Source organism: Mustela putorius, unplaced genomic scaffold (assembly GCF_011764305.1).
Source record: "Mustela putorius furo isolate JIRA1106 unplaced genomic scaffold, ASM1176430v1.1 tig00000288_pilon_pilon_pilon, whole genome shotgun sequence".
In the NCBI taxonomy this organism is placed as follows: domain Eukaryota; kingdom Metazoa; phylum Chordata; class Mammalia; order Carnivora; family Mustelidae; genus Mustela; species Mustela putorius.
Window position 1 is genome coordinate 244,069 of NW_025421345.1, and position 72,089 is coordinate 316,157.

Consider the following 72,089-nt stretch of genomic DNA (forward strand, 5'->3'; position numbering starts at 1 on the left):
GTTGGTTTTGCTGATGGATTAGATACAAGAAAAGGGAAAGGGGGAATTTATCCCAGGGGCTGAGGCTTTAGCCAGTAGGAGGTGGGGATGCTGTTTACTAAGATGGGGAGACTGGGACAGGAGCTGGTTGAGGAGGGAGAAGGATAGAAATCATGGTGAAAATAAGACTCCTGTTGCATATTCATGGAGAAATAAGCTGCAGGCAGCTGGCCATGTGATTCTCAGCTCCAAGAGCGGGTTAGAATTAAAGACGTTAACTTCAGAGCCTTCAGCTTCTACAAAGAACTTAAATCAATGATGCTGAATGGAATCGGCTAAAGCAGTGGTTTTTAAACTGGGGCTGGGAGGCAAGGAGTTTTGCTCCCAGGGCTGATTGAACAATATCTGGCGACATTTTTGGTGCTCACCACTTGGGGGGGGGGTGCTGCTGGCATCTAGTGGCTAGAGACCAGAGATGCTGCTAACTGTCCTGCAGGGCACAGGACAGCCCCACAGCAGAGAATCACCCACCAGGTATCAATAGTGCTAGGTTGCGAAAGCCTGATGGAGGGAGAGAGAGAGAGAGAGAGAGAGCGAATGCATAGCTACAGAAGACCCAGAATCAAGCTCTTCAAAGGGGCAGAGATGAAATAGAGAAGCAAATTGAGAATACAGGTCCAGGATGGTAGGAAGAGAAACCATGTGATTAAGAGGGCACTAAAGAAGCGGGAACCTAGAGACACCGAGTACATCCACGTTTGCTAGTGCTAGGCGTGTATGGTGCATGGACCGCCTATGAGAATTCACACACCTTGCACATTTTTAAGTGGGCATCTGAAACTTTTTAATCATAAACTTTTCATCACAATATATGTATATTTTATTAACTAGGTGTTGAAAATATTAAACATTTAAAAAATGAGATAGAGGGCACCTGGGTGGCTCAGTCACTAAGCAGCTGCCTTTGGCTCAGGTAATGATCCCAGGGGCCTGGGATGAAGGCTCACATTCCTGATCAGCAGGAAGCCTGCTTCTCCCTCCCCTGCCCTCCCTACTTGTGTTCTCTGTGTGTGTGTGTGTGTGTGTGTGTGTGTCTCTCTCTCTCTCTCTACCAAATAAATAAATAAATCTTTAAAAAGAAAATGAGATAGGAAAGGATTGACTTCATTGGAGTAACATTTGCCTGCTACAAGTTGATTTTTTTTTTAAAGCAGAACAGTCTCATTTTTTGTTATTTTATTTCCCAAACCACACTGGAATGGAATGAAACCATTAAAATCCTTACTTGTGCTTTTCCCTATTATGTCCCTAAAAATATGTAGTTTAATTTAAATATGAAGGAATGAGTGTCACTAACCAAAAATGATTGTTATTCTGATGTCAGAGCACTTCCAACATCTGCCCAAATCCCCTTTCCAATGTTAACCTTTACCCTAATAAGGAGAGGAAGCCCTAAAGGCAGAGCCCCAGGACTGCCCACAGAAGGGCATTATTTGAAACAAAACTGGTATTTCAACTTTGGTATCAGCCCAAGTCCTACACTCTAATAAGATCTGAGAGGAGTGTCTTGATCTTCCAGGAAGGAGAGGAGTATTCTGATATCAGACCCAAGAATGGGCATATCATCTATCCTACAGAGCACACATGGAGTTTGGATCTGGAAATGGACTCCCTTAAAATGATCTGCACATAAGGATTCTTTATAGAGATTTTTCAACAACCCTTGGGGACATGGTACCCTACACCCACAGGTGTAGACAAATATTTTACAAGCTATGCTGGGAATGAGGTGGGGAGAGAAATATGGAGGTTGTTATAGGAAGATAGAAGGTTAAAGGAAGTCTTTGTTTTGGGTTTTTTCCTTTTGTTTTTAAGAAAAAGGTCATTTGTCTTCTGACTGGAAGGATCCAATGGAACAAGAACTTGATATTGACCCTGGGAGTGGAGTCCTGGAGAGGGCTGGAGGGAACAAATCCCAGGCACAAGGAAGAACAAACCCTAGCTTGGGATGTCTGCTCTTCTCAATAAACCTGCTCTGTCTTCAACTCTTTCTGTGTTTCTTGTACATTTCTCCAATTACCATGTAAATTCCACGATGCCAGGGACTTTTCTGTGTCATTCACCACAGATTTACAAACACTCAGGGCAGTGTGTAGTGAAAGACCCCCCCCCCCACGTCGTTAACTAATTAACTGCTCTTTTGTTGTGTAAGAGTACCCCTCCTCCCCTTGCAGTGAAAAGACCCTTCCCCCAGGGTTGAATTCAATGTAACTGCTCTTTTGCCTTTCTGTAACTACTTGGCTTTTAGGGCATGACACTTGTCTCCTGTTTGAACAAGATACCTTTTCCTAATAGCCGAGGCATGGTCACATAGGCAAGGGGGCTGCATGGTCACGTAGGTCACGTAGACAGGGGCTGCATAGTCACATAGACAGGATGTCTTTCTGCTGAGTAATAAGGTCAAACTTCCCCTCTTTGTTTCCCCTTCCCGCCTTTCTCTTCGCGCAAGGGGGGTCTTCCAAAGCCAATCCGCTAACACCAAGTATGCCTTTTTTCAAATGTTCAAATTGTCAGCCAATCGGCCCCGTCCCATCCGGGACTTGTTTGTACCTGTCTATAAAAATCCTGCACCACCCCAGCCAGGTGTGCTCAGCTAGCAGGAGCTGCTGACCACCCGCAGGCACCTGTGCTACAATAAAGAACCTCTTGCTGTTTGCATCCTGTGGCAGTGTTGAATTCTTGGGTAAGGGGATCTGCGGGTCTTTCAGTAGCACACTGTAGGTACTGACTAAATATTTGTTGAGTAAATGTCTAAAAACAAATTAAAAATGGATACAAATGTAGGTATAGATTTGATTGGGTGGTGGTAAGATAAGGGAATTCCTGCACAAAAGGCTTTTATTTTTTTGAAGTGTGACACTAGTGATGAAGTTTTGGAACACAGGTGAGGTTTGGTGGGGTGAGGTCCAGAGCCGATGACCAAGAAAGGATTCTTGAGACGTCTTAGGTGCAAATGGTGGTTTTATTAAAACACAAGGACAGGACCCAAGGGCAGAAAGAGCTGCTCAGACAGAGGCATGGTTGACTGGGAGCTGAGGAAGGTGAGGACAAAGGGGGTGTCCAGAAGGACTGTCATATGCTAAAGAAGAATTTCAGGATAAGGGAGACCTGGTTATTGTCAAGTCAAGGCTGTTTTTGCCTCTAATGAGGGAAAGCATGAAGACAGTTGGGAGTTTCCTGGAGATATGTTACATTCCTCCTATCACACATCCTTGTCAGTGGGCTTTGGGCTTAGAAGAAATTCAGTTTTATTACACTTCCCTCCCCCTTAGCCTCCCTCAATTTTATGGAGGGAGGGTGATGTTAGGGCTTCCGGAAACTGAGGTATGGGTGTCTGGAAGTCAGGCTATTGATGAGAAAGCTTCTTCCTTCCTTGTAAGTCGCTAGGACGGACATTCGTAGATGGAGGGAGACTCCTGTCCTGCAGGACTGGGGTCTCTATCAGTTAAGCATCGTTTTTCCTTTAGGGCAGCCAGGAGTGCATGAGGAATGTTACACATATGGCATGGGGAGAGGGTGTAGGGCGCCAGCTTCTGCTTTGTCCTAAGCTTGCCTTCTGCTCCCTCATCCCTAGGACAGGAGCTGGGAGTGAGGTGACATAGTTCAGAATAGGTGGGGGTAGGGATTGTTGAGGCAAGTCTTGAAGGTGTGAAACGGTCATCCATTAGAGGGAAAGCAAACTCACCAGAGAGACAAGGGAGTTTGAAGCCAGGGTTGAGTATCCACTGGAGAATTGTGGTCAAGTGTTTTAAAGTACAGCAGGTTGGCTCAGCTGTATGATTCCTTCCTGGTTTCTGGTGCATGCCGCTGGCATTGGTAGAATCATTTCTATAGAAACAAAACAAAAGAGTATAGGCCATTCTTTCACAAATGATGATGAATCAAGTTTTGAATATGCTGGGTTTTGAGGCACAGGTGGGACATCAGTGAAATAGCATGAGTAGGTAGTCAGTTACACGGGCCTGGTGGGTAGGAAAGAAACAGATGGTCATGTATCAGTGGGAGAGATGTTGGCTAGGGAATGGGAGCTGAAACCAAGGGCACAGTTGATATCACTACAAGAGAGGGTAGCTTGGAAGAGAAAGGTTAACTGAACCCCCGGGGAAACCCTGATGGGAATGTCACATGCATTTCTCAGGCATGCCAAAGTTGACACAGATTATTGTAACTCCTGGGGGCCAGAAGCCATGTCTTTGAGATTCATTCATTCTCTGCCTCTGGCATAGCGTGGGCCACATTGAAGGTAATTCTAAAATTCATTCCGATTTGATTTCATTGCACTTTTCATTTACCAGAATCTTGTCATGGTTTGCTAGTGTATCATTTTCTCGAAAAGATTAAATAAGGACCATTTTACAAATATGAGATGAATGACTGAAGGGATTTTGTTTAATTCATTCATTAGCTGGGAACCACTAAGATGTTACCACCACTTCAAGCAAGAATCTCAAGGCAGACACATATACAATCAGTAATACTTAAACGAATTTGCTTTGATAGATGCAAATAGATATGCAAATAGAATGCAAATGGCTGCAAAACTGCCTTCTACCAAAGGAAAGGGGGTCAACTGTACTTCCAGTGGACAAAATTCATTTACATATAGCTAGACAAGATCATCTGCATCCACATCAATTATGTACAATCTATAGAGTTGCAAAATAGCTCAAAGACAAGAAAGGCACAGAATATCCCATAGAATTGGTCAGCCCAGAAGGGTACATGAGACAACACCTGTTTTCCCTTGGAAGACACTATAATCTTTTAGGTTCATTTCAATGTCTTTCGTGATTTTGCCTATGCTTTAAAAAAAAAAAAAAAGTTACCCTTATCATTCTTATTAGTTTGAAAAAAAAAACTAATAAAATACTAGTCTGTTATAAAATACACATGGAAGAATGTTCTGGCACTATCATACCCAATTTGGGGTACTAACTGATTAGGAAGATGAGGCAGAATTTGGGAGCCCCTAGGATGAGTCTGTTTCTGGTTGGAATGGGAAACATTTAAGAATCAAACTAAATGATCTCAAATCCACTCTGGAATGAAACAGGTTATAAGGAAAATACAGAAGATGTTGAAATGGACCTGTTGGCTCATTGTGAGCTTTCCTGGTCGAATGGAGACCTCTACCATGATGCTTGTCCTCCATGTCCCACCCCCATCCCATACCTGCTATCCTGGCACCAAAGGGCCACCAGACTTTAGGCTCAGTCTGCAGTTCCAAATGGAAACCCTCTGTTCCCACAGTAGTGGACAGGATGACTCTGGTTGCTGGTGGAAGCGTCAGCTGCTTTAGTCCAACAGTTCAAGAGAGGATCAGAAGAGCATAAGGACGATATTGGAAAAAAATGCTCGGACGAATTTCCAGAACACAATATTTCTCTTTGCAATTTTTGAGTGTTCTGTAGCCAACCTGCCAAAAAAAAATGTGAAAACTATAAATAGAGAGGAGTGGGAAGAAGAAATGAGGACCTGTCACAGTGCCAGCAAAAATAGGGAACTGAGAATTTTCCAGAGATTCAGAGTCAAAGGGGGTTAATATTTACTTAGAAAAGAAGTCGTGGGCACAAGCTCTAGGATGAAATGAAGGCAAGAGAGGCAAGTTATGGAATCGAGAGAGAGAGAGACTTGAAGATAAAAAAAAGTCAACTTAAAGTCTCATTCCTCATTAAGGAAAGTACAGATCAGAGAAGAGGGGGAGAGACTGGGATATAGTTGATCACCGATTGTGTATGGCTCTGATTAGAAGCTTTGTATCCACTTTTTAATTTCATCCTCCAGCCTGTTTCCTGGATTCCAGCTTCTATTTCCTATGAAATAGGTACCATCACCAAAGACGAGAGTCAAACATGTAACAGTAGTCAAATCTTTAACAGCGCGGACAACTAACTAACCAAAAGCTGGCCCAGGGACCCCTGCAGAGTCAAGTGTTACACGCCCAGTGCCTGGATTGCGAGGCCATGGTAGGGATCTTGGGAAGGGTTCAGGGTAGGGAGACACACAGCAGGTTCTGGCCAGAGGCTAGTCACCAAACTTTGTGTGGCTGAAGGGGTGTGTACCAGGTGAATGTCCGCTCCCAGATGAAACTGAGGGAAATGTCCCTTGGGAAGGTTTCCGCTGACTCTCTGCCTTTCCTTCATCCTCCCCAGGGTGTTCCATTAGCATTTGGGGTCTGGGGTCTTGCCTGTTGCTCCTGGCTTTGTTGGGCCACGCCACTGCCACAGCCAGGGCTCCAAGTGGCAGTGCACTGTATGGGCTCTTGACTGTTCCCTCCTGACTCTCGGAAGGAGAACAGACAGCAGGGATTTTCATTCTTTGTTGGCACCTATTCTCTTCAGCAACTCCAAGATCAGTACCCCAGGCTGCACAAGCTCAGGTTCATGTCTTTACCAAAGACCGGCAATAATTTCAGAAAGGAATGACAATGAAGGTAAAAAACAGTTCAACTACTCGCTCATCTGGACTTCTAGGGCAGGTGGGGTTCCCAGACAACTTTGTTCCGTCGGTCTGGCACCCTTGCCCCCCCCCTCGGTGCCTTGGTGATGAGTGTGGGCCTTGCTGTTTGCGCTGCCTGAATTTGCCCTTGTCGCTTATTAGCACTGTGGCCCTAAAAGTCTGAGAGGCTAAAAGTCATGCCTCTCAGAGCCAATCGGAATAGCTTATTAGACCTATTGATTCTGGCATAGTGGGCCTGTGCGGAATCTCTCTCTTCTTCATCCCTCCTCCTTCTCAGTCTTCCCCTCCTCCACCTCTTCCTCCTCCTTCTTTGATGTGTAAACCAAGGTATTTGGGGAGCAGGGAATGATGTGATGTTTGGGATTTACTTTAAGATATATTCCAGACCTCCCCCCTCCCCAAAAAACAAAAATACAGGCACTTTGGGGGCAGTAGAAGGAGGAGGGCCTATGAAACAGTTGGGGAAGCAGAGTGATAAGTACTCAGAAGGGCCGGGATCCTTCTGCTCTACACACTTTGGTGTATGCTTGAGAATTTTCATAATAAGAGTAAACAAACAAAGACCAAATAATGAGGCTTTCATTCCCTATATCCAAATGACCACAACAGGGCATAGAATGCACTTTCATAGTTGCTCCCCTGGCAATTTATTCTGATTCTCCAAATAAGATTCCAGCTCTCATCCTACCTGTCATAGTCTCTGGATATTGACTGGGAACGTTTTCCTCAACAAGGCCTTGCCAGGCCCACTGCTTTCAGATTCTGTACTCACGTTTTAAAGATTTTTTTAAATTTATTTATCAGAGAGAGGGGGGGGGAGAGAGGGAGCACAGGCAGACAGAATGGCAGGCAGAGGCAGAGGGAGAAACAGGCTCCCTGCTGAGCAAGGAGTCAGATGTGGGACTGGATCTGAGGACGTTGGTATCATGACCTGAACCAAAGGCAGCTGCTTAACCAAGTGAGCCACCCAGGCGTCCCTGTACTCACGTTTAAAAAAAAAAAAAGTTACCAGTTTCCCGTTTGGAGTGACTGGAATGCAACTCACTGTAAGCCATTGTCTTGCTGTGTCCCATCCCTTTCTAAGGACTGCTCCTGCTATCTCTGGGAGATCACAGCATTGGGAGGGGCAGCCCAGGCCTGGGCTATTACAGCAAAGCTGCAGCCTGAAGGGCACGCCTGAGGTCTGTGGTTTGAGCTGTCAGAGACTCACGGAGAAAAAAAAAGAGAAATGAATCATCATTTGACCATGACATTCCCACTAAAGGGGAGGACAGTGGGAGAAAGAGCAAGGGAAGAGGAAAGAAAAATCTCAAAATAAATGTGGGGTGGACGGCAGGAGGAGGGGGGGCAGGTGTGGCGATCGAACCAACGCTAGCCACAAACACAAGATTCCGCCCATTCTAGAGCGGACTGGACATAAACATGCTCGCACATCTACTTGTCGGCTGTGTTTTGTGGGCCGGTAGCGAGGTGAATCTTTAAGAGCTCTGAGAACCCAAACTTGTGGTCGCTCCCCAGCTGAGCCGAATTGGAGCTGGGAGCTGCCCAGACGACCGGAGGCTGCCAGCTGACCACCTTCCTCCCTACAGATCGCTGGAGCCAAGCTCAGCGGGGGAGAAGCCATGCTTGGGTGGGCGCAGGGGCTAAGGGCGGAAGCCAGGTTCCCACAGAGGCCTCTGTGCCCAGGCGGCTGCAGCGGCGGCGCCCGGGGACCGGAGGCCTGACACCCGGAGGCGCCCCCCTCTCTGGACAACCGGCGCAGAAGTAAAGGGCCAGCATCCCGCCACAGCTATGCTTTCCGCGGGACAATCTCGGAAGAAGGTTCTCGAAGAGGTTCGCAGGCCGATTTTCCGAGGGAAAGGGGGAGGTGGGGATGGAGCGCCCCTGACCCTCCCCGCCCTCCCCTCTCCCGCTCACCCGGCATCACCAGCTGCGGGGCTGCCCTGCAGAAACGTAGGCGATGTTGTAGTGTCGCCCTCCGACGATCGGGGGCAGCATCACCTGCTGGCTGGACGGCAGCGGCCTGCGCGCCTCTCTTGGCGGAAGCAGCGGAGGCGGCGGAGGCGGGCCTGCGGCGTCCTCTTTCATTGGCCGGGCGGGGGCGCTGCCATGTTGGAGGTAGCGGTGCCTTCTGAGCCGTGGAAACGCCGTGGCTTCACCGGTAGCGTCGGGGCGCGCAGCCTCCTACCTTTCCTCCTCGCTCGAGTGTCGGCGCTGAGAGGCGGCGGCCGGCGGGATGGAGAGAAGTAGGATGAACCTGCCCAAGGGGCCGGACTCGCTCTGCTTCGACAAGGACGAGTTCATGAAGGTGCGCGCCAGGGCTCTGCTCCCCGGAGCCGGGCCGTGGGTGGCCTGCCCTCCTTGGCCCTCCGGGGCCTCTCCTCGGGCTTCTCCTGCGGGCTTCCTGGGCCGTGCCCGCCCCGGACGGGTCCTCGGCGGGGCCCTCGCTGCACTTCGCAGTGAGTCTCAACCCGAGGGGGTTGGCTAGGTGCAGCCTGGAGAAAGCATTCCTGTGAAATCGTGCACATTGAATGAAAAGGCCTGAAAGTTCAGGGCAAGTGGTTTTGAGCTAAACGTAAAAGCCCCGGTCCCATAGGACCCGCCTCTGGTGCCGTGCGGCACAGTCAGACCGCCGCTCCCCCGGCCTGACAGAAGCCTCCCAGTGCCTTGTGCCTAGAAGCTGAGCGACTGTGCGTTGAACACATCTCTGAACGCACGTACTTACCAGGAATCGGGTCAAAAAGGCACTTAACCTAACGTTTATGCCTGACTTTCGTCTTAAGCTCCCGGAATGAGATATCTTAAAGACTGTACTGTCCTTACTGGTTCTGGTCCAGTACTACAAAGCATACCAAGCTCCTTTTCTAAAGTTGCCCTACTTCTCTTGGGGAGGTCAGCCTGAAGCTGGCAGCAGATAACTGTAGGACATAAACTTACAGAATAGAAATTTAAACTGAAAAGACTTTACTGACAGGAAAGGTTCATCAGACATAGCCTTGAAAATGTCCCAAGGTTTGAATCAGAGCCAGGAGGAGCTTTATCTGTTTTCTGTATCCCTCTGGGTCTGTACTTAAACTATCAAAACGTATATGTTTAATTTCTAAGGATTGGGATTTAGTAGCTGGTTTCAGTGTTAAAAAGTTTTGGCTCTGTAGGTACCTAAAATTCTGAAAAGAGTTTGAATTTCTTACTTTTTTATGGCTTCAAGTCATAATATGTTTTTTTCTTTTTTGGGTTAACCAGCTAGTTCCTTTTTGATACTTGCATTCAGATCACATCTCCCAAACTCTGGCTTTAAAAGTGCTTATGTCTGGATCCTCTGCGGTGTGTGGCCATATCATTTTTAATATGTAGGGATGTCTAGACGAAGGTATATTGTACTCTTGTTCTTGTATGGTGATGTTAAGCCACTGTAATAAAAGGTGTAAATTGAATGGAGTGTCTGAAGGAGAGCACAGAGTGAATTCTCTGATCCAGAAACCTTTTGTTAACGAAGGACACGTGATGAGGAGAGAGGTCATTGGAAGAAGAAAAAGGCACACACACACAGACTTAAAGAATCTCAAAGCACGGAAGTCTCTTTAGCTTGTCTGTCTTTGGACTTCGTCAGGCTTTCTTTGGGCCTAACACTAGCATTTTCTCGCACTTCCTCGCCCCGCCATCTTTCTCACTCTGAGCTGACAGAATGCCTTTGGTCAAAGCAGCTTCGGAAAATAGAAATCTCAAAATAGCAGTTCTAAAGTAGGACTTAGAGGTAGGAAGAGAGCAAACTGGGAAAGTGGCTAGAATGCCAGCAATTCCATATTCTTTCAAGGCTCTGACATTTCTGAATATAATGTACAATTTGTAGTGTTAATGAACGTGACCCCTTCATACATAGAAGGAAAATACATGGAACAGCTGTTCTGTGTAAAGTGGTATTGATCTTCTATGTGGGAGCTGGAGATAAAGGTTATATGCAATTTGTGTTTCCGTCAGAGAGATGTTTTGTTAAGTTACAGTTCCGAGGCAGAAATGAGTGGAGAGCTTGCTGTCGGGGTTGTATTTCTACATAGGTGTCTTGTTTGGCACATTTTGGAATGAGACTGGGATGGTAGAAAGGGAGATGGGGTGGGGGCTGCGGGTTGCACCTTGGACACTGCATACATTGAGGGGTCCACGTTGATGCAGTCTTCACGGTAGAGCTGCAGTCAGGTTTACAGCAGGAAGTTGCATGGTCATATCTGTTGAGTTCGAGCTGACTGGTGGCAGGAGACTACTTAAAAAGTCATGTTTATGAGATCTAATGAGAAATAGAAGGGGAAAGGTATGCAAAAGAGGTAGGTGATCAAAGTGCAGGAATGGCAGATGGGGAAGGGTCACCTGGGGCAGAGGCACTGGCAACATCATACTTTGTCGGCTTAGAAATACGAAAATCCTTTGGGTTGACAGCCAACCAATAGATGAGCAGGACATAAGGTATTGGTAGTAGGGGGAGAAAGTGGCATAACAGATAAATTAGACCATTTACATGGGTGTGCTATTGACATCACATGTAGCCTTCCTCTTCCATCTCAACATATGACTTCATCTCCAGTCGTACAGAAAAATTAGCAGCCATCCCACGGGACCTCCTCCATCCTGCTGATCATGATCCCATTCTTGTATTTGTCCCCTTCTCCTCCTCGCCTGGTACGGGGAGGGGCTCTCCTTCCTCCTCGGGTTCAGTCTCCACTCTGGCTCGGAGTCCATGCCCTCCCGCCCTTCCAGGAGCCTGCGACGATCCTCTCCCCTGCACTCCTTCCCATCATGCGCTCCTGTTTGATTCTCTCCCATTTGACTGCCCCACCTCTAGGTATTGCCCTGTCACTGTTGCGCATCACAGCCAGTGCTCAGGGGTTGACTTGACTTTCCCACCTTCCACCCTTCAGGCCCTGTCGTTCCACTAAAGAGTTCTTACCAAAACTGTTTCTAAGTCAGCGCACCCGACCTTTCTCTGTCTCCTTACTCGACATCGCAGTAGACCAAATGCTCTGCATTGCTTCCTGTCTTTCTTCTACCTCTCTGATGTGTCTCCTGTGCAAAGTCATGCTCCTGGTAGCCACTGAATGCTAATTATGGGCTCAGCCCCGTGTTCCTTTCTTTCCCTAGATGACCTTTTTTGTGCAGCTTCATGACCACCTATCAGCAGGTAAGGCAGATTCCTGTCTCTGGCCCACACGCCTCCTGAGCACCAGTTCTGTGTATCGGACTTGCTGACCTTTCTTCTCGGATGTGTCTGTGGCCCCTCAGACTCATCAGGTTCAAGACGGAATTCATGAGCACCTCCTCCACTGAAAACCACCTTTCTTATTCTATTGCCTCTCTCAGTAAACACTTCATCCGTTTAGCCTGGAGTCGGGAAACCAGAAGTCAACTCCTACTCTGTCACCTTTCCAAAATCTAGTCTGTCACACCAAGTCCTGTGGATTTCGCTTCCTAAACCTCTTGAACCCATATACTTCTTTCCATCTCTTCTCATACCTTTGCAGTGTGCCCTTGCCATCACACCGTAGAAGCTTCTCACCCAGTCTCCATGCGCCTTCCTTGTCTTTCTGGCCCCTGGTCTACACACTGCAGGCAAGCCACTCTTGTCAGAATGCGGATGTGATCTTGTATGTACCAGGTGACTGGTCAGTCCACCAGCTCTTGAAAAACCATTTTCCCACGCACTCGAACGTATTTCAAAGAGAATCAGTCCCCCATGGGGTAGTTTTCCTTGGTAGACAGTTTGTTTCTGTGCTGAGCCAGTCTGCCTCCTTCGAACTTCTCTGTGTCAGTTCCTCTCTGGAACCTGTGGCTTCGTTGGCACCCCGGGTAGGCACATGATGACCTTTTCCATGAGAAGTGAAGGCAGGAGCCCTCTGGACGGTGAATGTATGTACCCTCATGTTCCATAGGTAAAAGAACCGTGTGTGGGGGGGGGGGGGTAAGTCCTTGAGGCTCCTCCCTGTTCTAATTGGGTGAACTGGGAATTTTGAGACAGGCAGCAGGTCCTGTGTGTCCTTGTTTGCAGGGAGCATGCATTCTGATGGACAAAACGGAAAAGGGGAAGAATGAGCAGCTGCTCAGATCTGTTTGTACTGTGCTGGCTGATTAGCTGTGACCTGCAGATGTGGGTCCCATCCTCGGCTCTGCTCTCTGCCTGCTTATGTCTGACTTGGGGCAAATCACTCGCCTCCGGCCTTCTGTTTGCTTGTTAGTATAATGAGGTGGTGCTTATCTATGTGATCTTTGCCGGCTCCTCTGAAAAAAGACTCCAGTCCATCCTGGCTTGCAGATAAGGAAACTGAGGCCTGAGGTGTGATGACTTCCTTTAAAGCCACACAGCTAGTTGGGGCCAATCACAGGCCAGATCTCCTGACCCCCCACGCATCAGTCCTTGGAAATCCTACTGTAATATGTTCCTTTCCAGAGGCCACAGGTGGGAACTGAGGGAAGTGGGACAATCAGAACATTAAGAATAGCGCAGAAGATGGCACAATGTCCGCATGCCTTGGCACCTGCATTTCACCAATAGGGCCACCTCTTACCTTAGAAGAAGTTCCCACAGGGCTGGTGATCTGGATGCCTGGCCTGGAGCTTAGCTACGGTAAATGGGACCAGAGGGAAGTGATGGCTGTTTGAGGTGGACTTTGTTGACGGCGGCTGGAGATAGCAGCTGACAGAGGAGGAAGAGGGAAGAGTGACAGACGGCAGATAGCCGCAGGCCCGCAGGTCAGCCACTGTTGCCCAGGGTCGCCCATCCCCAGGAGCCGTCTTCGTATCACAGGAGCTGAGTGCTTACCCTGTGGGTTCTTAGTTCGATGTCACGTCTTGATGACAAGATTCCATTCTCTTCCGCATCAGTTTGAGACAGACATCGTAATGAAATTCTAATTAGCCAAATATGGAATGTAAGCCTGGAACTCATTTTATAGAGAAATTTTCTTATGTGAACTACTTTCCCTGATGATAGAGGAGTTGTGACGATGTAACATCAGATAAAGTTTATCTGATTGGCACTTGTAAGAGGGGTTCCCGGCAAAAAAGAACTGTTTTTTTGTTGTTTTTTGTTGTTGTTGTCCTCCCTTTTGATCTTTCCTTTCCATTTTTTTTTTTTTTTTTTTTTTTTTTGTCTTGTGAGCGGTCATCTGATTTATAAAAAGATGCAACAAAAAGTAAAATGGTACAAGATAATCAGTTTCAAAACATAAAAAAGTGAGTGTCTTTAGCCATAGCTCAGAACAGAGGAACTGGGTAAGGAGAATTGCTTGTATGAACTGGCAACAGGAAAAGTTGGTAAAGGAGAGCTGAGGAACTCTATTAAGACATAGGAGTGAGGGGCTCCATCATCATCTGGCATTCGCTCAGTGTCGTCTATATGGTTAGAGATGTCCATGATGGGAACTCCAGCAATCTTCTGGGTCTGGGTCAGCTGATGCCACAGTGTAACACTCTGAATTACTTCCGTACTGAGCAGTCATCTGCATAGTTTTTGTCTTGTGTGTACGTGGTAATCGTTTGAATCTTGGCTCTTTCGCAATCCTTAGAGCCTCTTGATACTTTCACCCCGGTTTCTCAGTTTCAGCCATTACACAGTCAGTTGTACAACTGGTACACTTGGCACACAGCCCGTCCATCATTGACCGGTCAAGTTTGGCCTAAATAGAAAAGTTGATAAAGTCGGTACCAACCAGGATGTGGTAAGTCGGCCCAGCTGTGTGTTTATATTGGAAAAAGCAGGAGGGATGTTGGGGGACTTCTCTTTCCTTGAGTGCATGGGATCCTTCTTTTCTTTCTTTTTAGGTTTTAATCTGTCTTCTTCTCTCGGAGAAGGATCTCAGAGCTAAGCATTCGCTTCCCGGTCACATACTTTCTTGCTTTCTCTTGCTTCCCCATGTTCACACCATGCCCATTTCTCCTTGCTTTTGATTTTCTAATTCACTCTTTGTAGTACCATAAAACTTATTTAAATAAAATGTTGGCCTACTAAGTTATTGATTATTAGTAAGTTCTTTGTTCAAAATTTGAGAGCAAGAAGTATTATGTAAATATATCTTTTTGTTATTTAACTAGTCTTACAACATTTAGCATCAAATTTCTTGAAACATTTAAACAAATTAATCACAAACTGGGGCTTGGGCTCTTTCTTTCTTTTTTTTTTTTTTTTTTTTAAGTAATCTCTATACCCAACATGGGACTTGAACTCACAACCCTGAGATCAAGACCTGCATGCTCCAGTGACTGAACGAGCCAGGTGCCCTTTGGGCTTTTTGTTTTTAAGTTCCTCAGGTGAGGGGGTGCCTTAGTGGCTCAGAGGGTTAAGCTTCTGCCTTCAGCTCAGGTCATGGTCTCAGGGTCCTGGGATCGAGCCCTGCATGGGACACACTCTGCTCAGCATGGAGCATGATTCCCTCCCTCTCTGCCTACTTGTGATCTCTCTCTCTGTGTCAAATAAATAAATAAAATCTTTAAAAAAAAAAGTTCCTTAAGTGATTCTAATGTGTGACCAGTGTTGAGAACTCTAGCACTGGATAATTCCTTTAAATAGCTCAAGAAATTAATTTTGAAAAGCGAACTAAAAGCCTACATAGATTATGATTGGTGTTAAATTGAGGGGAAAAAAAAGAGATAAAGAGAAGAAATCAGCTGGAACAGAGTGTAATTAGGTACTCAAATATTTGTTAGATGGATAAATACATTTACGGAATGTAGGGGTTTTTTTTTTTTTTTTTGTCTCTTCATAAATATGTCAAATGGGTATATAAATTCAACAAAGGAGTTTGATATAAAAATTGATTAAAATGTTAGAACAGAAGTTTTTTAGAATTTCAGTGTTACTATTTCATGATGCTTTTAAGATGATCTCTCTGTAGATGGTGGGAAGATCTTGTTAGCATATGTTTTTAATTTCTCAAGCTTGAATAATTTAGTCACCGAACAAAGATTTAGAATGAGTTTTGGGAGACACAAGTCCTAGATTATGTCCCCACCTAGCTGGGTCAGAGATTTGAGAGCAGGGGCTGGAGGGAAGAGCTCCAAGGACATTTTTGTATACATGCTGATACCTTGGGCGGGAACACTCTTCCCACACTTCCTGTGGCTAGCTCCTTTGTGTCATTTGGATCTCAACTCATTGTTCTATATTTCCTGGTTCATCCAAGTTAAAATACATCCCATTTGTCACTCAGACCTTTACTGTGTCCTGTTTTCTTTTTAGCTGTGATCACTATTCATTAATCACTATTTGATCACTGTTCATTAATATAATGTTTGTTTACATATTTATTTTCTCATTTCTGCATTAGAATATCTGCTCCTTAAAAGCAGAGACCTTGTCTTTTCTTTTCATGACTGTGTCCCCAGGTCTTAGAGCAGAGCTGGAGTTGCATGATAAATATTTGAGGAATATTTATGGGATATACAGGGACATTTATTCATCTCTCTGTTGTCCATTGTTTTCAAGAATGGTTGGAAACACACACATACGTGAGCTCACACAAACTTTCTATGTCTTTCAACCCCTATGTAGTGTGCAGATTAGTGCTTAACTATTTTGGTTTTTTGTCTCGATGAAATGGGACATGTTTCAGGGCAGAGCTCATAAATTTTCATATGCCCTCTTAGTACTTCTCATCATTACAGAGTGATGGTTCTGGGGGATTCTGCTTCTCGTGGAGATAGTATATAGTGATTTTATAAGTCCATGTATCTGGGAAGGAGTGTTTTACTTCTTGGCAGCTTAGAGAACTTCAATCTTTCCAAATTCCATGTAATTTTCATAGCATTAAAGCTACTAATTTCAGATTATTGGTAAGTTTTAAATGATTAATTCCCAGGTTACTTTGAATTAGTCTTTGTTTGCCATCCCTGATTGCAGCTAGTTAGTAAAGTAGCTAAACTTTTAAACTCTACTTGGTTTTAATTTTGAGTGATGTCACTGCTTCTCTCATGGTTAATGGTTCTTAATTACCTGCAGCTTGTCTGGTTTGCTCATTTATTTTCCTGTGTTCCAACACCTCTTGTGATCTCCCAACTTCTGGCCTTTTGGGGGATTTGTACTTTAACTGGGTTCAGATAGGAAATACCCCTGAGTACAAAGAGAAGATATTTTTTTCTTCTAACTTCACTATCTCCTATTATTAATGTATTACATTGTTGTGGTACATGTGTTACAACTGATGAACCAGCATTGATACAGTATTAATTAAAATCCATGGTTTACATTAGGGTTCACTCCTCTTTCTATAGTTCTGTGGGTTTTGACAAATGTATAATGTTATTTACCTACTGTTGGTATCTTACAGCCTAGTTTCATTGCCTTGAAAAACCCCTGTACCTCATCTATTTGTTTCTTCTCCTCTCTCTCTGCACCCTCCTCGCTCACCCCTCAGCCCGGGATCTTTTGACTGTCTAGAGTTTTACCTTTTCAGAGGCACCTGGCTGGCTTAGTTGCTAGGGCATCTGACTCTTGATCTCGGGGTTGTGAGTTCTAGCCACCACATTGGGTATAGAGATGACCTAAAAAAAATAAAAAAAAAAAAAAATAAAAATGTTGGTTAATTTTTACCTTTTCCAGAATGCCATAGAGTTGGAATCATATAGTATTTAGCCCTTTGAGACTGGTCTTTCACTTAGCAATATGCATTTAAGGTTCTTCGAAGTCTTGTGGCTTAATAATTCATCTTTTAATTGTCGAATAATCCGTTGTGTGGGTGTGGCACAGTGTACCTGTTCACCTACTGAAGGAGATTGGATTGCTTCCAAGTTTTGGCACTTCAGAGAATAAAGCTGCTGTAAACATCTGTGTGCAGGTTTTTGTGTGGACACTAGTTTTAAGCTCTTTTGGGTAAATACAAAGGAGCACAATTACTGATCTTATAGTGAGAATGTGTTTAGTTCTGTGAGAAACTGCCAAGCTGTCTCACACAGTGCCTCCCATTTTGCATTCTGACCAAACAGTGAATGAGAGTTCGGTTGTCCCACATCCTTGCTAGCATTTGGTATTACTAGTGCTTTGGATTTTTTATATTCTACGTGATATGTAATAGTACCTTGTTTAAATTTGCAATTTCTTAATGACATACAAAGTTGAGCATCTTTTCAGATCCTTTTTTTTTTTCTTTTTTAAAGATTCTATTTATTTATTAACAGCACAAGCACACGGAGAGGTAGCAGCAGGCAGCGGGAGAGGGAAAAAAGCAGGCTCCTCGCTGAGCGGGGGCCCAGTGTGGGGTTCAGTCCCAGGACCTGAGCTAAAGGCAGATGCTTAACTGACTGGGTTTCCCAGCCACCGCTCTTTTCACATTTTTAAATTAGGTTTGATTTCTTGTTGCTACTAAGACATCTTTATATTATATTTCTTATTTTAAGTCCTTTACCATGGATGTGTTTTGCAGATATTTTCTCTACTCTGTGACTGGTCTTTTCATTCTCTCTCTTTTTTTTTTTTTTAAGATTTTATTTATTTATTTGTCAGAGAGAGAGCGAGCGAGAGTGAGCACAGGCAGACAGAGTGGAAGGCAGAGTCAGAGGGTGAAGCTGGCTCCCTGCGGAGCAAGGATCCCGATGTGGGACTCGATCCCAGGACGCTGGGATCATGACCTGAGCCGAAGGCAGCTGCTTAACCAACTGAGCCACCCAGGCGTCCCGTCTTTTCATTCTCTTAACAGTGTCTTTTACAGAGAAGTTTAATTTTAACAAAGTCCCTCTCATCAATTTTTTTCTTTTTCTTTCGTAGATCATGCTTTTGGTTTTATATCTGAAAAGTCATTGCCAAATCCAAGGATCCCTACATTTTTTCTTATGTCATCTTTAAGAAGTTTTGCATTTTACGTTTAGGTTTTGTGAAAGGTGTGAAAAGTTTGTTTTTATTCTTTTCATTTGTTTGTTTTTTCTTATCAATGTCCCATTGTTCGGTTCCATTTTTGTTGAAGACTGTCCTTGCCATTGAGTTGCCTTTGCCTGTGTGTGTGGATGTTTTTCTGGGCTCTCCACTCTGTTCCAAGCACCTGTCTCTTTTGCCAGGCACCTTCTGTCTTAATCACTATAGCTTTAATAGTAAGTCTTGAGATTGGGTGGTGGCAATCCTCAATTTTCCTTTTTTTTTCCCCGCTCTTTAATATTTTGTTGACTACTCTGGGACTCTTGGTTTTCCAGTTTTCCATCCAAATTTTAGAGTCAACATGTTGGTATCCACAGAATAACTTCCTGGCATTTTGATTGGGATTGCATTGAGTCTGTCGATCAGTTTGGGAAGAACTGACCTCTTAACAGTATTGAGTGTTCTTACCCAAGATTATGGACTTTCTTTCCACTTCACATCTTACCTTGCTTGTTATCTTTCATCAGAATTTTATACTTTTTCTCATATAGATCTTGTGCATATTTCGTTAGATTTGCACCTAAGTATTAATTTTTTTTGGTATGCTAATGTAAATGGTCTTGTGTTTTTAACTTCAAATTCCACTTGTACATTGCTGGTATATACGAAAGCAATTGACTTTTTAAATTTTTTAATTAAAATTCAATCTCGTTAACATATAGTGTACTTTTAGTTTCATGGTTAGAATTTCGTGATTCATTGGTTGCATACAACACCCAGAGCTCATCCCAACAAGTGCCCTCCTTAATACCCCTCACCCAGTTACCCCAACTTTCCCCTCTCCAGTAACCCTCAGTTTGTTTCCTGTAGTTAAGTCTCTTGTGATTTGCCTCCCTGTCTGTTTCTATTTTTCCTTCCCTTCTCCTATATTCATGTTTCTTAAGTTCCACATGTGACTGAAACTATATGGTATTTGTCTTCCTCTAGTTCCATCCATGTCCTTGCAAATGGCAAGATTTTGTTCTTTTTGATGGCTGAGTATTGTGTGTGTGTGTGTGTGTGTGTGTGTGTGTATACCACATCTTCTTTATCCATTTATCTGTTGATGGACATCTGGGCTCTTTCAATAGTTTGACTGTAAACATCGGGGTGCTTTTGCCCCTTCAAATCACTTTGTGTACTTTGGATAAACATCTAATAGGGCAATTGCTAAGTCGTTGGGTTGTTACATTTTTAACTTTTTGAGGAGCCTCCATACTGTTTTCCAGAGTTGCATTCCCACCAACAGTGTAGGAGGATTCCCCTTTCTCCACATCCTCGCCAACATCTGTTGTTTCCTGACTTGTTAATTTTAGCCATTTTGACTGATGTAAGGTGGTGTCTCATTGTGGTTTTGATTTGTATTTCCCTGATGCTGAGTGATGTGGAGCCCTTTTTCATGTGTCTGTTGGCCATTTGGATGTCTTCTTTGGTCTGTTCATGTCTTCTGTCCATTTCTTGACTGGATTTTTTTGTTTTTTGGATGTTGAGTTTGATAAATTCTTTATAAATTTTGAATACTGGCCCTTTGTCTGATACATCATTGGAAAGCAATTGACTTCTGTATTTTAACTGTGTATTGTGCAGACTTGCTATAATCACTTGACTAGTTTCAGGAGGGTGTGGGGTGTGAAGTCTTTGTATTTTCTGTAGACAGTCATGTCATCTGTGAACAAAGTTTTATTCTTTCCCAGGTTGTATACCTTTTGTTTCCTTTTCTTACCTTATTTCATTAGTTTGGCCTTCCAGTATAGTATTGAATAGTAGAAGTAGGAGGGACATCCTTGCCTTGATTCCCTGTCTTCTATTTTCTCAGTATTAATATCATGTTAGCTGTGGATTTTTGGAGACATTCTTTATCAAGTTGAGGAAGTCCTCCTATTCCTAGTTTCCTGAGGGTTAATAATGAAGAGGTGTGGATTTTGTTAAATGTTTTTTTTCCTCCCTTCATTGATATGATCATGTGATTTTTTTTTTTTTTGGTTGATATGATGGATCACATTGATTTTCTAATGTTGAACATCTTCTAATGTTGCATACCTGGAATAAATCCTACATGAACCTGGTGTATAATTTTTTAATATAGTGTTTGCTTTTATTTGCTAATTTTTGTTGAAAATTTTTGTGTCTGTGTTCATGAGAGATACTAGTTTGTAGTTTCTTTTCTTGTAGTATTGGTTTTGGTGTCAGGGTAATAATGATCTCCTAGAATGATTTAGGAAGTATTCCTTCTAGTTTTACTTTCTGGAAGAGATTTTAGAGAATTGTGTAGTATTCCATAAATGTTTGGTTGAATTTACAGTGATTGGGATTGTTAGCAGTAGCCCTCCCTTCTTTCATCTGATATTAGTAATTTATGTCTTCTACCTTTTTTTTTCTTTGTTTGCCTGGCTAAGGGTGTATCTGTTTTATTGATGTTTTCAAAGAAACAGACTTGGGGTTTATTGATTTAAAAAAAAAAATTCCTGGTTTTAATTACATTGATTTCTGCTCTAATTTTTATTTTTTTCTACTTCCTTTAGGGTTTTTTTTTTAATGATTTTATTTGACACAGAGAGAGTCAGTGAGAGAGGGAATACAGGCAGGAGGAATGGGAGATGGAGAAGCAGCCTCCCTGAGCAGGAAGCTCTGATGCAGGGCTCTGTCCCAGGACCCTAGGACCATGTCCTGAGCCAAAGGCAGATGATTAACCAACTGAACCACCCAGGAGCCCCTCCTTACTTTAGATTTGATTTTGTTGTTGTTGCCTAAAATGGAAGCTTAGATTATTGACTTTAATCTTTTTTTTTCTAATATTTGCATTCAGTACTGTATTTTCCCTTTAAGCAGCATTCCACACATTTTGCTACATTGTATTTTGTTGAGACTGGTCTCCTGTCATTTAGAAGTGTGTCATTTAATCTCCATGTATTTTGGACTTCTTCAGCTATCTTCTGTTACTGATTTTTAATTCCATTGCGGTCTGAGAACATACTTGGTATAATTTTTATTTTTAAAAATTTGTTGTGTTTTGTGGCCCAGAATTATTCTGTCTTGATGAGTGTTCCATATGAGCTTAAGAAGAATGTGTGTTGCACTATTACTGGGCGAAATTGTCTGTGTACATCTGTTGTACGGTAATTGATGGTGGTGGTGTTAAGTGTGCCATGTCTGGACTGAATGTCCACATCTGTCAGATCCTTGTTGCCCTGCTGCTGGATCGGCCCATTAATGATGGAGAAGTGTTGAAGTCACCAGCTGTGATAATGGAATTGTTTATTTCTCCCTGCAGTTCTGTTAGGTTGTGTCTCACCTGTGTTGATCAGGCACACATACGTTAAGGATAATTGTGTCTTCTTGGTCAGTCGATTTCTTTATCATTATGTAATGCTGCTCTTTATGCCTGATAATTTTCCTTCTCTGAAATCTGCTTTGTCTGAAATTCATGTAGCTACTCCATTGTTCCTGTGATTAGTGTTACTTTGGACTTTTTTTTTTTAATGTATCCTAGCATTTAACTTGTTGATATTTAAGTTGTTTCATTTTTCATCAAAATATAATTCACAAAGCATAATAGTTGCCATTTTAAAGTGTACTCTTCTCTGGTTTTTAGTATATTTACTGTGTATATGGTACATACGTCACTTCTGTCTAATTCCAGAATGCTTCCATCACCCGAAAAAAATAAACCTCTTAGTTCCAATTCTCCCCTCCCCTTATTCCCTGGCAATCATGAATCTACTTTCTGTTTTTATGGATTTGCCTTTTCTGGAACATCTCATATCAGTGGAATTGTATAACACGTGACCTTTTGTGTCTGGCTTCCTTTAACCTGAGAGTAGAATGTTTTCAGACTTCACTCGTGTTTGTAGCATGTAACAGTTTATTCCTTTTTATGGTTGTGTAAGAGGCTCTTCCACATTTTATGTATCCATTCATCAGTTGATGGACGTTGGGTATATACTCTTTTGGCTGTTACGAGCAGCGCTGCTGTGCACATTCATGTACAGGTTGTGGCAGGAACATCTGTTGTCAGTTCTGTCGGTGTCATACCCCTAGACGTAGAACTGCTGGGTAATTGTACGTGTGTAACTTTCTTGAGGAGCTACCGAGCTGTTTGCTGCCTTAGCCACACTGTTTTTACATTCTCACCGACAATACAGGAGGGTTCCAGCTTCTCCGCCTTCTTGCCAGCACTTTTTTCTTCTTTTTTTTTTTTTTTTTTTTTTTCTTATTTTACCATAGTTGTCCTAGTGGGTGTGACGTGGCATCTGCATGTGCTTTTGATTCGCATTTCCCCAATGACTAAGGATGTCGAACATCCCGACATGTGCTCTTGACCGTCTGTGTATCATCTTTGGAGAAATGTCTATTCAAAAGTCTTTGGCTTGTTTTTTAAATTAGGTTATTTGTTTTTTTTTGTTGTTGAGTTCTAAGAGTATATTTGCATATTCTGGTTATTAGGTCCTTGTCAGACAAATGATTTGCAGATACTCTCTCCCATTCTGTGGGTTGTCTTTTCACGTTCTCCGTAGTGTCCTTTGACACACGAAAGTTTTTATTTTGATCAAGTTCAGCTTATCTAATATTTCTTATTGCTTTGTGTATCATGTCTAAGAAAGCTTTTCCCGATCCAAAGTCATACAGATTTTCACCTGTTTTCTCTGAGTGTTACAGTTTTTACTCTTACATTTAAATCTTTGATCCATTTTGAGTTATATTTTTGTGTGTATGTGTGACGTTGCTGTTCCAAGTTCATTCTTTTGCATGTAGATATTCACTTGTCCCAGTAGTAGGCACTCGAAAAAAGACTGTTTTTTCCCCCCATTAAATGGTCTTGGCATCCTTGTGAAAAATCAGTTGACCATAAATGTATGGGTTGTAAATACTTTCTTTTTGAATACTTGGGAAATCTACACTATAAAGTAAAACCATTCCTAAAGTAGTAAAACCATTCTTGGTTAAGTGAAATGGGTCTCTATTATGGCACTGTGAGTTTGGGTTTGCTTTTCACAGCAAACGCTGCCTAACCCAGTATTCACAGATGTTCCGAGTTATTTAGTCATGTGTTATGCAACTTTTGTTTATCTGAGAACAAATGCATAAATGGTAAGTTGAGTACTAATATTACCTAATAGCATTTGTTCACTGAGGCTAAGTTATATGATTTATTTATTTATTTATTTATTTAAGATTTTATTTGAGAGTGAGAGAGTGAGTGGGAGCAGGAGAGGAAGGGACAGAGGGAGAAGCAGGCTCCTTGCTCAGCAGAGCGCCTGATGTGGAACTCAAACCCAAGAGACTGGGATCATGACCTGAGCCAAAGGCAGATGCTTAACCACTGAGCCACATAGGCACCCCAGTTATACAATTTAGAATGCCATCATGAAGTTCAAGAACTTCAACAATGTGTAACTGAGGCAGGGAAAGTGATCGACCTAAAGGTATACAGTTGGTGAGTAGGATGGCCAGGATTATGAACCGAGACCCCCTCCCGTGATGTACTACATAACTATGATGTAAGGTCTGAGATGGTCTCAGGAGAGAAAGGTCCAGGCTAATTTGGTCACCAGTGTAAGGAGCAGGTGGCTTTCTGTAGATGACTGTGAAATTACGGTTTGGTATGAAGTCCTTCTCTCCGACACTAGCAGGGTCAGTCTTTGGTTGATTAACTAAAAAAGTCAGTTTAAACAAGTACTCTTAGGGAATGGTACATACAGTTTTTAGCATTTTATTTGGAAAAAATATATGTACATTTATTCTCCATTGAAACAGTGCCAGGTCTTTTCTCTGGAAACTGGCCTGCAGATTAGATTTCTGAGTTATCACAGCACTTGGGTCGCTCAATAGGTTAGGCATCTACCTTCGGTTCAGGTCATGACCTCGGGGTCCTGGGATGGAGTCCCGCATTGGGCTCCCTGTTCAGCAGGGAATCTCCTTCTCCCATTGCCCCTTTCCCTGCTCATCATACTGTCTGTCTGTGTCTCAAATAAATAAAAAAGAATCTTTTTAAAAAAAAGCTTTCTATGTTGTCTTTTTTTGCATTCAGTTTCAGTTTCTTTAACTGAATTGAGTGAGAATCCTGTGATCACTCCCTCCCTGCCTGGTACTTGGTCATCTCACCCATACCTAACTTAGCAAAAATTTTCTTATTGATTTCTTTGTATCAAATCTTTCCAAAGTAGCTGTGTTAGTTTTCAAAAGAACAGTGATTTTTTTTTTTTTGCAGTCATATATTTTGTTGGTTTACATAGTGTTTAATTAAAAGTAAGTGTAGGTGTCCTTAACTAGTTTGGGAATCATCACATTTGATTCTTGCTGACTAAACAGGTCATGGGAGTAGCAGAGTCACAGGGGAAGTAGATAGTAATTTATTGCCTCTAAGCATATAAGCCTACCGGGGTATCACAGTATTGTAAAGGGGGGAAACACAGGATAGCTAATCCTGTGAGACCAATACTTGGAAATAGGTTATGAAAGATTTGGAACATCTGTTCAATGGGACACTCAGCATGCACATAAAATATTAATAGAAATGTATGTGTTTTATGTAAAGACATTCAAGTTATATTTTTAGATGGGAAATTTTTTTTAATAGAATGGGTTTTTATTTTTTATTTTTTTATTCTTTTTTTAATTTTTTTATTTATTTATTTGACAGAGAGAGAGAGAGGTCACAAGGAGGCAGAGAGACAGGCAGAGAGAGGGGGGAAAGTAGGCTCCCAGCTGAGCAGAGAGCCTGATGTGAGGCTTGATCTCAGGACCCTGAGATATGACCTGAGCCGAAGGCAGAGGCTTAACCCACTGAGCCACCCAGGTGCCCCTAGATGGGAAATAGTTTAGAAGAGCATGAATATTTGTGTGTGTGTGTGTGTGTGTGTGTGTGTGTGTGTACACATATGTGTGTGTACACACATACATAGAGAAGGTCTGGGGTTTCCATTCAAGATGGTGGCATAGGAGGATCTTGAACTCATCTCTTCTATGAAATACACACTGAATCTATAGCTCCATATGGAAAAATGGAAAAAACCCTACAACTAGCTGAGTGACTCCTACACATTAGGTGAGTAAGGAAAAAAAACCTATGTTGAAGTAAGAATCAGTCTTGCCATAAACCCCACCCCTGGTACAGCGACCTGGGATTGGGAGGGTACTCAAAACCCCAGGCTTCTCCCTGAGGAGCAAAGGGTTTGAGCCCCACTTCTGGCACCCCCCAACTTCCAAGACGTACATCTAAGAGACAAGACCCCAAAACATCCAGCTTTGAAAGCCATCAGAGCTTGCACCCATGAGACCCACAAGGCTATAGCAAACTGAGAAACAGTTTCTTAAAGCAGTCGCGCGAGTAGACTGACCCACCCTGGAACTCAGCACAGAAGCAGCAGACTGAAATGGGTTCAGATTTCTGTGAAAGAGGCTCATTTGCTTATCTTAAAGCCCTGAGGGGCAGGCATCTAATTTAACCTGGATCTGGGAGCCTAGTAAGGTATTCTCCAAAGATGGAGCTGATGGGTACCATCTTTGCGCTGTCCCTCTCCCCCTCGCTTCTGCTTTCTGGTATCTCCTGGAAAGGAGCTTGAATGCTCGTATGATGCCCCGAGGTTTGCAGTTGCTACCCAGGGTATACCTCTAGATCACCTGGCTCTAGCGGCCAGCAAGACTCACACTCACGGTAGTGAGTATCACAGTATTTACAACAACCAAGACTTGGAAAATAACTAAAGTGTCCACCAACGGGGTGAATGGATAAAGAAAATGTGTGTGTATACGATGGAATATTACTCAACCATAAAAAGAAGGAAGTCTTGCCATTTGCAACAACATGGATGGACCTTGAGGATATTGTGCTGAGTGAAATAAGTCAGACAGAGAAAGAGAAATACTGTATGATCTCCCTCACATGTGGAATCTAAAAAACAAAACAAAATGAAGTCTTAGAGAACAGATTGGTGGTTGCCAGAGGCGAGGTTGTGGAGGAAATAGATGAAGGGGTCCAGTGGTATAAACTTCCAGTTAATAAGATAAGCCTTGGGGATGTAATGTACATCATAGTGACTGTAGTAAATAATACTGTGTATTATTGTATATTTATTTTATTATTTTTTATTAGAAATATGTATTATTAGCCCCAGGGTTACAGGTCTGTGAATTGTCAGGCTTACACACTTCCCAGCACTCACCGTAGTACATACCTTCCCCAATGTCCACAACCCCACCACCCTCTCCCTACACCCCTCCCCCCAGCAACCCTCAGTTTGTTTTGTGAGATTAAGAGTCTCTTATGGTTTTTCTCCCTCCTGATCCAACCTTTTTTTTTTATTTTATTTATTTATTCGAAAGACAGAAATCACAAGTAGGCAGAGAGGCAGGCAGAGAGAGAGGAGGAAACAGGATCCCTGTTGAGCAGAGAGCCCGATGTGGGGCTCAATTCCAGGACCCTGTGATCATGACCTGAGCCGAAGGCAGAGGCTTTAACCCACTGAGCCACCCAGGTGCCCCCCTCCGAATCCAATCTTGTTTCATTTTTCCTTCCCTACCCCCACACCCCCCACTTTGCCTCTCAAATTCCTCATATCAGGGAGATTGTATGATAATTGTCTTTCTCTGATTATTTCACTCAGCATACCCTCTAGTTCCATCCACGTCATTGCACATGGCAAGATTTCATTTCTTTTGATGACTGCATAGTATATTATATATATATATATATATATTTTTTAAGATTTTATTTATTTATTTGACAGAGATCACAAGTAGGAAGAGAGGCAGGCAGAGAGAGAGGAGGAAACAGGCTCCCTACTGAGGAGAGAGCCTGATGTGGGGCTCGATCCAAGGACCCTGGAATCATGACCTGAGCCGAAGGCAGAGGCCTTAACTCACTGAGCTACCCAGGTGCCATATATTATTATATATTTAAAGTTGCTAAAGCTTAAGAGTTCTTAGCACAAGAAAAAAATGTGTATGTTTGGTGATGGATGTTAACTAGTCTTAGGGTGATCATTTCACAACAGATAAAAATATGGAATTTTTATGTTGTACGCCTGAAACTAACATGTGTCCATTATATGTCAGTTTCTTTAAAAAGTAATTGATATTTTATTTTTTAAAAAATTATTTATTTATTATACAGAGATCACAAGTAGACAGAGAGGCAGGCAGAGAGAGAGAGACAGGGAAGCAGGCTCCCTGCTGAGCAGAAAGCCCAATGCGGGCTTGAACCCATAACCCTGAGATCATGACCTGAGCTAATGACAGAGGCCTTAACCCACTGAACCAGCCAGGCACCCCAAAAGTAATTTATATTTTAAAGAGAAAGACTAGGGCACCTGGGTGGCTCAGTCAGTTAAGCGTCTGCCTTCGTTTGAGATTTTGATTTCAGGGTCTTGGAATGAACCCTGGCATCAGGCTCCCAGCTCAGCAGAGGGCTTCTCCCTCTGCCCCTCCTCCCACTTGTTCTCTCTGTCTCTCTCTCTCAAATAAATAAAATCTTAAAAAAAAAAAGTAAAGAGAAAGACCAAAACAAAGTCTGGAAGGATGTGAATCGCTGTGTTAAATAGCGAAGAAAAATAAACATTAACAGTGCTTAACTGCAGAGCATTAGAGAGTGGGTGATAATTTTTTTCTCTCTTACATAAGTATTTCTTGGTTGGTTGAAAGTTTGACAGTGAACATTTGTTACTTTTAAAATTAAGAAGAAAAAGCTGTATCTATTTTGAGAAGAGCCTCTTTGAAATGTATAATTAAAAGAAATAAAATGCCTGTAGAGTTAGGCAACAGGAGAGAATGGTCTTGGTGAGGGGCCCCCTTTCCCATAATCTTAGGAAGTGAGCAGACCCCCTGATGTCCTGTGTGTGTTCCCCTGCAGTAATACGGCCTCTTATTCTTTCTCTGATCTTATTTTTCTATGTAAAATGTGGTATCAGTGCAATCATTTTTTCTTTCTGGTTTGATTTTCAGGAAGATTTCGACGTCGATCACTTTGTGTCTGACTGTAGGAAGCGTGTCCAGCTGGAGGAACTAAGAGGAGATCTGGAACTCTACTATAAACTTCTTAAAATAGCCATGGTCGAGCTCATCAACAAGGATTATGCAGATTTTGTCAACCTTTCCACAAACTTGGTAAACCTGAAATTCACAAGTCCTACACACACACACACACACACACACACACACACACACACTTTTTCTCTCTCTTCTTCATATTTATTAAAAGGGCAGAGTTTTTAGAAACCTTTCAGTTGATTACCCCACCAACCCCACCAGAAACTTGAAGAAATTACCAATTTCATTAATAAAAGAACTAAACTTTTTGGAATACATTTTTTTGTTTGTTTTAGTTTTTATTCATTTAAGGTTGCTCTAGTTTGATTATGTTTCAAATTCATTAGTCAACAGTGAAAAGTAAAGGATAATAATACCCAAGGGGTTGTTTTATTAGTTGCTAAGTGATTACCCTGAAGTCTTCCTTGATTTAGACTAATTTGTAGGAGCAAATGTCCACCACTCTTACAATGTTTAATTTACTCCCAGGTATATCTGTTAGCCAGAGCTAGGTTGAGGGAACATTGGCCAATATTGATATTTAAAAAGTTTGGTTTTATAAAAATATAAGAATGATTTGCAGTGAGCTTATCAATTGTTTGTAAAAGCCGTTTAGAAATGTTGAATTTTGTTACTTGGCAGAAAGTCTCCTTGTTGATGCTTCATTTTGTTTTAAATCTGTTTGTCCAGAGAAGCACAGAAAGTTGCAGCTCCGTGGGAATTTCAAGAAGCATTAAAATTAATGATGCACATTTGCTTTTGGGAAATATACCACTAAGATAAATATCCCAATAGGATTTAAAAACCTAGAAAATTTTACTTCTGTTTAATTTCTATTTTTCTCAAGGCTTATAATAATGTTTAAGAGAGACGTAGCCCGTCAGACTTTCACATCAGCTGGCTGAGTATCATCAATTACAGACAGAGAACTGTTCACCTTCTGTGAAAATTTTTCACATTCATTTAAAATGTCATCTAAAGGCAAATTGTTCTTAAGGAAACTTTCGTTTCTCATGACTTCCCTTATTTTTATAGTTCCATGTATTTCAACAGATTTTTTTCATATTCTATGAACAACATTAATGGCCAAATAACACTTCTGTTGTTTAGCTAGTTATGTAGCAAAATACGGTTGTGCCAAAAAAATAACTTAAATCTGGTACTGCTTTGATCGTTAAATAGATACGTCACTATTACTCCTTATCGTGATGTGTTTGTGCCAACCTGGTTTTGCCTTTAGGTTGGCATGGACAAAGCCCTCAATGAACTTTCTGTGCCTTTGGGACAGTTACGAGAAGTTCTGGTAAGTCCCCAATTAATGAAAACAGTCTGCTGTGACGCCTGTTGTCCTCGTCGGCTTTTCTCTAAGAATTCTTTTCATCTGTTAGTTTGGTGGTACTGGTGGTTGTATTTTAACGGTTCATGATTATAATATTCACCTTCAGAAGAGTTGTAAATGATTTTGTTTTTGCATATGCTAAAAACCTAAAAAAAACATGTTCGATTTGAAGAAGACATATTCTCAGAGTAGTCAACCTTAAAATGTCAGGGGAGAGGAAGCATATTTCCAAATTCAACTTATTAATGCCACTTTGGTCATATGTAAGTGGTTTCTAACTTACGAATGACTTGTATTTTAACAGTTTGTAATCTTGTAAATATCCCCCCCACCCCACGTAATCTACATGTGGTTAGGTTCCTGGGCTGATCTACAAAAACTGTGTAATCCCTAATGGAACTGAAGGATAATATAAATAAAATGTAATACTTAATAAATGTTACATTTGCATGTTCTCTCAGAAAAATCTCTGTTGTGGGAATGGGACTCCCCACCTCTAAGCCATTGGGAATAGGAACTCCACCTGGGTGAACAGTGGAGGGGCAGTTGTGGCATCACTTCTAACAGAAAACTGTGCTGCCCTGTCTCCCCCCTGCCCCTCCCCGTCTGTGTCTGGTGCCCTGACTTACGGCCTCTGTCCGTTCTGATGCCCTGTCGTAAACTTGTCATAAACGACACCATCCTTCCTTGTCTGTCTCCTCTAGCTTGAGTGGCCTTGTGCATCCCTCCCCTAAGACAGTGCCTGCATCCTAGAGAGAATATAAGGAGAACATAATTTAAGGGAAGACACAGTACATGGTTAGAACCAAGAAAAATGCGGAGTAATGGAAATATCAGTGCTGAGAAGCCTAGGGGAGGGGCAGGCAGGAAAGAGTTCGTGAAACAGGTAAAAATCTTGAGTTGTGCCTTGAGGTAGCCAATACTTTCCATGGTTTGTGTCTCATTTGAATTTTACAAAATCTTGTTAAAGGTACTTTTCCTTGGAATGGAAGGGATTTTCGTGGTCCACTGCTGGATTCCACACCAGCCGCTGTGGGGCTCTCCCACTGCCTCCTTGGTGTGCCTCTTCCTCCCGGGGCCTCATAGTGGTGTTGTTTCCCAAGCCTAGCCTTCCTTTGGCCTCCCACTCTTCTCTCAAACCCCCTCCCTGGAGGCAGATTTGCTCTACTCACACAGGCTCCCGTCCCGCCTCACCCCCTGCCATCACCGTATCCCCTCCCTTTTCCATGGCCTGTTTTTATGGCCACTTTGGTCCTGCTCAGCCACAGGCCTGACCTGCCTTTCTGGTCCCAACTCTGAAGCTGTTCTGTGAGATTCTCAGACCACTGAGGGATACGACTATATCTGTCTTCATTGCATCCCTGTGGGCTGCCACAATACTGACGTCCAGGAGGTGTTTCATAATGTTGATGGAGTGAATTAATTCACCTTCCTGTGGAATTTTTGTGATATGCCTACTTCATTCTAGTTGTTTCTGTTAACCTTTGTTTTGGCCCTAATTCCTAATTATCTCTTTATTCATTAGCTTCTGGACATGTTTCTCTACCTCTGTGCTCTGCCTTTTTCTGGTCTTCTGTTCTTCATTCTTGATTCCTGGTATTTCCATACCCACATTTCATCATCATGCATCAGTGCTTTGACATTCTTTCGTTCTCCAAAATATGCAGAATCTAAAGACCTCATCTCAGTGAAGTTGGCCCTCCATTCCTATTTCTGCTTCTCTCCAGAAGGAAGCCTGCAGTGCACATGGCTGTGTGCCTGTCTGACCCTGCCCCTGAGTGTGTCTGCACTTACATCTGCTCCCCATCCCCTCCCCACCTCGGCAGCTGTGTACACATGGCTTTCAGAGTCCGATTCGAGCCCCGTCGCATTTCCAGACTCTCCTGTACTTTGCTTCATATTATCTGTTCTCCATTCTAAGCCCCCTCATCCCCATAACTTTCACTGTATATGTGTCATTCTTCTTCTGGCCATGCGACCCTGCCTTCGTGTCATTATGCCCCCAGATCATGAGTTCCCTCAACAGTAACTGTGTCTGGTATATCATTTTTTTTTGTCAATATCTGCATAGTACTGGTGCACAGGTATTAAGTTCTGTGGAATTGAATGAGATGTAGGAACTTGATAATGTGACAAAACAATGTCTGTAATACGTTTTCTTTATTATTCTTTTAAAGAGTCTCAGGTCATCTGTCAGTTAAGGAATTCGGGCAGTAGATGAACGAATGTGTAAACAAGAGGACATAAGGAAGAAAAAGGTACCCTCCAGTAGATTTCTTATGCTGCATGCCAATTGAAGCCTTCTCCTCTTGTCTCTGCGAACTTGTCAGCACTATTCAGCTTTTTTTCAAAGCTCTCACGCATGTGCATTTTATGCATTATGTCACGTTATCTACCTGAAATAATAAGACAGAATTTTAGAGGTACCCACACGATCTCAAGATCACCCACTTTTTCCAGAACAAGAAACAGTGATAACTGTTGTCGGTGCAGCGCTTGACAGTTAACGACTGTATAAATTGTCAGCGGCCCTGTAAAGAAAATAGGCCTATATTAGAGACTAGGGGAGAAGTGGGCTTTCCAAAGCAAACTCAGGATTCTGCCGTAGGTTTGTTGTTATTTTCTGATCCTGTGTTCTTTATGTTCTGGTGTTCACTTTAATTTTTTCGATTCCCAGTAGTTAGCATGCGGTGTTGGCTTAGTTTCAGGTGTGTGAGACAGGCAACGGCTCTGTACATCTGAGGGCTCACCCGGGGGAGTGTGCCCCTTAGTGCTATCTCCAGTTCCAAGTGTCCCCAATATCATTCATGATCATAACGATGTAGGGGCACAGCGGGCATTGGGAGTCTGGGCTTCTGACTCTCTCGCCTGCTGCTCTGTACAATGTTTTCTATGTGTATTATTAGCATATTTGTTAAAATCTCAGTGGGGAGAAGCCTGTTTGAGGGACCTTCTGTTTAATTCGCCTCTGGATCTCCTCACAGCTTTTGTCCAAAGAATGCTTGTCGTGCACTTCCAGACAAAACAGTAAGCTTTGTGAGAGCAGGGTGTATTTCTTGCTTTATTTTCTCATGCCCCCCCCCCCCCCCCCCCGTCGGAATGAATGTCGAGCTCCCAGGGGTCTTCATTATTATTATTATTTATTGAATGGATGACTTTGTATTTTTTTGTTCTTTAAGGATGAGAGTTTTCATAATGTCCCTCAACCTCTTTGATAATATTTGTAGTGTAAAAGGTCTTTAATGATTTGGTGCTTGGGCATATAGGTATATGCACATGTAAACTGAGAGGGCCAGTACAATCGGAAGCCAAAGTTAAAACATGAATAAAGGGCCATAAGAAACCAAATGGAGGGGCGCCTGGTGGCTCAGTTGGTTAAATGTCCGACTCTTGGTTTTGGCTCAGGTCATGATCTCAGGATCATGAGATTGAGCCCCGCATTGAGCTCTGTGCTCAGCAGAATGTCGGCTCGAGATCTCTCTCTCTCCCTCTGCCCCTCCCCTGCACGCGCACATGCAGTCTCTCTCTCTCTCAAATAAACAAATCTTTTTAAAAAAAATAGGAAAGAAATGCCCATAGAAAGATTCAGGATGGGGAAAAGAAGAAATAAGAGTATAGAATATGAGAAAGCAAAGTATAGGTTTTTTTTTTTTTTCCTCTATAAACTTGCAATAGAATATGGAAGTATGCTTATTCTAGAACTAAGATTGGCATTCTTGAGAATTCTGTGTTTCATAGAAATATTCAAAATATAGCATGCCCTATATATTTGAAGTTAACTTTTGGTCTTATATTTTCCTGCATTTAGCATGGAAAATAAAGATGATTAAGAGTAAAGATGGTGACATTTTTTTATTTGCTTAATTTTTATTTTTATAGATGTGTGTGTTGAGGCTTATACAAGTTATTTGATCAGTTGAAAAAATTGAAAAAATCTTAAATTCACAAAGTTCTAAAGAAACCTCTGCACTAGAGGGAAGCAGGTAAGCATTTTTTTTTAACTAAGTAGCACATAAATTAATACTTCACATGCAGTCTAATTAGGCGTGGACGGCTTAGTTAGAATTCATTTCTGAACAAGAAGAAAATCCAGGTTTGTGGCTAGAATGTAGCTCCAGGAGAGTGGAGAGCATGAAATGGTGAAATCTATATCACATTCCTATAAACCCTTTGGTTATAGACCACAGTTCCAACACGTCATTATGCTTGCAGTGGAAAAGTATATTTGGAATCACCTTCCCTGAGGACTAGCAAAGTCCTGTTGATCTTTAAGGCATACCTACCATTCATCTTGTTTTTTTTCTCCATCTCATTTTTTTTTCCTAGACATGCCCAGAGTATTACCATTGATGTATTTTGCACCAGCATTATATTATTATGAAACAGTATAGGACATATCCAGTTGAAATTTACAAACAGGAAAGAAAAAACTTATGAAATAGGAAAAAGATGATGGCTCTCTTTGTTATACTGTGATTGTCTTGTTCCCTTCCTGGTGTGAATTTTCAATCAGCCAGGGTAGATGAGTGACTCAGAAAATGAGTAGTTAGGTCCTGTCAGCACCGTGAGACTCACAGTGGTGCAGTGGGAGTAGCTGGGGCTGGTCCTACACATACCAGCTGGGATGCCTGCGTCAAGGTCGCCTGGTGCCCTGAGTGCTCTGTTGTGTGACGCTAACAGTCCCTCCCCTTGCAGGCGGAGTTAGGTTTCTAAATTTTAGGAATTAAGGTTTTAGATTTGGAAGGAACTTGAGAGACCATATGCTCCACATGTCTCATGATGGAGATTAAGAATGGACACATCCCAAAGGAAGCGATTCTCTGGTCCTAGGTCGCTGCCCCCTTTCACATCAAGGCATTCAACTAAGTGGTCAGCCTCCACTGTGCTTGTGTCTCTAGCCCGTTGCACTCGTGCTTCTGCCCCGTTCGTCCACACTTAGCAGACAGTCTGCACGCGGCCCTTCTGCAGCCCGTGTGTCTCCAGCGGCTCTGCTTCGCTGCGGCCCTTGGCAGCGCCTGCAGCCCCTCCAGCCATGTCCACGTTCGGCCCCTGGGGAGCTGGCCCTACAGTGTTCTTCCCGTCTTTGCTGTTGCTGCTGTGCTCCTCGGATAGAAACACCTCAGTGAGCTCTGTGTCTACAATCCTGTCCCTTTGCAGCACTGTCCTTGATAAACAGACATTGTGCGCTTTCTTGCTCAGAATTACCTTGGAGGACTTTTTTCTCCAGAAGAGCAGCTCTGAGCTCTAGAGTCAGGAAAACCAGAGTAGCGTCAGCGCACGGTAAATCCATCATGCTCTGCCAGGCCCAGAAATGCCGAGAAAAGGATAAATAGGAAATGCGCATGGGATCAGTCAGTAGAGGTGGGGATTAGGCTTCCGCACTGTTAGTGCCAAGCGCTTGCCTTCCCTCCACACCAGTTCTGATGCTCTGGGACGGGGCACACCGTGGCAGGTCTCCAGAGATTTTGGGTTTCCTTACAGTGTGTTTCCTCGCTACCTGACTGCCCATCCTCAGATGTGGGATGCCTCATAGAGCCCAGCAGGGGCTTTGGGGCCTTTGTTGTGTTTTTTTCTTTTTCTTTCACTGTTCGGCTTCCTTTTGAATGGGGTTGACACTTTCTAATGTGGGGGGCAAGAGGGAAGTGTATCCAGTCCACTTGATGGCAGATGCACTGTGAGTGATTTCTCACCAGCTCCCGGAGCACCGAGCTTGCTCTTTCGGCCGTTGGGTAAATTTAAACTTGGAGTCCGCTGCTCTGAGCGATTTCCCAGGTTGCTGCTAGGCGGTCAGTTTTAGCTGATTGAGGAGACTGCAGTAGTTGGTACTGGGGAGGTACTTGGGAGTGAGAATGAGGCAGGCGGAGAAGAAGAGGGGGCTTCGGGTATGAACGGTAGGACAGGGCAGAGAGAGAGGAGGGGGTTAGAGAATGGGAGAAGAAGGGAGGAGAAGGGCACGAATGGGAGAGCCCGAGGAACGTGGTGGAAACATGCAGTTGTACCCACACTGACCTAAAATAGCTCCATCCCCTTGCCTGGGCCCTGTGGCCCGGGCCAGGCTGCGTCAGTGGCTTCTATGACCTCCCCGCTCCTCACCCCTCACACTGGGGCCTGCTGCACAGACAGTTTGTCATGAAAATTGATGGCATGCAGGTGCAGGTGCCTGAGCTCTGTAAGGCATGGGGGGCGGTGGGTGGGGGTGGCAGGTTTTAACTTTGGGAGTTACATTTCTCTAATTGTCTCTACTAGCCCTCTCTGGACTAGCGAGATTTTGGAGAGAATTGCCACAGAATTTAACCAGTTACAGTTTCATGCTGTTCAGAGCAAAGGCATGCCTCTTCAGGACAAAGTAAGACCAGCAAGTGTTGGTTTCGATTTTCAATTTGCTGTTTGCGAATTTCCTGGATGATTTTTTGGTTTGACCTAGCATTGTCCCTGATAGTTGCTACTCTACAGGGTTTTGAAGCTAGCTTTTGATTTTTTTTTTTTTTCAGTGTGTCTCCTGCTGCTTCATTATGTCACACTAGATAGATTTTGTGTAAAGACACAAGCATAGTCTCGAAACTATGCAAGTAAAATTAATTCTGAATTTCATGTAACTTGACACATCATATGATGTAGTCAGAGTTCATTTATCCAAAGTCCTTGACTGGGTTTAAATGCACGTTTGTCAGATTTGCTCCGTAGCTTAAGAGGCAAATAACTTTTTGTCATTCAGTAATTATCTGAACTTCACTTTGATGAAGCCGACTTACTTTCAAAGAAATCATAGGGAGGGGACGCCTCAGTGGCTCAGTCATTTAAGCCACTGCCTCTGGCTTAGGTCATGATCCCAGGGTCCTGGGATTGAGTCCCACCTTGGGCTCCTTGCTTGGCAGGAAGCCTGCTTCTCTTTCTGCCTGTGCCTACTTGTGTGCTTGTGCTCTCTCTTGACAAATAAATAAATAAAAACCTTTAAAAAAAAAAAGAAGGAAAGAAAGCAATCATGGGGAGAAGAGATTCATTGTTTTTCTCTAGGAAATGTTGGGATTTTAATCTTACATATATTCTGGTAGAATTAGAGGCTCGCTTTATATATATAACACATATGTATATAAATTATACACATATATTTGAGCTTTTAGAAACTGTGGTGCCTGGACCTTCTTTCCTGGTCTCTCTGTTCTTGCAGCGTATAGCCCACATTACAGCCATGCTGCAGCAGGCCCTGGGAGGCCTGCTGCTAGAGGGGCTTCAGACTTCCAATGTGGATATCATACGGCACTGCCTCCAGACTTACGCTACAATTGACAAGACACGGGATGCAGAGGCGTTAGTTGGTCAAGTACTGGTGAAACCGTACATGGATGAGGTTTGTGCCCCCATGCACCTCATTCCACAAACACAGAGCATCTAATCTGGCTTCGTTTCTTGACTGGGTGCGAGAGAGCTCAGGGCTCTTCCTTGAAGATGCTCCTAGTTCCTGCTCTTCTGGTTGTAAGAAAAGGTTGGTCCCGCTTGGTGCCCATCAGCATGGCAGGAATCAGGCATGCGCTCTAGTCTCTTCCAGTGATGCCATAACTCAGGGATCATCTTAATTTAGTAGGGGTGAGGGACTTGCCTAGGAAGAAGGTATGGATCAGAACATTTTCAGGTCAATTTCCATTTCCATAAGTTATACGTTAATGAAGTTGCCGAAAAGCGTGACCCCCACCAAGGCGCCCGTGCCCACTGGAGGAGCTGGAAGACAGCAGCTCTGTGCGCAGGGAAAGTCTGTGAGGGGAGGCGTCTTTGGAGAATTGATGTGGCCTAAGTCTTGAAGACCATGGGGGAGTTTGCCAGGCTAGGAAGGTGGGAGGGAGGGAATATTCAAAGATAAAGGGCTTTGAAGGGCGAGTTAGCGGGGTAGTACCTTAAGTCCGGAACTTGGTTACCCAGTGTTCTTGACCGATAAGGATACAGTTAAATACAGGGAGTCAGTGTATCCTGCCTCTGAGCGGCCGGAGTATGGGCTGCACCATGTGAGGCCGCCAGCAATCAGCAGCTTCCAACTTAGAGAGTGTTGGTTTCATCTAGTTAAGGCTGACAGAAGTCATGAAGCCAGTCTCAGCGTTTGAGGGATTTCTTCCAGTCACCTACCAGTGCGAGTGTTCTTTCTGTCCAGTAAGTATAAAGCTACCCACCATGACTTCAGGATGAAAGGCTTCCAGTTTTTAAAACGGGACAGTATCCCAGTGATAGAAGTGAAATTGAAGGATTAATTTCAGTAATCTTCTCAGCTTCATTAAGACTACTAAAAGTAAATGATCTGTCAGTTCTTTGTATGTATCCTATTATAGTTCATAGCTCTCTCTGTGGGGGTGAAAAAGATCACATTATTCTTTGTCACTAAATGAAAACATTTTAGTTATTTAATTTACGCCCTTTTCATTGAACTGAATCTAATATGCTAAATTAAGGAAGTACTTTACGTTTCCGTGTCGTTAAATGAACTGTGGCCACGTTTGTATTTTAAGTTTGTATGCTTGTCATTCACCTCCTGCAACTCAGCCTCACCAAAAAAAATAAAATACTAAAGCAAAATAAGATGTGTTTTCTTCCATCACTTTCCATCTCAGCCCTTTCCCTGTTCTGGAGACGGTAGAGGATAAGGCCAGGGTGAAGATGGTACAGAGCTGTTGTCTGCAGATACAGTATTTCGCTTTTAAGCTCAGAAGGGAAGCAGATGAGTGTGTATGATGTTTTAGCTTCAGGCCAGTCTCTGTCCCTCAGCCTCTGTGTCCCCCAGGATTGGAGCAGTATTCCCAAATCCCGGGACCCAGATTTTCATGCCATTGTTACTTACCTCCTGTTTAGAAAGCATACTGAGTGGGGAGGAGGAAGGACGAAGTGCATTTGTAAGGTTTACTCGATTCTTTTCTCTGTAGTGTATAGTTCATACTTCTCTTTTAGGTGCTTTAAAAACAAACAAAAACACAAACAAACAAACAAACAAATAAATAAATAAAAATAAAATGCTCTTCCTTCTGCTAGGTGATTGTAGAGCAGATCGTTGAGTCTCATCCGGACGGCCTGAAGATCATGTATTCTAATAAGCTCCTGGAGTTCGTTCCTCACCACTGCTGCCTTCTTCGAGAGGTCACAGGAGGAGCCATCTCAAGGTGACATAAAATGCTGTATATGCACCTGAGCTCAGTTTAGTGACCACCTGTCACCTCCTCATGTGCCGCTGATCCCTGGCTGTCCTGTCTGACCCAGGAACGTGGGAACGTGTGCTCTTCCCTATTTGTTACCAGTGCTGTGAGGCAGGTGTCGCTTGCCTGGGTTTACAGGGAAGGGAATGAAGAGTGGGGACGAATCTCAATGGTGACATTTGTGTGACTCCAGAGCCTCTGCTTTTCTCTTGTCTATACTTTCTCCTTAACCAGGTTCAAAATCAAAATTGGTTTCCTTCCATTATTGTGATGTCATCATCGGTCTAGAAATACCAATTCATTTTAATTCAACACGTTTTATACTGATGGCAATTAAAGTCATGTTCGGTTTTTTTCCCTCCCTCTCTTATTTCATTTCCATGGCTTTCCAGTTCTGTTTCATGAATATCCCATTACCTTCCACCATCTCCATCATCCCAGTCCAGACCTTTGTCGCCTTTTGTTCGAGGGTAGCGGCCTCTCCCCACCTGGTATCCCAGCTCCACCTGTCCCTCTTCATTGCAGCCCTCAGCTGTCCCACCTGCCCAGAGCTCTGCAGCCTTCCTGAGTCGCTCGTGGCTTCTCATCGCCCACAGAAGAGCATCCAGTCTTCCTGGCGCAACCTGTGACCGTTGGTGCTTGAGTCCTAGTGGTTCTCCGCTGTAGAACTTTTTACTGTGGAACTTTCCCCCATACCACTATGGTTCCTGGCCAGACAGGAGTGCTTGACCTTCCCTAACACACCTGGTACAGAAGATCCCTGACTTCACCTTGGTTCAGTTTATGGTTTTTTGACTTTTTATAATAGTGCAGAAGTGATATGCATTTAGTTTGGATCTTTTCCCAGGCTGGCGATCTACAGTAGGGTCCTCTTTTGTAATGCTGGGCAGGGGCAGCAAGCACAGCCCCCAGAAAAACCACGTGATCACGAGGGTCAGCAACCAACACACTTGAACCGTCCTGTTCTAGTTTTCAGTGCAGTGTTCAGTAAGTTACATGAGATACCAGACACTTTATTGTGAAATAGGCTTTGTGTTAGAGAATTTTGCCCAACTGTGCAATACTATAAGTGTTCTCAAGACATTTAAGTTTGGGTGGGGCTAAGCTCTGATGTTCAGTCGCTTAGGTGTTTTCCATGCATTTTCAACTAAAGAGATTTCCAGCTGAACAATGGGTTTATTAGAAGCCGAGGCCGTCATAAGCCGAGGAACATCTGTCTATACTGTGCACCTCTGTGTTTTCCTTCATTGCTTGCTTCCTGTCTCATATCCCTTTGTCTTTCTGTCGATCTGTCACTCCACATGAAGCTCCAGTCAAATATAACTTCTTTTTTTTTAAAGGTTATTTATTTATTTACTTATTAGAGAAAGCATAAGCAGAGGGGGAGGCAAAGAGTGAAGCAGGCTCCCCACTGAGCAGGGAGTCCGATGTGGGACTCAATCCCAGGACCCTGAGATCATGACCTGAGCCACCCAAGCACCCCCAGGCTATGGTTATTTCAAGAAAAAGTCCTATTTGTGAATTCTTCATCTAGTGAAGATGAATTAAAATCAGGAAAATCAACTCTGCCACCTTTAAAATCCCAGGAACAGAAAAAAATTCCATGAGCAGGTATAACCCTATCCACAATAAATCACTTTCAATCCAGTCCTGTAAAACTAATACAGAGTAGGAAGAAATCATTACAGAAAAATTTTGTTTTCATTAATCAAGCTGGAAAATAACGGGCCTTACATGAATGCCCTTTAGGAAGACAGTTCTTATAGTTTTATGTTGATGGAAACTAACATTACATTCGAAACGCATGTTAAAACCATGACTGTAGATTAACTACCACTTTCAGTCGTCAGAAGATGAAAAATGGTCAAGAGTTACCCAAACTGAATCCTGGTTCCTCCTGGAAAATGTGTTCCTAAATATTTTCCCCCTGAACTACTGTGCTCTTTCTGTATCTTACACAGCAGACACTGCGATGCACAAACACATCCAGAAGGCCTTTGAGGGCTGACAGCCTGCTGGAACAATGAGGAATTCACCCGGGTTTCTGCCTTTCTGCCGGGCCCAGAAAGTTCTGGGTAACCCAGGTGACGTGTCATGAGAATACAAGTGTAGCTCACACCATACGTATTATCTCCTCAGGGTAGACACCAAAATCCATGTTCGTATATGAAAATCCGAGATGCGTACAGAAATCAAGAGTGATTCTGTCATCTTGAAAGAAAAACACACTGTTGCGCTGCCACATGCCTCGTTTCTCTTCGATTGACTGCAGGAAGTAGTGATTGCAGTCAGAAATCTCAGAAAGAAAAATTAGAGTAAGGGCAACACCTGAAGTTTATTCCTGAAAATACTTGGAGAACGACTGTGACCAATAAACCAGGGCTTAGTTCATGAGACTATGTCAATGAGCTTATACCATCCCATGTCCTGGTCAAACCCTCATGTCTGGGAGAAGGAGGGACGTCTTCATCTTCCAGAGCTACTATTAGGGGAAAAAGGTGGAGACAATACTGACTGAGTCCCTCCTTCAGCAGGAGAGTCAAAAACACCTTGCCCCTCCATAATCCCAAATGAAAATAAACATCTCGGGGCGCCTGGGTGGGTTAAGCTTCTGCCTTTGGCTGAGATTAGCCCCACGTCAGGCTCTTTGCTCAGCAGGGAGCCCACTTCCCTCCTTCTCTCTCTGCCTGCCTCTCTGCCTACTTGTGATCTCTGTCAAATAAATAAAATAAATAAAATCTTTAAAAAAGAAAAGAAAAGAAACATCTCATTTTACTAGTGTGCAGCAGTGACTATGCAGGAGAAATTATTATTATTTTATTATTAGATGATATATTATTATTATTATTATTATTATTGTACTATATTGTTAACCTTTTGAATTCGGACACCTAAAATTTTTAATAAAATATGAAGGCGTTTTTTTTTTTTAAAGATTTTATTTATTTGAAAGACAGAGATCACAAGTAGGCAGAGAGGCAGGCAGAGAGAGGGGGAAGCAGGCTCCCCACTGAGCAGAGAGCCCGACGTGGGACTCGATCCCAGGACCCTGAGATCATGACCTGAGCCTAAGGCAGCGGCTTAACACACTGAGCCACCCAGGCGCCCCATGAAGGCTTTTTTTAAAGAACAAAAACTTCAGACTATATCTTTATCCTATAAGTTCCCACTACAACTGGCTTCTGTGTTGGCCAACATTTAGCCATTCAGATAAAGTCCGTATTTAGTGCTTCATGTGTATGCATGTGTAAAATAAGAGGACAGTCATAAATCTTTAAGATTGTGTATAATAACCGTGAAATAAGGATTCTTGATACACAAGGTCTCGTCTGGGGAAAACAGCTGGAGAACAGTATGCAGTTTTCAAATGATGGAGGGGGAATACGCATTCGGTTCTGAGAAAGGGAAAGAGAACAAGACCAAATATTAATAAAAGGGAAAAAAGCTTTTTCTGCCATCTTTCTGTGCCGCAGTAACAGTGTGAACAAATGTCCCACAGATGCCCTCAAGAACATTAACACTGCTGAAAGGGGGGGCGAAGGCCAGGTTCTTAGAAGGCCATGCACCAAAGTCATCGTCCCATTTCCTCACTGTGATGACGAAGCATGAGTACATTGGCAAATTTGAAATTATTGATGACCACAGAGCTGGGAAAACTGCTGTGAACCTCACGGGCAAGTTAAACAAGTGTGGCATGACCAGCCCTAGACTTGTATAACTGAAAGATCTAGAAAAGTGGCAGAATATTTCCATCCCCTCAGTTTGGTTTCACTGCATGGAAAAATTCTTCTGGCATCATGCACCATGAAGAAGGAAGAATCCAGGCAGGAGGGAAAATCCTGGGATTCCTTTTTCCTAGAAATATAATACACATGGCACGTGAAAAAAAAAGGAAAATAAATTACAGTCAACTAATGTTTGACAAGGGTGCCAAACAATTCAATGGTGGTAAGAACAGTATTTTACTCCTAAGCAGCCACATGCAAATAATGAAACAGGAGTCCTGCCTCACACCATACAGAGAAAATAACCCAAAATGCATCAAAGACATAAATGTAAGCATTAAAATGATAAAGTTCGGGATGCCTGGGTAGCTCAGTTGGTTGGACGGCTGCCTTCTGCTCAGGTCATGATCCCGGAGTTCCCGGATCGGGTCCTGCATCAGGCTCCAAGCTCCACAGGGAGTCTGCTTCTCCCTCTGACCTTCTCCTCGCTCATGCTCTCTCTCTCATTGTCTCTTTCTCAAATAAATAAAATCTTTTAAAAAATAAAAATAAAGTAAAATGATAAAGTTTTCAGAAGAAAACACAAAGGTAAATGTTAGTGGTCTTGAATCTAACAACGGCTCCTCAGCCAAACACCAAAGTCAAGCAACTTAAAAAAAATAATTAATAAATGGGACTCAACCAAAATATCCCAGTTTTGTGCTTCCAAGGACCCCATTGACAAAGTCAAAAGACAAGCCACTAAATGGGAGAAAATATTTGCAGGTCATATATAAGGAACATGCATTCAGACTGTGTGAAGAATTCTTACAACTCAAATAAAAAGACAACCAAGTTAAGAAATGAGCATAGAGGGGCGCCTGGGTGGCTCAGAGGGTTAAGCTGCTGCCTTCGGCTCAGGTCATGAACTCGGAGTCCTGGGATCAATCCCCATATCAGGCTCTCTGCTCAGCAGGGAGCCTGCTTTTCTCTCTGCCTGCCTCTCTACCTGCTTGTGATCTCTCTCAATAAATCTCTCTCAAATAAATAAATAAAATCTTTTTAAAAAATGAGCAAAGAACTTGAATATACATTTCTCCAATATCCAAATGTATACATTAATATATAAATGTATATATAAATATAATTTACATTATCATATATTTATATAAACATATTTATGTAAATATATTTACATTCTTAAATATGTATTTAAATATAAATAAAATATGAAAATATATATATTTAAAGATACATATAAGGTATATATAAAATATATGGGACAATAAGCACATGAAAATATGCTCAACATCACTAATCATTCGGGAAATGCAAATCAAAACCATGGTGAGATACCAACTCCCACCCTCGTGGATGGCTACTATCAAAAAACCCAAAAGCAGCTGTTGGAAGGATGTGAAGAGCTGGAACCTGTAAATTTGCTGGTGGGCTTGGAAAATAGCGCAGCCACATTAGAAATGGTTTAGTAGCTCCTCAAAATGCAAAACACAGAGTTGTCATATGACACACCAATATCACTCCTGTGTATAGAGCCAAGAAAAAAACTATGCCCACACAAAAACTTGTGCATGAATGTTTAGGGTTTATTCGTAATAGCAAAAAGGTGAGAACAACCCAGATGTTCATCAACTGATGAAGAGATAAATAAAATGTGATCCACCCAGCCAGTGGAATATTATTCAGCCTTGAAAAGGAATAGAATTTTGATATGTGCCACGACACAGAGGAGCCTTGAAAACATTCTGCTGATTGAGAGAAGTCAGTCACAGAAGACCACATACTGCATAATTTGTTTTATATGGAATTTCCAGAATAGCTAAATCTACAGAGACCGAAAGTAGATTAGCGGTTGCCTAAGACTGGTGGTGATGGCTAAAGTTTTCTTTTGAGGATGATGAAAATGTGTAGGTAGTTCAGTATAGTATAGTTAACTATAGTGAAAGCCATTAAATTGTCCACATTAGATGGTGAGTGGTATGGCCTGTGAATTATATCTCAATTAAGCTGTCATCGAAAAATGCAAAGAACTTCTATATTTATCAAGTAGAAAAAGAATGAACTTGATTAAAAACATCAAAAATGGGGAAAATAAAAACAAACAAAATAAGATGGAATAAAATCATGACTGTTTATCATTAATTTAAATGTGTACAGACTGGCTTTTTCTATTAAAGCACCTATCAGGGGGTTACAGATCCACGCTGTTCAAGAAACATACTTAAAATGCAAAAGGGATTGAGAATGTATCAGGTGAGGAGATACCATGCAAAAGAGAAAGCCGGAATGGCAAAATTCATCGCAGACAAGTTGGGTCTAAAGTTATAGGTACTAAGATGAAGAGGGACATTTTAAAAGGCAGAGTTTGGAAAGAAGATGTAAAAGGTATAAGCAGGTATACATCTAACATCATAACACCTAAAGACTCTAAAAATGCAATAACAAGGTAAAATTTTAGCTTTTCAAATGGGAGTATCTACTAGAAGGAGAGAAAAACAAGGACACACAGAAAATAGACATCCTGGGGCGCCTGGGTGGCTCAGTGGGTTAAAGCCTCTGCCTTCGGCTCAGGTCATGATCCCAGGGTCCTAGGATCGAGCCCCACATCAGGCTCTCTGCTCCGCGGGGAGCCTGCTTCCTCCTCTCTCTCACTCTATGCCTGCCTCTCTGCCTACTTGTGATCTCTGTCTGTCAAATAAATAAATAAAATCTTTAAAAAAAAAAAGAAAATAGACATCCTTATTTCCCTCGGAAAACATTTCTTTCTTACACCTAAGGAAAGCCATATTTGTAAAGATTAATTGCATACTAGGCAACAAAGGAAACCTTTACAAGCCTTCCAAATTAAAGATTTAAAGAACAGTTCTTTGATCACAATCCAGTAGAATCAGAATTAGATAGCCTGGTAACAAAAAATTGAAACTACATACAAGTTAAGAAATACAGTCTTCAGTCAAAGAAGAAATCATAAGACGACTGAAGAAAATCTTGAAAGCAATGGAAAGGAGACTATTTCATACCAAAACTTACAGAAGACACCAGAAGTTATACTCTAAGGAGACTTTAGGGTCAAATGTCTTCAATTTCAAACATTTTTTTGAATAAAAGAAACTACTCATTTAAACCCATCAGAAAAGGGCAGCTCAATCAAAAGAAAAAGGAAGTAATTATAATAAAGATAAATTTTTTAACTAATAAAAAATATGAGGGGAAAATAAAGTCAAAGTTGTTTTTATGAAAGACTAATGAAATAATAAAAAAAAAAAACTTCACATGCCCTATTAAGGATAAGAGAGGGGGAAGATGGGGTGTGGGGAGGAGGTGGGGAGAGAGGGAAGGGGGATGGGGAAAGGGGGGTTTCAGGGAGGAGGGGACAGAGAGAGAGAGAGAGAGAGTTGCAAAACAGAGAAGGGTTGGGAACAGAGATATAAAAGCAAATACATAATATTAAAAAATCACTAAACTGCAAGGCACTTTATACTAATCAATTTGATAACCTAGAAGAAACGATGAAAACAAAATCATCCAAATGATTCAAGAATGGAAAATTCAGAAGATGAGTTCCAAGATCAGACAGGTTTGCAGCTGGATAACTGTCATTCTACTGTTAAATGGCAACAGGCAATTAAACAATAATAAGCCAATTCACTTGATGAAGCTGAGCACAATTTTAATACCCAAACCCGAGAGGGAGGAACGGGGAAGCTATTAACAAATCTGGCTTAGGACAGATTAGTTAACAGAAACTGAACTAATGTTAGCAAATAACAGAAGTCAGGCATCTATCAAAGGACTATATCCTGAAACCAACTTGGATTCATTCCAGGAAAATAAAGGGAGCTCAAGACCAGACAATCAATGAGATTTACCTCATCACTAAATTAACTGTGAAAAAACTCTTAAGACCATAGCAATAAATGCATTTGATAAAAAAATAAAGGCACCTGATAAAAGGTGAGCAGCCATTCTTTATAAAAATGAAGATAAAAACAGAAGGACGTTATGCAGGAGGGATTATTAACCGGGAAGCACTAGATCAAGAGGTAGATAAAATGAGCCCATATTTGTCAAACAGTGACAGAGCCCCATGTGTGCGTGGATAGAGGCGAATGAGCTCATGGATGAGCACCAGGCTGTCAACAGGTATTATAGGAACAAAGGCAGCGGTGAGGAGAGGAGAGTCTTAACAACAGGGAAGAAGGTAAAAGGAGGATTGCAGTTAAAAATTGTGCATGATACAAACACATGCAAATAAGACCGGATATTTTCCCGTATATAGTTTTTTAAAACCCTGCACACATTACTGGAACTACCAACTCTTCCTTTCAGCTCCGCAGCCCTCGCGTGCTTTTCCAGTACCAGGATGCAGGGGTAGATCCTCCGTTGGTGAAATCCTATGTCATTGTACTCCTAAAGGGACAGGTGAAACAGCGCAGGGGCTGGAGGTCAGAAATCAGGCATTGCTGCGCCCACCCCAGCTCCCTGCTCGCCCAGCCCCCACTCTGAAGCAGCGGGCACTTGGAGCTGTTAAGAAGCAGGGATCTGAGCAGTTCTCTGGTTTCCCCTGGAGCCATCTGCATCCATCATATTTCCCACAGCTCTCCCCGAGTGTTGGTTCTGGCTCCCCCCGAGTGTTCCCTTAACTCCTAGCACACCCTTCTTTTGAGAGCACCTAGTACTCCCCGTCACAGTGCTCTGTCTGTCACATGCATCCATTGATCGACTTTGTGCTGGTTGAGGGCTGGAGCCCCCTCCTGTTAACTCCTCAAGTCCGTTTCTAATGCAGCAGCACCTGGCACTTAAGCACCCTGTCAGTACCTGCCAAATGAATGAAATGTACTCAAAACATAGTATGAAGTCTGCGTTTTGAAACTCCTTTTTGGAGCCATTTGCTATCATTTTCCCAGGCAATTTAAAAAATTTCCAGCCTTGCTGCCAATAACCTGAAGGAGTAAAGGAATGCCGGCATGCCCCATGGGACATGTCACTCTGGATGGTCCTTCGGCAGCAGGGACTTTGATAGCGCTCTTCCAAACCCAGCAGGATGGTGGAATGGGTATGTGGCTGAGTGCCTCCTGGGTCTGACCCTGTGTGACGCCACCCGGTGCCTGCAGCTGCCCTCTGGAAGGTGTTGCTTTTGCAGCAGAGCCGGAGGGCACCAAGCGTGTGTCTGTCTCCAAAGTCCTGGGTACCACATCACAATGCCTTCCTGAGAAGCAGAATCAAGGACAGTTGCTGATCTTCATTCCTTCCCACCAAAGGTATCTCATACACCATCTTTGGAAGTTGGATCCAGGGGATGCCTAGGTGGCTCAGTCGGTTAAGTGTCTGCCTTCAGCTCAGGTCATGATCCCAGGGTCCTGGGATGGAGTCCCACACATTTGCCCCCCTGCTCAGCGGGGAGCCTGCTTCTCCTTCTCCCTCTGCCATTCCCCCCACTTGTGCTTTCTGGCTCTCTGTGTGTCAAATAAGTGAATACAATCTTTTTAAAAAGCTTGGGCCATACTCTTTAGCCATTCTACTTTCCCTGGGGTAATTTTCCACCTCCCTGAATTTACCTGCATCTTTCCCAAAATCTACTTATCTTCCAGCCTTCTTGACCATAATGAGTCTATAAATTTTCAATAGACAGTGTGAACTTACACTTGCTAATATTTGCATAACATGCACCTCTTTCGATCTCAAAGAAAAGCTTCGCACCGCAATGGTCTCTAATCTCCAATTAGGTTCTGTTCTGGGATCCCACTGGAATTCTATGCACCTGTCCCCTAAGATGCCATAAATTGTGGTCCAGTTTCCCAGCCAGCCAAGGAAAGCACATGGGAAATCTTGCTGAAGTATGAGTAAGAGCCAACAAAAGGGAACATATTTATCTGCCTCGAATGCTGGAACCTGAGGAAAGCATGTTTCATTACAGACAAATCAGGAAGGAGGTGCAGATTGCTTTTTATGTCACTCTGGAGTGGAGGTCTGCCATTGATCATTAAGGCCATTTCCTGCAATGCACTCACCAAAGTGATACTCACTTCGGAGTGGACAAAACTTAGGAAATGGCCAAGGGGAGCTCTGCTTACACTTTACACTCTCAGCATTTATTTGTATTAATTTCTTTATAGGGCAGTATAGAGACATGAGACCACATTGAAAAAGCAAAGCTTGTCATCCTGTGGCCTTGGGTCAAGAATAGAGATAGTGCTGCTCATGTCAGTTTCAACTCCAGTGGCCAAGGGTTTGATCTGATGCTCTTTCAAGTTTTCCCCATAGCCTTTCTCAAGCTCAATGGCCAATAATCCCACAGGAGGAGGAGATTTTAGGGCCCTCTCAAACTTCTGTTTTGCTATCTCTCCCCAGCCTGCTTCCTCTGCAAAAGTCACCACTTTGCCTGTGCATCTACCACCTCTTAGAGCTTTTGGAATCAGCCACGAATTGCAGTGCTGATTCCTTCCATGACCACATATTGTTTACAGGAAAAAAACTCTTCTTCGTTATGCCTTGCCAGTCAGAGTGACGGTTTCATCCGCAACCTGGACCAGGTTCGGGAATGTTCTACACATAAATGTGAGCAAATGTCTTCTGTATTGAGAGACATGTACATTCTGTAAATGGACTCTATTGAAAAACCAATACATAGGGTACAGTTATGTCCTGACCCAGCTGGAAGGAGGCACTTCATTTCCATCTTTCAGAAAATTGGTGTAACACATTGATTTTCATAACAAAGAAAGCAGTTTTGTGTCTTCTACCAAAAGACTGTCAGAGTAAGCAATAAATTGCCTCTTTGGAGTGAACAAATTAATAAGATATTTTCTAAATTTCAAAATAACAAAGACAGAACGATGTCTGTAATGCTAAGTGCATCCCCTTAGTTGCAGGACATTGTGTCATGGACCACCTGAGCAATGACACATGGCGGCCGGTAGTCTGATTCACCTGGCAACCTGTTAAAAGAAAGTCTTGCACATGACAAGCTTTCAATAAGACACTGACAAGATGGCCAGGAAGCCAGCCTTAGCTGGCTGGCTTTTTCAGGTGTCCAGACATCTAGTCAACCTACCTCACCAACTCATCACCATGCTTACTGGAGTAAACCCAATCTCTTCCTTCCCCCCTGGAGATGGGAGAAGAGCCACTCACACGTTTGTATGGAATCCTCATTCTCCCTCGCTCTTTCCCCACATGGCGCTGTCCGTGAAATAAATAAACAAATCTTTATGTCACCCGGAAGTTCCTGGGTCAAATTACACAACTCGGACAATTTTGGGTCACTACAGCCTTTTGTTTTTCTCTCCACCTTAAGCCTTCTGGGTGACCAACAGCTATCTAAAACTCATGTTGCTGCCATATGCTGTTGTTCTGCTTCATCTTCCCAGTAAAGTTCAGTATTTTTCCCTAAAGTTTGGTTTATCAGTATCTCCAGCGTCTATCTCCAGCTAGGGTCATGATCCCAGGTCCTGGGATCAAGTCCCACTCTGGACTTCCTGCTCTGCGGGAAGCCTGCTTCTGCCTCTGCCTCTCATCTCTTATGAATAAAAAAAGAAAATCTTTTAAAAAATTAAAAAAAACCATCTATCTTCCCACTTTTAAAGATTAATTCTAGGAATTATTGCTATAATTCCAAGTGTCCTATCTCTTTCTTAAAAAGTCTACTCCAGGGCACCTGGGTGTCTCAGTTGATTAAATGTCTGACTCAAAATTTTGGCTCAAGTCATGATCTCAGGGTCATGGGATTGAGCTCTAGTGAGGCCTCTGTGCTCAATGGGGAGTCTGCTTCTCTCCTTTTCCCTTTGCCCCACCCCCCTACTCACATGTGCACACACGTGCTGTCTCTCTCTCTCTCAATAAATAAATAAACAAATCTTTAAAAAGTCTTCTCCAAAGGGAGTTTGAGAAATAGTCCAGTAAGGGGCTGGAAGAAAATATTATAAGTTTTATTCATATTTCATGTCATCCATTTAACTGGTTAGCTTTTGCATGTCATTTATAATGTGCATAATAATTTAGTAGAGTCTATAATTTATCAAAAATTTGCTTAAATTGGTGGTATGTACGCAAATATTTTTGTATGTATGTATGTATGTATTTACGTATTTATTTTTGTGAAAGAGAGGTGCACAGTAATAAAAGGAGATCACTGCTCCAGGGACCCAGATATTTCCCCAAGTCCTGTTTCCTCCCATTCCCTCTGGGCTTCATTAGACCCCCTTAACACCAATCTTGTCCCTAAAACACGCCCTCTGCAGCACCAAGTTCGAATGCTTAACTCGGGCCATCACTGCAGGCTGTACCGGGATGACCCTAGGGAAAAGGGTGGTGGGTCTCATGGGTTAGCTGTGTCACCTCCATGAACAGTCCTTTGTTCTGAACAGCTAGTGCAGCCCACGTTTGCAATCACAGACTCTGGCAACAGAGTGGGCGTAGATCCCATCTGGCCCCTCAGTAGCAATATGGCTTTGGGAAAGTTGTGTCATTTCTGGCCCAGACTTAAGGCTCATCCATAACGTGGAGGAGAAGACAGTGTGACCCTCAGTGGGCTGTTGAAAGGATCACGAGATGGTTCAACTCAGATGCTCCGAGGTACCCAGCACACACAGTAGGCCCATAGTAGAACAAAAAGTTGTTCTATTGATCTTATAGTTACTATTACTCATATTAACAAAACTGATCATTTGAGATGATTTTCAAGTGAAGTGTCTGCCTGGATTTCTAAGATTAACCTACTTCAAAATGAATTCTGCTCTACTGTGAAAAACGAGCTAACCAGCAGGTTTCTTCTGCGTCTTTTCTGAACTTTTTAGGATCCTCTCTAGAGAAAGGTTCTAAAGGAAGGCAAAGTGCAGGAATACTCTTGCTTCAAAGGATGTGTAGGAAATGATTAATTTTGCCAAAAAACAGTGCCTTGAACATAAAAGATGTTTGACGAAGCTCACTGTAGACAGTGTATCCCTCCAGGATTCATAAGTTGAAAACTCAATGTCCAAAGGAACATAACTAGGAGATGGGGTCCTTGGGAGATGTTTAGGTCATGAGGGTGGAGTCCTCATGGGCAAGATTAGTGTCTCCATAAGAGAGACCCCACAGAGATCCCTCGCCTCCTCCACCTTGGAGGTTATAGGGAGAAGATGGTCATCTGTGACCCAGGAAGTGGGCACTTGAACAGACACGGAATCTTCCAGGGTCTTGATCGTAGACTTCCCAGCTTCCAGAACTGAGAGAAATAAGTATGTCTTTAAAGCACCTAGTTTATGGTGCTCTTGTTACATCAGCCCAAACTAAGATAAAGCTTGCCTCTTATACTGAAAAATAACACAAATGTTAACAACAATTAAAAAAAGGAACAATGTGGCCAATGACATGTAATGAACATCATCTCTCCTCTACAGAGCCAAGAGCTTAATTAGTTTCGGGCAACTCAGTAGAGTATGATTAAACCAAAGAGCAGCAAGATGTCTAAATGCTCAAGTCCTCTGCCTCCTACTTTTTTGTCAAAACAAAAGAAAAGCCCTAGGCTGGTTTTGGTTGCCACCAAGCACAAAACAGCCAAATTCCAAATTAGAAAGCTCTGGGGTTTAATTGTGGGTGTATGGAATTACATAGAAGCTCTCTTTGATCATTCCAAAGGATGTTTCCCTCAAAGGTTACAAATACATCTCAGCCTACCAACCATCTCAGGCCTACCACAAAAATTATATATATATATATACACTTTTAGCATTTTAAAATGTGTCTAAATTTCAGTTTTGGATCCAGTTTTGACTATTGTTATGGGCTTAGTTGGATGCCCCCAGATTCCTACATTGACGTCCTAACACCCAGCATCTCAGAATGTGGCAGTATTCAGAGACAGGATTTTTAAAGAGGTGATAAATGGAAAATGAGCTCACTGGGGGTGGGCATCAAGCCAACAGGACTGTTGTGCTTACCGGAAGAAGCGATTAGAACACAGACAGTACAGACTGAAGGACAATCGTTTGAAGACAGAGTGGAGAACACAGCAATCTGCAAGCCAAGGAGAGACGTTTGAGGAATCGAACCCTACTGCCACCTTGATCTTGGACTTCCAGCGCCCAGAACCATGAGAAAATAAATTGCATGTTGCCTAAGCCACCCGGCTGTTGATATTTTGTTTACGACAGCCCATGACTCAGAAATTTGAGGACCTCCCCCCCCAGACTTTATCCTGAAGTTCTGTTTCAGCTTCAGGGGCTTGTGTAATACTACTGTATCAAGGAGGGAGGCTCCTGCCATTCCCTGCACTGCGTCATTGAGACACTGCACAGCTCTCCCCAGGGCTGGCTACATAATTTACAAGCCCCATGCAAAATGAAGATATAGGGCCCTTTGGGCAAAAACAGGGAGGAAGTGTTTGTTAAAGGTACTAAAATAGAAAGCTCAATTCCTCCATGGTCTGTCTTCTGAAGGGGCATGGCTGCTGTTTTCTATTTGCATTTAATGTCATTCCAAGCAAATAAAAATTTTAAAATGTGATTATGGGCATGATTCTTGCCATTCATCTTTGCAGGGTGCAATGTCAGTGTTAAATAATTCACGCAGGGATTCCACAGCTGTGGCACACCCACGTGCCCTCTTCTTATCAGAACCGTGGAAATCCTGAACAAGACCAGCTCGGCCACCTTTACCTCACCTGGGGACTCACACATGTTCCACCGACCCTGCCTCCCTCGGCTTCCTGATGAGTAAGGAACTTGACAGGATCAGGAGCCGGGGGCTTCCCCCTTTTTTATTTATTTATAATGGCTGAGATCGTGCCTGTCTTAGGTTGCCAATCCTCAGCACACATGCTTACCCGTCATTGGGTACTCTCCCTGGTCGAAGAGCCCCTGTCTTAGGTTGCTATGGTGTGGGATCAGTCTTACCCGTCTTTGACTACCGATCTAGCATACTTAGCCATATCCTGGGTTTCGGCACCACTTGTCGCTTTTGGCCCGCAAGAACGACACGGAGACACGCCTGGAGGCAAACTTCTTTAATGGCTTCTTATCTTCTTCCCCCTCTGGCGCAGCACAGCACGCAGCTCCCGCCGCCCCGCTCGGGCGCTGCCGCCGCCACCTTCAGGGCCGCGCGCCGCCCCTCGGCGACCGCCGCCACCGCCACCGCCGCCGCCTAACCGGAACTGCGCCGCCGCCATGGTCCGGGCTGCGGCCCCCGACGGCCGGCTGGCCCAGCGGCCCGGCCTGGCTCCCGGCGGGCCCGCCCCTCTACAAGTACATTCAAGCATATATACACTGGCAGCTTAGCCCGCCTAGCCAATCACCGCAGTGCTCATGCACCTCCCGCGTGAGTGGACCTAAATGAACAGCCAATCATATTCAGTCCCTTACAGCTCTTAGAGTAGGCCTCCTGTACTGGCTCCCGACAGGGGCTGACTTTCTTTCCCTTCCCTCCTAAGTCACCACTTCCAAGGCTTGGCTAAAACAGGGAGTTGACATGAGTGAGAAAGGACAAGACAGGGTTCTGGGCTGCTCACAAGAGGCGACCGCCTCCTGCCGGTGCTCAGAGCAAGCTCTGGTCTGTAGGGAAGGCGAGCTCCGGTTGACTTGGTCATAGACGTCACGTGGTCAGCGAGTCTCGTTGACCACCACTCAGGAGGTGTCCATTTCCATGCTGTGCTCACTGGGCAGGGCGAGCAGTACATGCAAATGAGGAGGCAAGGAATGGTGGATACCCACAGTGGGCTGTCCCCTCCGCTATGTACGTACTCCACTGTCCCACCTGTTATGCCCTAATAATGGGTCCATGATTAAAAGAGCGAGACTGATATACAAAGCGAAGGTCAAACAAAGCTTTATTTCGCACCAAGCATAAAGAATCAAACTGACCAGCCAGGGCCGCTTTTCTTACAGAGAAGTCAACCGCACTCTCCTTTACAGACTAGCTTTTAAGGACATAGGCCATGTGGTTGGGCCTGGTCATGCACAGGTGGCGAATGAAATTGTAACACACAGAGAAAGCTGCACAGTGATGCTAAATGACCAATTGAATTACAACTAATCTTTTAGTAGATATTTGACCTAGCCTATCACCTTGGAGAGGATTGGCGCCCCAAACCCTAACCCAAGACCTGACACTGACTCTGACCCTGACCCTGACTGTGATCCTTACCTGAACCCAAAACAAAACCTAAGCCTGGCAAGGACCCTGATGTGGACCCTGAACCTAAACCTAAATCTGACATTACCGTAAATATGACTAATACCTAACCATGACCCAGACCCTGACCCTAATCCTAACATTGATGCTGATCTAACACTGACCCTAACACTAACCCTGACACTGAATGGGAGCCTGAACCTAACTCTAACCCTAATCGTAACTCTGACGCTGACACTAACCCGGGCCCTGACCCGAAACCTAACGCTTAACCTAACCCTAAAACTAACACCTAACATTATCCCTGACACTGACCCTAACCAGGTCTAATCCTAACCCTCAACCTACCTCTAACCCTAACCCTATCCCCACTTTAAAAATTATCCTGACCCTTTCCCTGACCCTGATCATAACCCAAACTCTGAACTTTGCCTACGTCATAACTTAACCATAAAACTGACACTGGCCTTGACCTTAACACTGACCCTAACCCTGACTGTAAACCTAACTCTGACCCAATCCGTGATCCTGAACAGATTAGTAACCCTAAAGATAACCCTGATCCTGAACCTACTCATAAAACAGAACCTAAACATAAAGCTGACATTAACAAAACCATGAACCTAACCCTGACCCTGACCCTAACCCTGACACTAAACCTGTCCCAAACCTAACCCTGACTTGACATGACCTTGCCCCAAACCAAAACTTGAACCTGACCCTAAAACTGACCATGACCCTGAACCTGACCCCCTAAACCTAACCATCAGCCTAACACTGACCCTGAGCCTGACTCTGACCGTAACGCGAACCCTGAACCTACTGTGATCCTGACCCTAAACCTAACCATGAACCTAACCCTAACCCTGACCCCATCCTAAACATTACACTAACCCTGACCCCAAAGACGTCTAACCCTAACCCTGACCCTAAGTCATTCTTAACCCTAACCCTAACACTAACCTGGTCTAAACCCAGCTCTGTTCCCTCCAGCGGGGACAACAGCGGCACCCAGGCCTCCCAGGGGCTGGGGGGAGGCTGTATGGGGGGTCACTGGATGGGCACTGCATTGAGAGGTGTGTGAGCCTTGAGCAGCGTGGGGACCGGCGGCTCAGGGAACTCTGGTGGAGCAGGAAGTTCGGTAAGGAGCCCCCAGGCAGTGGTGACCTCACTTCCTTGACGACAGAGCCCAACTGAATTGGGACCCACGTATCCAGGCACCCCATTACAGAGAAAACCGCCATGCCCAGCTCATTTCTAGGCACAACCTAAAGGAAGCGACATGTTCTCTGCTGTACTAAAGCCGAGAGGATGCAGGGAAAAGAGAGCTCGCCCGCCAGACACGTCCAAACCCTGGCAAGTCATATCAGGTTTCCCCAACGCCTGAGGCCCTTTGGCTAATAAAATTAAAAGGTGACACCAGAGGGCTCAGAGTCAGAGAGTCCCACACATCTTATCCAATTGTGTAGCCCTAGGTCTCCTCCCTGTCCTGTGTGTGTGTGTGTGTGTGTGTGTGTGTGTGTGTGCGAGTGCCTCTGGGAGTCTGTGTTCTGTGTGTAAAGAGGACTTTGCCATGCCATCGTGGGTGGAGATGCCCCAAGCAGGATCAGGCTGATGAGGGTTTAGATATCTGGTGGGTAAGTCATGTTCACACCCCAGTTTCAGGCTGCTTAACTGGGATCGAGTGTAGGGTCTACACCCTTCTGCCCTGGGTTTATCCTGAGACCCTGAACGGATGGGTGCATGACCCAGGAGCGGGGCTAACCCTAACAGTAACCACTAACCCTGACCCTGACCCTGACACTGACTGTGAGCCTGCCCCAAAACCTGAGCCAAGCCTTGACCATGACCCCGAACCGGACCCTGACTGTGATCCTGACCTGAACCCTAAACCTAAACCTAAGCCTGACACTGACCCTGATGTGTACCCTGAACCTAAACCTAACTCTGACATTACCGTAACCATGACTCAAACCTAAGCAGGACCCTGACCCTGACCCTAAGTCTAACCCTGACGCTGACCTAACCCGGACCCTAACCCTACCCCTGACCGTGACAGTGTGCTTGACCCTAACCCTAAACCTAATGGTAACTCTAACCATGACCCTAATAAGGACCCTGAACCTACACCTCATGCTGACTGTGAACCTAACACTAACCACTACCCTAAACCAAACCCGAACCCTGACCTTATGCTGTCTAACCCTAACCCTAACCATAACCATAACCCTACTTCTAACTCTAACCCAAACCCCAATCCCCAACCCTACCGCCAAAACCTAACTGTGACACTGAACCGAACATTGACCCTATACCAAAGCCTGACCATCAACCTGACCCTGGCCCTGACCTTTACCTGACCCTGACTCTGAACCTAATCTTAACCTTGACACTAACTCTGACCACTACATAGCCCTGTCCCTGACCCAAATGTGGACTTTAAACCAATACCTGAACCTGACCCTACAAAGGACACTGGTGCTAAACTTCACCCTGACCCTGACCCAGACCATGACGATAACCTAACCCTGACCCTTACAGTGAACCCGATAATCAACTGAACACTAAACCTGACCCTGACTGTGAGACTGAACCTAACTCTGACCCTAAATGTAACCCTGACCCTGACACTAACATGGGCCCTCCCCCGAATCCTATCTCTGAAACTAACCCTAACACTAACCCCTAACCCTACCACGGACCCTGACCCTAACAAGTTCTAACCCTAACCGTCAACCTAACGCTAAATATAGAACTAACCCTAAACATTAACAATAACCCTGAGCCTATACCTGACTATGATCATAATCCTAACCCTAAACATTGCCTATACCCGACCCTGACCCTCAACCTGACCCTGGCCCTGACCCTAAACCTAACCATGACCCTAACAATGACCACTACGTAACCTTGTCCCTGACCCGAATGTGGACTTTAAAACCAATACCTGATCCTGACCGTAAACCTGACACTGGCCCTAGACTTCACCCTGACCCCGACCCAGGCAAAGACCAGAAACCTAACCCTGACCCTAACAGTGACCCTGACGCTGAACCTAACACTAACCCTTACACTGAATGGGAGCCTGAACCTATCTCTAACCCTAAACGTAACTCTGACCCTGACACTAACACGGGCCCTAACCTGAAACCTAATGCTAAACCTAACCCTAAAACTAACTCCTAACATTATCCCTGACACTGACCCTACCCCGGTCTAACCCTAACCCGCAACCTACCTCTAACCCTAAACCTAACCCCACTTTAACAATAATCCTGACCCTCTCCCTGACCCTGATCATAACTCTAACTCTGAACTTTGCCTATGTCAGAACTTAACCTTAAACCTGACCCTGGCCTTGACCTTAATACTGACGCTAACCCTGACTGTAAACCTAACTCTGACCCAATCCGTGAGCCTGAACAGAATCGTAACCGTAAAGCTAACCCTGATCCTGAACCTACTCATGAAACAGCACCGAAACATAAAGCTGACCTTACCATAACCATGAACCTAACCCTGACCCTGACCCTAACCCTGACACTAAACCTGTCCCAAACCTAACCCTGACCCTGACATGAACCTTGCCCCCACAACAAAACTTGAAATTGACCCTAAATCTGACCATGACCTTGCCTGGACCTAAACCTAACCGTCAGCCTAACACTGAACCTGACCCTGACTGTGACCGTAACGCTAACCCTGACCTTACTGTGATCCTGACCCTAAACCTAACCATGAACCTAACCCTAACCCTGACCCCTACCCTAAGCCTTACGCCAACCCTGACCCTAAAGACGTCTAACACTAACCCTGACCCTACGTCTTTCTTAGACCTAACCCTAACACTAAGCTGGACTAAACCCAGCTCTGTTCCCTCCACCGGGGACAACAGCTGCACCCAGGCCTCCCGGGTCTGGGGGGAGGCTGTATGGGGGTCACTGGTTGGGCACTGCATTGAGTGGAGTGTGAGCCTTGAGCAGCTTGGGGACCGGCGGCTCAGGGAGCTCTGGTGGAGCAGAGAGTTCGGTAAAGAGCCCCCAGGCAGTGGTGACCTCACTTCCTTGACGACAGAGCCCAACTGAATTGGAACCCACGTATCATGGCACCCTATAACAGAGAAACCCCCTGTGCAGATCATTTCTAGGCACATCCTAAAGGAAGCGACCATTGTTCTTCTACTGTACTGAAGCCCAGAGGATACAGGGAGAAGTGAGCTCGCCTGCCAGACACGTCCCCTCCCTGGCAGGTCATATCAGGTTTCCCGAATGCCGCACGCCCTTTGGCTAATAAAATCAAAAGGTGACACCAGTGGGCTCAGAGTCAGAGGGTCCAACACCTTCTGATCTATGGGTGTAGCCCTAGGTCTGCTCCCTGTCTCTGCGTGTGTGTGTGTGTGTGAGTGTGTGTGTGTGTGTGCCTCTGGGTGTCTGTGTGTGTCTGTGTGTAAAGAGGACCTGGCCATGCCATCGTGGATGGAGATGGCCCAAGCAGCATGAGCTGATGAAGGGTTAGATGTCTGGTGGGTAAGTCATGTTCACACCCCATTTTAAGGCTGCTTAAGTGGGATCGGTTGTAGGGTCTACACCCTTCTGCCCAGGGTTTATCCTGAGACCCTGAATGGATGGGTCCATGACTCAGGAGCAGGGCTAACCCTAACAGTAACCACTAAGCCTGACCCTGAAACTGACTGTGAGCCTGCCCCAAACCCTAACCCAAGTCGTGACCCTGACTCTGACCCTGACCCTGCCTGTGATCCTTACCTGAACCCAAAACAAAACCTAAGCCTGGCAAGGACCCTGATGTGGACCCTGAACCTAAACTTAACTCTGACATTACCGTAAATAAGACTAATACCTAACCATGACCCAGACCCTGACCCTAATCCTAACCCTGATGCTGATCTAACCCTGACCCTAAAACTAACACTGACACTGAATGGGAGCCTGAACCTAACTCTTACCATAAACGTAACCCTGACCCTGACACTAACACGGGCCCTGACCCGAAACCTAACGCTGAACCTAACCCTAAAACTAACCCCTAACATTATCCCTGACACTGACCCTAACCCGGTCTAATCCTAACCCTCAACCTACCTCTAACCCTAACCCTATCCCCACTTTAAAAATTATCCTGACCCTCTCCCTGACGCTGATCATAACCCAAACTCGGAACTTTGCCTACGTCAGAACTAAACCTTAAAACTGACACTGGCCTTGACCTTAACACTGACCCTAACCCTGACAATAAACCTAACTCTGACCCAATCCGTGATGCTGAACAGATTAGTAACCCTAAAGATAACCCTGATCCTGAACCTACTCATAAAACAGAACCTAAACATAAAGCTGACATTACCAAAACCATGAACCTAACCCTGACCCTGACCCTAACCCTGACACTAAACCTGTCCCAAACCTGACCCTGACTTGACATGACCTTGCCCCAAACCAAAACTTGAACCTGACCCTAAAACTGACCATGACCCTGAACCTGACCCTAAACCTAACCATCAGCCTAACACTGACCCTGAGCCTGACTCTGACCGTAATGCTAACCCTGACCCTACTGTGATCCTGACCCTAAACCTAACCATGAACCTAACCCTAACCCTGATCCCACCCTTAGCCTTATGCTAACCCTGACCCCAACGACGTCTATCCCTAACCCTGACTCTACGTCGTTCTTAACCCTAACCCTAACACTAACCTGGTCTAAACCCAGCTCTGTTCCCTCCAGCGGGGGACAACAGCTGCACCCAGCCCTCCATGGGCGGGGAGAGGCTGTATGGGAGTAACTAGATGGGAACTGCATTGAGTGGAGTGTGAGCCTTGAGCAGCTTAGGGACCAGCGGCTCAGGGAGCTCTGGTGAAGCAGGAAGTTCGGTAAGGAACCCCCAGGCAGTGGTGACCTCACTTCCCTGAAGACAGAGCACAACGGAATTGGAACCCACATATCCAGGCACCCCATTACAGAGAAAACCGCCATGTCCAGCTCATTTCTAGGAACATCCTAAAGGAAGCGACATGTTCTTCTGCTGTACTGAAGCCAAGAGGATGCAGGGGGAAGAGAGCTCGCCCGCCAGACACGTCCCCTCCCTGGCAGGTCATATCAGGTTTCCCCAACGCCTCAGGCCCTTTGGCTAATAAAATCAAAAGGGGACACCAGGGGGCTCAGAGACAGAGAGTCCCACAACGTCTGATGGACCGGTGTAGCCCTAGGTCTCCTCCCCGTCTCTGTGTGTGTGTGCGTGTGTGCCTCTGGTTGTCTGTGTGTCTGTGTGTAAAGAGCACCTGGCCATGCCATCGTGGGTGGAGATGCCCAAAGCAGGATCAGGCTGATGAGGGGTTAGATATCTGGTGGGCAAGTCATGTTCACACCCCAGTTTAAGGCTGCTTAAGTGGGATCGGGTGTAGGGTCTACACACCCTTCTGCCCAGGGTTTATCCTGAGACCCTGAAGGGATGGGTCCATGACCCAGGAGCGGGGCTAAACGTAACAGTAACCACTAACCCTGACCCTGACACTGACTGTGAGCCTGCCCCAAACCCTCAACCAAGCCCTGACCATGACCCTGACCCTGAACCTGACTGTGATCCTGACCTGAACCCTAAACCTAAACCTAAGCCTGACACTGACCCTGATGTGGACCCTGAACCTAAACCTAACTCTGACCTTACTGTAACCATGACTCATACCTAACCATGACCCTGACCCTGACCCTGACCCTAATCCTAACCCTGACGCTGACCTAACCCTGACCCTAACCCTAACCATACCCCTGGCCGTGACTGTGAGCCTGACGCTAATCCTAAACCTAAAGATAACTCTAACCATGACCCTCTATGTACCCTGAACCTAATCCTAACGATGACCCCGGCCTAACACTAACCCCTACCCTAAACCAAACCTAACCCTGACCTTCCGCTGTCTATCCCTAACCCTAAACATAGCCTTCCTTCTAATTCTCACCCAAACCCCAATCCCAAACCCTACCGCCAAAACCTAACTGTGACACTGAACCGAACATTAACCCTAAACCAAAGCCTAACTCTAAACCGGACCCTGGCCCTGACCTACACCTGAACCTGACCCTGACCCTAATCATAACCATGACACTAACACTGACCACTACATAACCCTGCCCGGACCAGAATGTGGACTTTAAACCAATACCTGAACCTGACCCTAAACCGGACACTGGTGCTAAACTTCATCATGACCCTGACCCAGACCATGACCATAAACCTAACCCTGACCCTAACAGTGACCCCGACCCTGACCTGAACCCTAAACCTGACCCAGACTGTGAGCCTGACCCTAACTCTAACCCTAAATGTAACCCAGACCCTGTCACTAACACGGGCCGTACCCCGAATCCTATCGCTGAACCTAACCCTAACACTAACCACTAACCCTACCACGGACCCTGACCCTAACAAGTTCTAAACCTAACAATCAACCTAATGCTAACCCTAACACTAACTCTAAACTTTAACAATAACCCTGACCATATACCTGACTATGATCATGACCCTACCCCTGAACGTTGCCTATAGCAGACCCTGACCCTAAACCTGACTCTGGCCCTGACCCTAAACCCAACCATGATTCTTACACTTACCACTATGTAACCCTGTCCCTGACCCGAATGTGGACTTTAAACCGATACCTGATCTTGACATTAATCCTGACAATGGCACTAGACTTCACCCTGACCCTGACCCAGGTAAAGACCATAAACCTAACGCTGACCCTAACAGAGACGCTGACCCTGACCCTAACAATAACCCTGACACTGAATGGGAGCCTGACCCTAACTCTAACCCTAAACGTAACCCTGACCCTGACACTAACATGGGCCCTGACCCGAAACCTAACACTGAACCTAACCCTAAAACTAACCCCTAACATTATCCCTGAAACTGACCCTAACCCGGTCTAACCCTAACCCTCAACCTACCTTTAACCCTAACCCTAAACCCACTTTAACAATAAACCTGACCCTCTCCCTGACCCTGATCATAACCCTAACTGTAAACTTTGCCTATGTCAGACCTTAAACTTCAACCTGACCCTGGCCTTGACCTTATCACTGACCCTAACCCTGACTGTAAACCTAACTCGGACCCACTCCGTGATTCTAAACAGAATCGTAACCTTAAAGCTAACCATGATCCTGAACCTACTCATAAAACAGAACCTAAACATAAAGCTGACCTAACCCTAACCCTGACACTAAACCTGTCCCAAACCTAACCCTGACCCTGACATGAACCTAGCCTCAAAACCAAAACTTGAACCTGAACCTAAACCTGAGCATGACCCTGAACCTGACACTAAACCTAACCGTCAACCTAACACTGACCCTGAACCTGACTCTGAGCGTAACGCTAACCCTGACCCTACTATGAGCCTGACCCCAAACCTAACCATAAACCTAACCCTAACCCTGACCCCTACCCTAAGCCTTATGCTAACCCTGACCCCAACGACGTCTAAATATAACCCTGACCCTAAGTCTTTCTTAACACTTACCCTAACACTAACCTGGTCTAAACCCAGCTCTGTTCCCTCCAGCGGGGACAACAGCTGCACCCAGGCCTCCCAGGGGCTGGGGGGGGAGGCTGTACGGGGGTCACTGGATGGCACTGCATTGAGTGGAATGTGAGCCTTGAGCAGCTTGGGGACCGTCGGCTCAGGGAGCTCTGGGTCAGCAGGAAGTTCGGTAAGGAGACACCAGGCAGTGGTGACCTAACTTCCCTGACAACAGAGCCCAACGGAATTGGAACCCACATATCCAGGCACCCCAACACACAGAGAAAACCCCCGTGCCCAGCTCATTTCTAGGCACATCCTAAAGAAAGTGACATGTTCTTCTGCTGTACTGAAGCCCAGAGGATGCAGGGAGAAGAGAGATTGCCCGCCAGAGACGTCCAATCCCTGGCAGGTCATATCAGGTTTCCCCAACGCCTCAGGCCCTTTGGCTAATAAATGCAAAGGGGACACCAGGGGGCTCAGAGTAAGAGAGTCCACACCTTCTGATCAACTGGTGTAGCCCTAGGTCTCCTTCTCGTCTCTGTGTGTGTGTGTGTGTGTGTGTGTGCATGTGTGTGCCTCTGGGTGTCTGTGTGTCTGTGTGTAAAGAGCACCTGGCCATGCCATCGTGGGTGGAGATGCCCCAAGCAGGATCAGGCTGATGAGGGGTTAGATGTCTGGTGGGCAAGTCATGTTCACACCCCAGTTTAAGGCTGGTTAAGTGGGATGGGGTGTAAGTTCTACACCCTTCTGCCCAGGGTTTATCTTGAGACCCTGAAGGGATGGGTCAATGACAACTAACAGTAACAGTAACACTAAAAGTAACCACTAACACTGACCCTGACACTGACTTTGAGCATGCCCCACACCCTAACCCAAGCCCTGACCATGACCCTGACCCTGAACCTGACTGTGAACCTGACCTGAACCGTAAACCTAAACCTAAGCCTGACACTGACCCTGATGTGGACCCTGAACCTACACCTACCTCTGACATTACCGTAACCATGACTCATACCTAACCATGACCCTGACCCTAACCCTAATCCTAAACCTGACGCTGACCTAACCCTGACCCTAACCCTACGCCTGACCGTGACTGTGAGCCTGACGCTAACCCTAAACCTAAACGTAACTCTAACCATGACCCTCTACAGACCCTGAACCTAAATCTAACGCTGACCCTGACCCTAACAAAAAACCCCTACCCTAAACCAAACCCTAACCCTGACCTTACGCTGTCTAACCCTAACCCTAACCATAACCCTACTTCTAACTCTTACCCTAACCCCAATCCCAAACCCTACCGCCAAAACCTAACTGTGACACTGAACCAAACATTGACCCTAAAACAAAACCCTGACACTAAACCTGACCCTGGCCCTGTCCTTCACCTGAGCCAGACCCTGACCCTAATCCTAACCATGACACTAACACTGACCACTACATAACTGTGTCCATGACACGAATGTGGACTTTAATACAATACCTGAACCTGACCCTAAAACCGGACACTGGCGCTAAACTTCACCCTGACCCTGACCCAGACCATAACTATAAACTTAATCCTGACCCTAACAGGGACCCCAAACCTGACCCTAAACCTAACCTAAACCTAACTGTGATTCTAACACTTGCCACTACATAACCGTGTCCCTGACCCGAATGTGGACTTTAAACCAATACCGGATCTTGCCGTAATCCTGCCACTGGCCCTAGACGTCACCCTGACCCTGACCCAGGTAAAGACCATAAACCTAACGCTGACACTAAAAGACGCTGACCCTGACCCTAACAATAACCCTGACACTGAATGGGAGACTGACCCTAACTCTAACCCTAAACGTAACCCTGACCCCCGACACTAACACGGGCCCTGACCCGAAACCTAATGCTGAACCTAACCCTAAAACTAAGCCCTAACATTATCCCTGACACTGACCCTAACCCGGTCTAACCCTAATGCTCAACCTACCCCTACCCCTAACCCTAACCCCACTTTAACAATAAAGCTGACCCTCTCCCTGACCCTGATGATAACCCTAACTGTAAACTTTGCCTATGTCAGACCTTAACCTTAAACCTGACCCTGGCCTTGACCTTAACACTGACCCTAACCCTGACTGTAAACCTAACTCTGACCCAATCCGTGATTCTGAACAGAATCGTAACCCTAAAGCTAACCCTGATACTGAACCTACTCATAAAACAGAACCTAAACATAAAGCTGACCTAACCGTAACCCTGACACTAAACCTGTCCCAAACCTAACCCTGACCCTGACATGAACCTTGCCCCAAAACCAAAAAACTTGAACCTGACCATGACCCTGAACCTGACCCTAAAGGTAACCGTCAACCTAACACTGAACCTGACCCTGACTCTGAGCGTAACGCTAACCCTGACCCTACTGTGATCCTGACCCTAAACCTAACCATGAACCTAACCAAAACCCTGACCCCTACCCTAAGCCTTACGCTAACCCTGACCGCAATGACATCTAACTCTAACCCTGACCCGCAGTCTTTCTTAACCCTGACCCTAACACTAAATTGGTCTAAACCCAGCTCTGTTCCCTCCAGCGGGGACAACAGCTTAACCCAGCCCTCCAGGGGCGTGGGGAGGCTGTATGGGGGTCACTGGATGGGCACTGCATTGAGTGGAGTGTGAGCCTTGAGCAGCTTAGGGACCAGCGGCTCAGGGAGCTCTGGTGAAGCAGGAAGTTTGGTAAGGAACCCCCAGGCAGTGGTGACCTCAATAACCTGAAGACAGAGCCCAACGAAATTGGAACCCACGTATCCAGGCACCCCATTACAGAGAAAACCGCCGTGCCCAGCTCATTTATAGGCACATCCTAAAGGAAGCGACATGTTCTCTGCTGTACTAAAGCTGAGAGGATGCAGGGAAAAGAGAGCTCGCCCGCCAGACACGTCCCCTCCCTGGCAGGTCATATCAGGTTTCCCCAACGCCTCAGGCCCTTTGGCTAATAAAATCAAAGAGGACACCAGGGGGCTCAGAGTCTGAGAGTCCACACCTTCTGATCAACCGGTGTAGCCCTAGGTCTCCTCCCCGTCTCTCTCCCTGTGAGTGTGTGTGTGTGTGTGTGCATGTGTGTGCCTCTGGGTGTCTGTGTTCTGTGTGTAAAGAGCACCTGGCCATGCCATCGTGGGTGGAGATGCCCCAAGCAGGATCAGGCTGATGAGGGTTTAGATGTCTGGTGGGCAAGTCATGTTCACACCCCAGTTTAAGGCTGCTTAAGTGGAATCGGGTGAGGGTCTACACCCTTCTGCCCAGGGTTTATCCTGAGACCTTGAAGGGAGGGGTCCATGACACAGGAGCGGGGCTAACACTAAGAGTAACCACTAACACTGACCCTGACACTGACTGTGAGCCTGCCCCAAACCCTAAACCAAGCCCTGACCATGACCCTTACCCTGAACCTGACTGTGATCCTGACCTGAACCCTAAACCTAATCCTAAGCCTGACGCTGACCCTGATGTGGACCCTGAACCTAAACCTAACACTGACATTACCGTAACCATGACTCATACCTAACCATGACCATGGCCCTGACCCTAATCCTAACCCTGACGCTGACCTAACCCTGACCCTAACCCTATCCCTGACCGTGACTGAGCCTGACGCTAATCCTAAACCTAAAGGTAACTCTAACCATGACCCTCTACGGACCCTGAACCTAAACCTAACGCTGACCGTGACCCTAACACTAACCCCTACCCTAAACCAAACCCTAACCCTGACCTTACGCTATCCCTAACCCTAACCATAACCCTACTACTAACTCTAACCCTAACCCGAATCCCAAAACCTACCGCCAAAACCTAACTGTGACACTCAACCAAACATTGACCCTAAACCAAAGCCTGACCCTAAACCTGACCTGGCCCTGACCTTCAGCAGACCCGGACCCGGACGCTGACCCTAATCCTAATCATGACACTAACACTGACCTCTACATAAACCTGTCCCTTACCCGAATTTGGACTTTAAACTAATACCTGAACCAGACCCTTAAAAGACACTTGTGCTAAACTTCACCCTGACCCTGACCCAGACCATGTCATTAACTTAACGCTGACCCTAACAATGACCCCGACACTGACCTGAACACTAAACCTGACCCAGACTGTGAGCCTGACCCTAACTCTAACCCTAAATGTAACCCAGACCCTGACACTAACACGGGCTGTAGACCGAATCCTATTGCTGAACCTAACCCTAACACTAACCCCTAACCCTACCACGGACCCTGACCCTAACAAGTTCTAACCCTAACCGTTAACCTAACGCTAACCCTAACACTAACTTTAAACTTTAACAATAACCCTGACCCCTACCTGACTATGATCATAACCCTACCCCTAAACTTTGCCTATACTAGACCCTGACCCTAAACCTGACTCTAGCCCTGACCCTAAACCTAACCATGATTCTAACACTTACCACTACATAACCCTGTCCCTGATCCGAATGTCACATTAAACCAATATCTGATCTTGACCGTAAAGCTGTCACTGGCCCTAGTCTTCACACTGACCGTGACCCTGACAAAGACCATAAACCTTACCCTGACCCTAACAGTGACGCTGACCCTGACTCTAACACTAACCCTGACACTGAATGGGAGCCTGACCCTAACTCTAACCCTAAACGTAACCCTGACACTGACACTAACACGGGCCCTGACCCGAAACCTAATGCTGAACCTAACCCTAAAACTAACACCTAACATTATCCCTGAAACTGACCCTAACCTGGTCTAACCCTAACCCTCAACCTAACTATAACCCTAACCATAACCACACTTTAACAATAAACGTGACCCTGTCCCTGACCCTGATCATAACCCTAACTCTGAACTTTGCCTATGTCAGAACTTAACCTTAAACCTGCCCCAGGCCTTGACCTTAACACTGACCCTAACCCTGTCTGTCAACCTAACTCTGACCCAATCCGTGATTCTGAACAGAATCGTAACCCTAAATATAACCCTGATCTTGAACATACTCATAAAACAGAACCTAAACATAAAGCTGACCTAACCCTAACCCTGACAATAAACCTGTCCCAAACCTAACCCTGACCCTGACATGAACCTTGCCCCCACAACAAAACTTGAAATTGACCCTAAATCTGACCATGACCTTGCCTGGACCTAAACCTAACCGTCAGCCTAACACTGAACCTGACCCTGACTATGACCGTAATGCTAACCCTGACCTTACTGTGATCCTGACCCTAAACCTAACCATGAACCTAACCCTAACCCTGACCCCTACCCTAAGCCTTACGCCAACCCTGACCCTAAAGACGTCTAACACTAACCCTGACCCTACGTCTTTCTTAGACCTAACCCTAACACTAAGCTGGACTAAACCCAGCTCTGTTCCCTCCACCGGGGACAACAGCTGCACCCAGGCCTCCCGGGTCTGGGGGGAGGCTGTATGGGGGTCACTGGTTGGGCACTGCATTGAGTGGAGTGTGAGCCTTGAGCAGCTTGGGGACCGGCGGCTCAGGGAGCTCTGGTGGAGCAGGAAGTTCGGTAAAGAGCCCCCAGGCAGTGGTGACCTCACTTCCTTGACGACAGAGCCCAACTGAATTGGAACCCACGTATCATGGCACCCTATAACAGAGAAACCCCCTGTGCAGATCATTTCTAGGCACATCCTAAAGGAAGCGACATGTTCTTCTACTGTACTGAAGCCCAGAGGATACAGGGAGAAGTGAGCTCGCCTGCCAGACACGTCCCCTCCCTGGCAGGTCATATCAGGTTTCCCGAATGCCGCACGCCCTTTGGCTAATAAAATCAAAAGGTGACACCAGTGGGCTCAGAGTCAGAGGGTCCAACACCTTCTGATCTATGGGTGTAGCCCTAGGTCTGCTCCCTGTCTCTGCGTGTGTGTGTGTGTGAGTGTGTGTGTGTGTGCCTCTGGGTGTCTGTGTGTCTGTGTGTAAAGAGGACCTGGCCATGCCATCGTGGATGGAGATGGCCCAAGCAGCATGAGCTGATGAAGGGTTAGATGTCTGGTGGGTAAGTCATGTTCACACCCCAGTTTAAGGCTGCTTAAGTGGGATCGGTTGTAGGGTCTACACCCTTCTGCCCAGGGTTTATCCTGAGACCCTGAATGGATGAGTCCATGACTCAGGAGCAGGGCTAACCCTAACAGTAACCACTAAGCCTGACCCTGAAACTGACTGTGAGCCTGCCCCAAACCCTAACCCAAGTCGTGACCCTGACTCTGACCCTGACCCTGCCTGTGATCCTTACCTGAACCCAAAACAAAAACCTAAGCCTGGCAAGGACCCTGATGTGGACCCTGAACCTAAACTTAACTCTGACATTACCGTAAATAAGACTAATACCTAACCATGACCCAGACCCTGACCCTAATCCTAACCCTGATGCTGATCTAACCCTGACCCTAAAACTAACACTGACACTGAATGGGAGCCTGAACCTAACTCTTACCATAAACGTAACCCTGACCCTGACACTAACACGGGCCCTGACCCGAAAACCTAACGCTGAACCTAACCCTAAAAAACTAACCCCTAACATTATCCCTGACACTGACCCTAACCCGGTCTAATCCTAACCCTCAACCTACCTCTAACCCTAACCCTATCCCCACTTTAAAAAATTATCCTGACCCTCTCCCTGACGCTGATCATAACCCAAACTCGGAACTTTGCCTACGTCAGAACTAAACCTTAAAACTGACACTGGCCTTGACCTTAACACTGACCCTAACCCTGACAATAAACCTAACTCTGACCCAATCCGTGATGCTGAACAGATTAGTAACCCTAAAGATAACCCTGATCCTGAACCTACTCATAAAACAGAACCTAAACATAAAGCTGACATTACCAAAACCATGAACCTAACCCTGACCCTGACCCTAACCCTGACACTAAACCTGTCCCAAACCTGACCCTGACTTGACATGACCTTGCCCCAAACCAAAACTTGAACCTGACCCTAAAACTGACCATGACCCTGAACCTGACCCTAAACCTAACCATCAGCCTAACACTGACCCTGAGCCTGACTCTGACCGTAATGCTAACCCTGACCCTACTGTGATCCTGACCCTAAACCTAACCATGAACCTAACCCTAACCCTGATCCCACCCTTAGCCTTATGCTAACCCTGACCCCAACGACGTCTATCCCTAACCCTGACTCTACGTCGTTCTTAACCCTAACCCTAACACTAACCTGGTCTAAACCCAGCTCTGTTCCCTCCAGCGGGGACAACAGCTGCACCCAGCCCTCCATGGGCGGGGAGAGGCTGTATGGGAGTAACTAGATGGGAACTGCATTGAGTGGAGTGTGAGCCTTGAGCAGCTTAGGGACCAGCGGCTCAGGGAGCTCTGGTGAAGCAGGAAGTTCGGTAAGGAACCCCCAGGCAGTGGTGACCTCACTTCCCTGAAGACAGAGCACAACGGAATTGGAACCCACATATCCAGGCACCCCATTACAGAGAAAAACCGCCATGTCCAGCTCATTTCTAGGAACATCCTAAAGGAAGCGACATGTTCTTCTGCTGTACTGAAGCCAAGAGGATGCAGGGGGAAGAGAGCTCGCCCGCCAGACACGTCCCCCCCTGGCAGGTCATATCAGGTTTCCCCAACGCCTCAGGCCCTTTGGCTAATAAAATCAAAAGGGGACACCAGGGGGCTCAGAGACAGAGAGTCCCACAACGTCTGATGGACCGGTGTAGCCCTAGGTCTCCTCCCCGTCTCTGTGTGTGTGTGTGCGTGTGTGCCTCTGGTTGTCTGTGTGTCTGTGTGTAAAGAGCACCTGGCCATGCCATCGTGGGTGGAGATGCCCAAAGCAGGATCAGGCTGATGAGGGGTTAGATATCTGGTGGGCAAGTCATGTTCACACCCCAGTTTTAAGGCTGCTTAAGTGGGATCGGGTGTAGGGTCTACACCCTTCTGCCCAGGGTTTATCCTGAGACCCTGAAGGGATGGGTCCATGACCCAGGAGCGGGGGCTAAACCTAACAGTAACCACTAACCCTGACCCTGACACTGACTGTGAGCCTGCCCCAAACCCTCACCCAAGCCCTGACCATGACCCTGACCCTGAACCTGACTGTGATCCTGACCTGAACCCTAAACCTAAACCTAAGCCTGACACTGACCCTGATGTGGACCCTGAACCTAAACCTAACTCTGACCTTACTGTAACCATGACTCATACCTAACCATGACCCTGACCCTGACCCTAATCCTAACCCTGACGCTGACCTAACCCTGACCCTAACCCTAACCATACCCCTAACCCGTGACTGTGAGCCTGACGCTAATCCTAAACCTAAAGATAACTCTAACCATGACCCTCTATGTACCCTGAACCTAATCCTAACGATGACCCCGGCCTAACACTAACCCCTACCCTAAACCAAACCTAACCCTGACCTTCCGCTGTCTATCCCTAACCCTAAACATAGCCTTCCTTCTAATTCTCACCCAAACCCCAATCCCAAACCCTACCGCCAAAACCTAACTGTGACACTGAACCGAACATTAACCCTAAACCAAAGCCTAACTCTAAACCGGACCCTGGCCCTGACCTACACCTGAACCTGACCCTGACCCTAATCATAACCATGACACTAACACTGACCACTACATAACCCTGCCCGGACCAGAATGTGGACTTTAAACCAATACCTGAACCTGACCCTAAACCGGACACTGGTGCTAAACTTCATCATGACCCTGACCCAGACCATGACCATAAACCTAACCCTGACCCTAACAGTGACCCCGACCCTGACCTGAACCCTAAAC

The 72,089-nt window shown here is 45.0% G+C and overlaps 1 protein-coding gene and 2 pseudogenes across 3 annotated transcripts; 2 read left to right on the forward strand and 1 right to left on the reverse strand.

Annotated features, from left to right (window-relative positions):
• Nucleotides 1-8,571: 8,571 nt before the first annotated feature.
• LOC123391837 (conserved oligomeric Golgi complex subunit 2-like) lies at nt 8,572-41,395 on the forward strand. 3 transcript variants are annotated; one of them, XM_045079342.1, is made up of 6 exons: nt 8,572-8,806; nt 28,301-28,462; nt 29,625-29,687; nt 36,892-37,071; nt 38,733-38,860; nt 40,855-41,395. In XM_045079342.1, exons 1-6 carry the CDS (start codon nt 8,735-8,737, stop codon nt 40,892-40,894), a joined length of 645 nt encoding a protein of 214 aa, XP_044935277.1. In that variant the 5' UTR covers nt 8,572-8,734; the 3' UTR covers nt 40,895-41,395. The 3 variants fall into 3 exon arrangements, 2 of the variants coding, with proteins under 2 accessions (XP_044935277.1, XP_044935276.1); XM_045079341.1 differs by lacking the exon at nt 40,855-41,395 and adding an exon at nt 39,419-39,982; XR_006606548.1 differs by lacking the exon at nt 40,855-41,395 and having other exon boundaries at nt 8,573-8,806; nt 36,892-37,206; nt 38,733-38,840.
• Nucleotides 13,727-14,397, reverse strand: LOC123391838 (annotated as a pseudogene).
• On the forward strand, nt 41,073-53,837 carry LOC123391836 (annotated as a pseudogene).
• The last annotated feature ends 18,252 nt before the right edge of the window (nt 53,838-72,089 follow it).

What these genes read in the sequence shown, in the direction of transcription:
- LOC123391837 (XM_045079341.1), top strand. Translation starts at nt 8,735, where the DNA reads ATGGAGAGAAGTAGGATGAACCTGCCCAAGGGGCCGGACTCGCTCTGC. An exon ending in ACAAGGACGAGTTCATGAAG is followed by an intron (nt 8,807 to 28,300) that starts GTGCGCGCCAGG and finishes TTTGATTTTCAG; the next exon opens with GAAGATTTCGACGTCGATCA. An exon ending in TCAACCTTTCCACAAACTTG is followed by an intron (nt 28,463 to 29,624) that starts GTAAACCTGAAA and finishes TTTTGCCTTTAG; the next exon opens with GTTGGCATGGACAAAGCCCT.